This window comes from Bufo bufo, chromosome 1, assembly GCF_905171765.1.
Source record: "Bufo bufo chromosome 1, aBufBuf1.1, whole genome shotgun sequence".
Lineage (NCBI taxonomy): Eukaryota > Metazoa > Chordata > Amphibia > Anura > Bufonidae > Bufo > Bufo bufo.
The window spans coordinates 90,896,797-90,968,885 of record NC_053389.1 but is presented as its reverse complement, the minus strand read 5'-3'; positions in this window follow the sequence as shown (position 1 = coordinate 90,968,885).

The window sequence follows — 72,089 nt, the reverse complement described above, 5'->3', positions numbered from 1 at the left end:
TAGGCTACTTTCACACCTGCGTTTAGGTCGGATCCGTCTGGTATGTGCCCAGACGGATCCGCACCTATAATGCAAACGCTTAGATCCGTTCAGAACGGATCCGTTTGCATTACCATGAACAAAAAAAAAAAAAAAAATTTTTTTTTTTTTTTTTTTTTTTTTGTTCATGATAATGCAAACGCTTAGATCCGTTCAGACTTTACATTGAAAGTCAATGGGAGACGGATCCGTTTGAAAATTGAGCCATACTGTGTCAACTTCAAACGGATCCGTCCCCATTGACTTACATTGTAAGTCTGGACGGATCCGTTTGCCTCCGCACGGCCAGGCGGACACCTGAACGCTGCAAGCTGCGTTCAGGTGTCCGCCTGCTGAGCGGAACGGAGGACAAACGGAGCCAGACTGATGCATTCTGAGCGGATCCGCGTCCATTCAGAATGCATTAGGGCTGGACGGATCCGTTCGGGGCCGCTTGTGAGACCCTTCAAACGGAACTCACAAGCGGAGCCCCGAACGCTAGTGTGAAAGTAGCCTTACTCTGCTTTATCTGGAAAAACACAAGCTATCAGTTAAAAGGGTTGTGCCAAGTTTGAAAGGTATCCCCTATCCTGTGGATAGGGGATAACTGTTGTGGACTGCTAAGACATCCACAGATCTCGAGAACAGGGTCCTGTTCGCCCATTCTAAGGGAGCAGCAGGTCAAGCATGCGCCCTGCCACTCCATTAACTAGCTATGGGACTACTAGAGTGATGAGCAGCATAGCCAATATTTGTTTTCGTGAATTTTTCGCATAATATTCGCAATAAATTCGCAAATTCTAGAATTTGTGATCTCGTCATTATTTTCACAATTGCGCAAATTGGCACGAATGATTAGTGATGAGCGGCAGGGGTCATATTCGAATTCGCAATATTTCGCTAATATTTTGTAGAATATTAGTCGAATATTCGCAAATTCGCAAATTCGAATATTCGTTATATTCTAGGATTTTTTTTACTCGAAAAATCGGCAAGGTAATGATCGTGTAAAATGCGAATTTTGCTCTATATTGTTTTGTTTTTTCGAATATTCGCTATATTGCTATAACTTAGTTTTTTCGAATATTCGTAAAATTCTAAAACAAGAATATATAGCGAATATTCGAAAAAAAAGAATATAGAGCAATTTAGCTAATATAGTGCTATAATCTTTTTTTAGAGTTGTAATTTTTTTCCAATCTGACCTTCAGATGAGAAAAAAATTACAACTATTAGACAAAGAAGATATTAGTTTTTTTTTCGAATATTCGCTATATTGCTATATATTCTTGTTTTAGAATTTTACGAATATTCAAAAAAATGAAGTTATAGCAATATAGCGAATATTCGGAAAAAAAAACCGAATATAGAGCAATTTAGCTAATATAGTGCTATAATCTTCTTTGTCTAATAGTTGTAAGTTGAAAAATTTGCATTACAAAAATTAGCATTTTGAAAATTCGCAAACAACACTACTCCTAAATTCAAATATACTGCAGCCTTCTCATTGGCCCACAAGCTAGAAGCAGGGAAGGATCATGTGTACTGATTTAAAAAAAATCGAATATTCGAAATTACGAATATATAATCACTATATTCGAAATATTCACGAATTTTCGAAGTACCTATCCTCGAGATTAAAATTCGAAATTCGAATATTCGTGATCAACACTTATAATGATGCGCATATTTTTTGCACAATACATGCAAATTTACATTTTATCAGGTCTGAGTAGATATTTCTGATTAGTGCACTAAGTATTATTGTGACATCACAGCACTATGTCTGTAGCATGTATGTACACTAATCCCTATCACAGCACAGTGATTCCTATCACACTATCTAACACCCTGCACTGGAATCAGCTACACTATATCACTATCTAACCTACACTGACTATCTCCCACTAACTATCTGCATTATTTTTATGAGCTAACTAACTATCTAGTGTAATTGGATAAGGAATAGGATCCAGATGAAAGCACAGCAGAGCACAGCAATGACACTGCTCTCTCTCTCTCTCTCTCTCTGAACTGCAAAAAAAACAGCAGAAAATGGCTGCTGGGGAGTTTCTTATATAGTAAAGGGGTAGGCAACTGTCCTATTGGTTGCTAGGCATGTTGCTAAGCTCTGACAAAGATATTTTAGCCTTCTTATTGGCCCACAAGCAAGAAGGGAGGTTACTGATGAAAATCTAAAATTTTTGCGATTATGAATATATAGCACTATATTTTACATCTTGGCAAATTCTTAAAATGCCGATATTCGCGATAAAAAATTTGCGATTAGAATATTCGCGATCAACACTACTACTAGACATGGACCCCCACTAATCTCTAGTTATTTCCCTCTCCTGTGGATAGACGATAACTATGAAACTTGGCACATCCCTTACATGAAAAGAGTATTCTCATCTGAGACAATGGGGGCATATCACTAGGATATTGTCTGTGCAGACAAAGTGGTGGCTGGAGGACTCCGGTCCAGCCACCACCAAGCTCTCTCCCCATAGAAGTGAATGGTACAGCACTGCACATGCCTGCCACTGCTCCCATTCACTTCTATGGGGCCGATGGAAATTGCCAAGCCAGCGCTCTGCTATTTTTGGCGGCCCCCTAGAAATAAATGGAGGGTGGCTGTTTGGGACATAGGTGTGGGTCCCGGCAGTGGTATCCGCAATTATCAGACAATGGTGGCATATTCTAGTGCTATGCTCCCATTGTCTCAGATAAGAAACCCCTTTAAAGGACATCTGTCAGCAGATCTGTACCTATAACACTCGCTGACCTGTTACATGTGCGCTTGGCAGCAGAAGACATCTGCGTTGGTCCCATGTTCATATGTGCCCGCATTGCTGAAGTTTAAATACAGTACAGACCAAAAGTTTGGACACAGCTTCTCATTCAAAGAGTTTTCTTTATTTTCATGACTATGAAAATTGTAGATTCACACTGAAGGCATCAAAACTATGAATTAACACATGTGGAATTATATACACTGCTCAAAAAAATAAAGGGAACACAAAAATAACACATCCTAGATCTGAATTAATTAAATATTCTTCTGAAATACTTTGTTCTTTACATAGTTGAATGTGCTGACAACAAAATCACACAAAAATTAAAAAATGGAAATCAAGTTTTTCAACCCATGGAGGTCTGGATTTGGAGTCACACTCAAAATTAAAGTGGAAAAACACACTACAAGCTGATCCAACTTTGATGTAATGTCCTTAAAACAAGTCAAAATGAGGCTCAGTAGTGTGTGTGGCCTCCATGTGCCTGTATGACCTCCCTACAACGCCTGTGCATGCTCCTGATGAGGTGGCGGACGGTCTCCTGAGGGATCTCCTCCCAGACCTGGACTAAAGCATCTGCCAACTCCTGGACAGTCTGTGGTGCAACGTGACGTTGGTGGATAGAGCGAGACATGATGTCCCAGATGTGCTCAATCGGATTCAGGTCTGGCCAGTCCATAGCATCAATGCCTTCCTCTTGCAGGAACTGCTGACACACTCCAGCCACATGAGGTCTAGCATTGTCTTGCATTAGGAGGAACCCAGGGCCAACCGCACCAGCATATGGTCTCACAAGGGGTCTGAGGATCTGATCTTGGTACCTAATGGCAGTCAGGCTACCTCTGGCGAGCACATGGAGGGCTGTGCGGCCCTCCAAAGAAATGCCACCCCACACCATTACTGACCCAATGCCAAACCGGTCATGCTGGAGGATGTTGCAGGCAGCAGAACGTTCTCCACGGCGTCTCAAGACTCTGTCACGTCTGTCACATGTGCTCAGTGTGAACCTGCTTTCATCTGTGAAGAGCACAGGGCGCCAGTGGCGAATTTGCCAATCTTGGTGTTCTCTGGCAAATGCCAAACGTCCTGCACGGTGTTGGGCTGTAAGCACAACCCCCACCTGTGGACGTCGGGCCCTCATATCACCCTCATGGAGTCTGTTTCTGACTGTTTGAGCAGGCACATTTGTGGCCTGATGAAGGTCATTTTGCAAGGCTCTGGCAGTGTTCCTCCTGTTCCTCCTTGCACAAAGGCGGAGGTAGCGGTCCTGCTGCTAGGTTGTTGCCCTCCTACGGCCTCCTCCACGTCTCCTGATGTACTGGCCTGTCTCCTGGTAGCGCCTCCATGCTCTGAACACTACGCTGACAGACACAGCAAACCTTCTTGCCACAGCTCGCATTGATGTGCCATCCTGGATAAGCTGCACTACCTGAGCCACTTGTGTGGGTTGTAGACTCCGTCTCATGCTACCACTAGAGTGAAAGCACCGCCAGCATTCAAAAGTGACCAAAACATCAGCCAGGAAGCATAGGAACTGAGAAGTGATCTGTGGTAACCACCTGCAGAACCACTCCTTTATTGGGGGTGTCTTGCTAATTGCCTATAATTTCCACCTGTTTTCTATCCCATTTGCACAACAGCATGTGAAATTGATTGTCACTGAGTGTTGCTTCCTAAGTGGACAGTTTGATTTCACAGAAGTGTGATTGACTTGGAGTTACATTGTGTTGTTTAAGTGTTCCCTTTATTTTTTTGAGCAGTGTACATGACAAACAAGTGTGAAACAACTGAAAATATGTCATATTCTAGGTTCTTCAAAGTAGCCACCTTTTGCTTTGATTACTGCTTTGAACACTCTTGGCATTCTCTTGATGAGCTTCAAGAGGTAGTCCCCTGAAATGGTTTTCACTTCACAGGTGTGCCCTGTCAGGTTTAATAAGTGGGATTTCTTGCCTTATAAATGGGGTTGGGACCATCAGTTGCATTGAGGAGAAGTCAGGTGGATACACAGCTGATAGTCCTACTGAATAGACTGTTAGAATTTGTATTATGGCAAGAAAAAAGCAGCTAAGTAAAGAGAAACGAGTGGCCATCATTACTTTAAGAAATGAAGGTCAGTCAGTCAGCCGAAAAATTGGGAAAACTTTGAAAGTAAGGGCTATTTGACCATGAAGGAGAGTGATGGGGTGCTGCGCCAGATGACCTGGCCTCCACAGTCACCGGACCTGAACCCAATAGAGATGGTTTGGGGTGAGCTGGACCGCAGAGTGAAGGCAAAAGGGCCAACAAGTACTAAGCATCTCTGGGAACTCCTTCAAGACTGTTGGAAGACCATTTCAGGGGAATACCTCTTGAAGCTCATCAAGAGAATGCCAAGAGTGTGCAAAGCAGTAATCAAAGCAAAAGGTGGCTACTTTGAAGAACCTAGAATATGACATATTTTCCGTTGTTTCACACTTGTTTGTTATGTATATGATTCCACATGTGTTAATTCATAGTTTTGATGCCTTCATAGTCATGAAAATAAAGAAAACTCTTTGAATGAGAAGGTGTGTCCAAACTTTTGGTCTGTACTGTATATCAATCCGCTTAATCAGTATTTTGTGGAAGCAGGTATCTCGTAGGCCTCAATCAATATTTAGTGGAAGCAGGTATATCACTCCCTAAATCTGTATTTTGTGGAAGCAGGTATATCGCAGCCCTCAATCAACATTTTGTGGAAGCAGGTATATCAAACCCCTTATTTAGTATTTTGTGGAAGCAGGTATATCGCAGTCCTCAATCAATATTTTGTGGAAGCAGGTATATCAAACCTCTTAATCAGAATTTTGTGGAAGCAGGTATTTTGCAGGCCTCAATCAATATTTGGTGGAAACAGGTATATCGAACCCCATAATCAGTATTTTGTGAAAGCAGGTATAGCGCAGCCCTCAATCAGTATTTTGTGGAAGCAGGTATCTCACAGGGCTCAATCAATATTTGGGGGAAGCAGGTATATCGCAGACCTCAATCAATATTTTGTGGTAGCAGGTATATCAATCCGCTTAATCTGTATTTTGTGGAAGCAGGTATGTCGCAGACCTCAATCAATATTTTGTGGTAGCAGGTACAGTACAGACCAAAAGTTTGGACACACCTTCTCATTCAAAGAGTTTTCTTTATTTTCATGACTATGAAAATTGTAGATTCAGACTGAAGGCATCAAAACTATGAATTAACACATGTGGAATTATATACATAACAAACAAGTGTGAAACAACTGAAAATGTGTCATATTCTAGGTTATTCAAAGTAGCCACCTTTTGCTTTGATTACTGCTTTGCACACTCTTGGCATTCTCTTGATGAGCTTCAAGAGGTAGTCCCCTGAAATGGTTTTCACTTCACAGGTGTGCCCTGTCAGGTTTAATAAGTGGGATTTCTTGCCTTATAAATGGGGTTGGGACCATCAGTTGCATTGAGGAGAAGTCAGGTGGATACACAGCTGATAGTCCTACTGAATAGACTGTTAGAATTTGTATTATGGCAAGAAAAAAGCAGCTAAGTAAAGAAAAACGAGTGGCCATCATTACTTTAAGAAATGAAGGTCAGTCAGTCAGCCGAAAAATTGGGAAAACTTTGAAAGTAAGGGCTATTTGACCATGAAGGAGAGTGATGGGGTGCTGCGCCAGATGACCTGGCCTCCACAGTCACCGGACCTGAACCCAATCGAGATGGTTTGGGGTGAGCTGGACCGCAGAGTGAAGGCAAAAGGGCCAACAAGTGCTAAGCATCTCTGGGAACTCCTTCAAGACTGTTGGAAGACCATTTCAGGGGAATACCTCTTGAAGCTCATCAAGAGAATGCCAAGAGTGTGCAAAGCAGTAATCAAAGCAAAAGGTGGCTACTTTGAAGAACCTAGAATATGACATATTTTCCGTTGTTTCACACTTGTTTGTTATGTATATAATTCCACATGTGTTAATTCATAGTTTTGATGCCATCATAGTCATGAAAATAAAGAAAACTCTTTGAATGAGAAGGTGTGTCCAAACTTTTTGTCTGTACTGTATATACAAATGAGAATCAGTCAGTTTCATGGTTACAAATCTGCTGACAGGTGCCCTTTAATTTTACTTATGCTTTATGTTAAAGAGGACCTTTTACCATTCCTGACATTACAATATATGTACCTGGCACTGATGGGCTGCTACGTTCCCCCGCTGTGTCCCTGTTCTGGTTTCCCGCCCTGTATGCTAATCCATACCATTTTGTATAGGGTAGGTAGTGGAGATGGCCATGTTTCTCAAGGGCTTCTCCTTTGCTGTGAGCTGCGCAATCACAGCGGAGCGCCTCACAGAATGTAGAAGGAGATGCCCCCTGAGAAACACGGCCTTCTTCTCCTCCCTGTACCGATGGTATGGATTAGCATGAAGGGCGGGAAACCAGAATAGGGGGCATAGCGGAGCACCCCAGGTACTTATATTGTAATGTCAGGATCGTTGAAAGGTCCTCTTTAACCTCTTCTGGACACAGGGCGTACAGGTACGCCCTTATGTCCTGGTACTTAAGGACATGTACGCCTTGTGTATTTCCGATCACCACCGCTCGGCGGGCGGTGATCGGAACTCGGTGCCTGCTCAAATAATTGAGCAGGCACCTTGGCTAAATGCGAGGGGTCCCGTGACACCCCCCCGTGTCGGCAATTCAGACCTGCGGTTTTACCTTATCCGGCGGGCGGCGGTGCCATCGGGTCCCCATGCGGCTGTAGGGGGGACCCGATGGCATGGAAGGCAGCGCGATGCCTTCCGGTGACGAGCCTGTGAGATCCAGCCCCCTGGATCTCACAGGCCGGAAGCTGTATGAGTAATTCACACAGTATTACTCATACAGCCATGCTTTGTAAAAGGGATTAGACCTTTTTGAAATATGAGATTTGCAAATTAACCGTTAAACAAACTCAGGCTGAGACTGTTGCAATGCCACTGCCACAGAGGCCCCCTAGAAATGGAAGATGGATTACTGCAGGTTCTGGTAGACTGAGAGTTGTGGATAGAAGACATGTCCCACTGTCTGTGGCTCTCCATAATTCATTTGCAGCACTTTCAGAGTGCAAGAGCAACATGGAGGATGGCTCAAGCACAGTGGGTTAGGAACAAACATCTCCCATGCCTAAAGTATGCAAGACTGCAGCCAAAGACAAAAAGGAGAAGGTGAGGACTGATAGTAAGCTGCTGTTGGTGGGTGATTCCATCATAAGAGGTGTGAAGTTTGAGGAGAATGGTGTTGTGAGATGTCTCCCTGGTGTTACCGCTAACTGGGATAGACGATGGATCCTTAATATTGTTAGGCAAGCAAAGCAGGAAAGGGAGGTGGATGTTATTGTCCATCTTGGGACAAATGATCTGGCTTGCAATGAGGTTTCAAAGGTGAAATAAGCTTTTGACACACTTGGAAAGGATACACGGGAGGTTGCATCAACTGTTTCATTCTCTGCATTTTTGCCTGTGCATAACCTTCAGCATGACAGGAAGATGCGCATTAAGGAATTCAATGTATGGCTTGGTGAATGGTGTCTGAACCAAGGGTTTGGCTTTGTGTCTCATGTTAGCTCTTGTTGGAATGGAAAAGAACTGTACAAGAAAGATGGTTTGCATCTTCTCTCAAGGGAGCAAATGTCTTCGGTGAACAGTTCCAAGTATTTGCTAAGGAGCATTTAAACTAGGAAAGGGGGGCAAAAGAGTGATAATTCAGCAGTCCAACTGCCCCCCGGAACAATGCCAGAAGATGCAAGTAGCACAAAGGTTAAGAAATGACAAGCTCAGATTCTTGTCTACAAATGTTCGCAGTTTAGGGAATAAGATCAATGAACTTGAGGCTATAATGGCATCTGAGAATATAGATGTAGTGGCTGTTACTGAGACGTGGTTCAATGGGAGTAATGACTGGGATATAACAATACCAGGGTTCTCTCTATACTGGAAAGACAGAGAAGGCAAGAAGGGGGGAGGGGTGGACCTGTATGTGATAGATAGCATAAAATCTAATTTGATACAAGTTAGCGAGAACAATTTAGAGTCAGTTTGAGTTACCTTGCAGCTTGATAATCAAAAGGTAACTCGTGTAGGTGTGATATTTAGACAACCTAGCCAAGTCAAAGAATTAGATGATCTACTAGTTGAGGAAATAGCTAAAATGACATTGAACGGGGAAGTTATCATTATGGGAGACTTCAATCTTCCTGATGTAAACTGGAAAACCAAAATAGCTAGTTCTGCCAGGAGTACAGATATTCTAAATTCCCTACTGGGATTATCTCTACAGCAAGTAGTTGAGGAGCCAACCCGGAAGGAGGCCATTTTAGATTTAGTATTCACAAATGGGAATTTGGTATCTGATATTACTGTACAGTGATCACCAGTCAGTGTGGTTTACTATAAGTACAGTGACTGTCACACCACTCAAAAACAAAGTTTTAGATTTTAGAAAAACTGACTTTTCTAAAATTAGATTAGTGGTATACGAGTCTCTATCAGATTGAAACAGTTTCATTGGAGTCCAGGAGAAATGAGACTACTTAAAAGTGGCACTATTGAAGGCAACAGAAAATTGCATTAGGATTGTCAGTAAAAGCAAAAAAAGGAAGAGACCACTGTGGTACTCAGCAGAAGTGGCCAAAATCATAAAAAAATTAAAGATAGCATTTAGGAATTAACGAAACGAGGATGACAGGCAAATTTATAAGATTAGGCAAAGAGAGGCCAAACAAGTTATAAGAGCTTCTAAAGCACAGGCAGAAGAGAAATTAGCTCAGTCAGGGAAAAAAGGCGATAAGGCATTCTTCAGATACATAAATGAAAAAGGAAACTAAAACAAGGAATTACCAAATTAAAAACAAAAGAAGGAAGGTATATGGAAGAAGATAAAGAACTAGCTGACTGCCTCAATGAATACTTCTGTTCAGTTTTTACAAAGGAAAATTAAGGAAAAGGACCACAGTTAAGAAAGAAGACTAATGAATCCTTTGATGCATGTGTCTTTACAGAGGAAGTGGTTCTAAGTCAGCTGTCTAAAATTAATACAAATAAGTAACAGGGGCCTGACGGGATACACCCAAAGCTATTAAAAGAGCTCAGCGGTGAACTAGCAAAACCATTAAAAGATTTATTTAACCAATCGCTGGTAACAGGAGTCGTCCCAAAAGTTTGGAAATTAGCAAATGTTGTGCCCATTCACAAGAAAGGTAGTAGGGAGGAATCGGGCAACTATAGGGCAGTAAGCCTGACATCAATAGTGGGGAAATTAATGGAAACCATACTTAAGGAGAGGATTGTGGAACATCTAAAATCCCATGGATTGAAAGATGAAAAACAGCATGGGTTTACTTCAGGGAGATCATGTCAAACTAATCTTATTGATTTTTTTGTTTGGTTGACTAAAATAATAGATGGCGGAGGTGCAGTAGACATCGCTTATCTAGACTTTAGTAAGGCTTTTGATACTGTCCCACATAGAAGGCTTATCAATAAATTGCAGTCTTTGGGCTTGGACTCCCATATTGTTGAATGGATTAGGCAGTGGCTGAGGGACAGACAACAGAGGGTTGTAGTCAATGGACAATATTCAGACCATGGTCTTGTTACCAGTGGGGTACCTCAGGTATCTGTTCTGGGACCCATATTGTTTAATATCTTTATCAGCGGAATTGCAGAAGGCCTCGATGGTAAGGTGTGTCTTTTTGCTGATGACACAAAGATTTGCAACAGGGTTGATGTTCCTGGAGGGATACACAAAATGGAAAAGGATTTAGGAAAACTAGAGGAATTGTCAAAAATCTGGCAACTAAAATTTAATGTTGATAAGTGCAAGATAATGCACCTGGGGCGTAAAAACCCAAGAGCAGAATATAAAATCAGTGATACAGTCCTAACCTCAGTATCTGAGGAAAGGGATTTAGGGGTCATTATTTCAGAAAACTTAAAGGTAGGCAGACAATGTCATAGAGCAGCAGGAGCAGCAGGAAATGCTAGCAGAATGCTTGGGTGCATAGGGAGAGGAATTACCAGTAGAAAGAGGGAGGTGCTCATGATGCTCTACAGAGCACTAGTGAGACCTCATTTGGAGTATTGTGCTCAATACTGGAGACCATATCTCCAGAAGGATATTGATACTTTGGAGAGAGTTCAGAGAAGAGCTACTAAACTGGTACATGGATTGCAGGATGAAACTTACCAGGAAAGATTAAAGGACCTTAACATGTATAGCTTGGAAGAAAGATGAGACAGAGGGGATATAATAGAAACTTTCAAATACATAAAGGGAATCAATAAGGTAAAAGAGGAGAGAATATTTAAAAGAAGAAAAACTTCTACAAGAGGACATTGTTTAAAATTAGAGGGGCAAAGGTTTAAAAGTAATATCAGGAAGTATTACTTTACTGAGAGAGTAGTGGATGCATGGAATAGCCCATCTGCAGAAGTCGTAGCTGCAAATACAGTAAAGGAGTTTAAGCATGCATGGGATAGGCATAAGGCCATCCTTCATATAAGATAGGGCCAGGGGCTATTCATAGTATTCAGTATATTGGGCAGACTAGATGGGCCAAATGGTTCTTATCTGCCGACATATTCTATGACCCCCAAAAGTTGAAGTCCCAAAGTGGGACAAAAAAGAAAGTATAAAAAAAAATTGAAAAAATAAAGTTTTCCCCCCAAAAAATTCAAAGTTTCAAGTAAAAATAAACATTTTCCCCCAATAAAGTAAAAAAAAAAAAGGTAAAAAATAGGATTTTTTTTTGGACATATTAGGTATTGCCGCGTCCGTATCGACAGGCTCTATAAACATATCACATGACCTAACCCCTCAGATGAATTCCGTAAAAAAAAAAAAAGGTGTAAAAAAAGCCATTTTTTGTCAACCTGCATCACAAAAAGTGTAATGGCAAGCGATCAAAAAGTCACACGCACCCCAAAATAGTGCCAATCAAACCATCATCTCATCCCGCAAAAATCATACCCTACCCAAGATAATCACCCAAAAACTGAAAAAACTATGGCTCTCAGACTATGGAAACACTAAAACATGATTTTTTGTGTTTCAAAAATAAAATTATTGTGTAAAACTTACATAAATAAAAAAAAGTATACATATTAGGTATTGTCGAGTCCATATCGACCGGCTCTATAAAAATATCACATGACCTAACCCCTCAGGTGAACACCGGAAAAAAAAAATGGTGTAAAAAAAGCTGTTTTTTGTCATCTTACATTACAAAAAGTGTAATAGCAAGCGATAAAGTCAAATTCACCCCAAAATAGTGCCAATCAAACCATCATCTTATCCCGCAAAAAATGAGACCCTACCCAAGATAATCGTCGAAAAACTGAAAAAACTATGGCTCTCAGACTATGGAGACTATGGCGACACTAAAACATGATTTTTTTTGTTTCAAAAATAAAATCATTGTGTAAAACTTACATAAATAAAACAATTACATATTAGGTATCGCCGCATCAGTGACAACCTGCTCTATAAAAATACCACATGATCTAACCTGTCAGATGAATGTTGTAAATAACAAAAAAAAACGGTGCAAAAACTGCTATTTCTTGTTACCTTGCCTCACAAAAAGTGCAATATAGAGCAACCAAAAATCATATGTACCCTAAACTAGTACAAACAAAACTTCCACCCTATCCCGTAGTTTCTAAAATGGGGTCACTTTTTGGAGTTTCTACTCTAGGGGTGCATCAGGGGGGCTTCATATGGGACATGGTGTCAAAAAAACAGTCCAGCAAAATCTGCCTTCCAAAAACCGTATGGCATTCCTTTCCTTCTGCGCTCTGCTGTGTGCCTGTACAGCAGTTTACGACCACATATGGGGTGTTTCTGTAATCTACAGAATGAGGGCCATAAATATTGCGTTTTGTTTGGCTGTTAACCCTTGCTTTATAACTGGAAAAAAAATATTAAAATGGAAAATCTGCCAAAAAAGTGAAATTTTGAAATTGTATCTCTATTTTCCATTCATTCTTGTGGAACACCTAAAGGGTTAACGACGTTTGTAAAATCAGTTTTGAATACTTTGAGGGGTTTAGTTTCTAGAATAGGGTCATATTTGGGTGGTTTCTATTATGTAAGCCTCACTAAGTGACTTCAGACCTGAACTGGTCCTTAAAAAGTTGTTTTTTGAAAATTTCTGAGAAATTTCAAGATTTACTTCTAAACTTCTAAGCCTTGCAACGTCACCCAAGAATAAAATGTCATTCCCAAAATGATCCTAACATGAAGTAGACATATGGGGAATGTAAAGTAATAACTATTTTTGTAGGTATTACTATGCATTATAGAATTTTGGCAAATTTGGTATTTTTTTATAAATAAAAATGATTTTTTTTTACTCAATTTTACCAGTGTTATGAAGTACAATATGTGACGAAAAAACAATCTCAGAATGGCCTGGATAAGTAAAAGCATTTTAAAGTTATCACCACTTAAAGTGACACTGGTTAGATTTGCAAAAAATGGCCTGGTCCTTAAGGTGAAATAAGGCTGGTCCTTAAGGAGTTAAGATACAATATTCAAAAAAATCATTTTGTGCCATATCTTTAGTTTGTATATATTTTACAAAATAATAAAAGCTGGGTGTGGAGTTTCCATAATTTTTGCTAGTGGATGCACCTGTATGGTACACTATTAAACTGCTTTTGCAGGATTGAAAAACATGGGCTTTCCTCAAAAACAGCACACCGGACCCAGACTTTTTCACTGAAGTTCGGGTTCGGTGTTCTGGTGATTTTATTATTTTCCATTATAACATGGTTATAAAGGAAAATAATAGCATTCTTAAGACAGAATGCTAAATAAAATGGCCATGGAGGGGTTAAAAATATTTAAAAAAAACTCACCTCATCCACCTGATCACGCAGCCTTGATTGCGCAGGTTCTTATTTCTTCAGGACCTGTGAAAGGACCTGCAATGACGTCACCGCGCTCACCACGTGGTGAGTGCGATGACGTCACCGCAGGTCCTGCTGAATGAAGAGAGCATCTTCAATATTCATTCAGCGGTCACGTGGTGAGCGCTGTGACGTCATCGCAGGTCCTTTCGCAGGTTGTGAAGAAAGAAGACCTGTGCGATCAAGGCTGCGCAATCAAGTGGATGAGGTGAGTTTTTTTAAAATATTTTTAACACCTCCTTGGCCATTTTATTCAGCATTCTGTCTTAAGAATGCTATTATTTTCCGTGTTAACCAAGTTTGGGTCCCCATTGACTTTAATGGGGTCTGGGTTCGGGGTCAAGTTCGGGTCCTGAACCCGAACTTTGACCTGAAGTTTGGCCGAACCCGGCGAACCTGAACTTCCACGGGTTTGCTCATCCCTACTTATGGATGTATGTGGCGCTGTTTTTGGAAGAAATCAGCTGTGTTTTTGCAATCCTGGACAACTACACGCAATGTGGTCTTAAGGTTTGCAGTACCAGAGTGGTTTTCCATTAATCGTGGCAGAACCACAATAAAATTGCGCCAAAACCATGGCATGTGAATACATATGGTGTAGAAATCAATAGAAAAGCAGGTGCTGAGTGCAGGTTGGATCAGTGGTAGCACTGCTTTCTTGTAGTGTTGGATTTGTTAGCTGAAATCTAAATATGATAATATTTGCATGGCATGTGCATGCTCTCCCCGTGTCCGTGTGGTATTCCTCTTGGCACTTCCACAATCAATCATGCTTAGGTTAATTGGTTTTCTTTGAAATTGGCACTAGAGGGAATATTCTTAGGCTAAGGAATTGAGGTTGTGAGTCCACTGGGGAAAGACACTAATGTGATTGCATTCTTTGTCCAGTACTGGGGAATATATTGTCATTGACATTTATGAGGTAATAAATATAATATTACATCATGTGCAGTTATTTCTTAATCAAATAGCATGTGTCTTATGTTTAGCTGAAAAAAAGGAAATCACTCACAGGGACAAGCACAGTCAGCTGTTTACAGTTTTAAGCATTCAAAGTGAATGATATTTTTAGATCTAAAATTGAACGCTGATTAATTTGTTAATATATTTTTATAGGACTTGAATCTCTTAAAAACACATGGAGTCCAAATCTAAAATTCTGGCTTCCTGGTGTCACCACTAGGGGGAGCTTAGGAGCATACTGAATACTGTTTATTATTGCATTCAATGTATAACAAGATGCAATAAGCTTCTGAGACAATCAGTACAGTGAAAGGACTGCCCTTCAGAGAACAGGAGGAAGTACCCCGAGCACTCAAACAATGATGGCCTATCCCATTGGATAGCAGCTGTGCTTGGTATTGCACCTTAGCCCCATTCAATTGAATGGGACTGAGCTGATCCTAGGCCACATGACCGATGAATGTGACTGTTGAACAAATTGAAGTTGACAAAGTGGAATTCAATCTGAATTTCAGGAAAAATTAGATTCATCACAAATCTGAATTTCCTGGCGCTTTATGGCAACAAATCAATTTTTTTCTAAAATGATTGCTGCACATGTTACAAAGTGAAAGTAAGAAGCCCAGTAATGAGGGATCACCCTTAACGCCGTGCAGCCAGCCAATCAGCAGATAGCCAGCTCCTGTTATGTCACAGCCCCATAACACGTCTCATCCTGCCTGTTCTCCACCCTTTTACTTTGAACTTAGTTCAGGGAGAGTTGTTACAGGTACTAGGGACAGCGATTAAAGGGGTTGGCCACTCTTTAAATACTCTCCACTACTGTGTGGCATGCAGGAAAAAAAATAAATAAGTCCCTAATATACTTCATTAAACACATCTGCCTGCTTCTCTTTCAATTATAAGCCACGCCCCCTTAGTCCTGCTCTACCTTGCAGCTGAGTTCGTCCATGGATGCACGTGACATGGAGGAGCTTGAGAGGAAGCTCGTCCATGCGCATGTACAGTCTGCTCCTGTCAGTGGTCGGCTCCCAACTGTGACAGGAATCAGCTGCTTGTTCCCTCTCTACAAACAGCTAATTCCTGTCAGAAGCTGGCTGTGATAAAAACCTTTAGAGTCCCTACTGCAGAAGCTACTTAGTCAATCCCCATCCCCCCCTGCACTATCACCACACAGCCGACCCGCTAAGCCACGCCCACTGGTCCTGTTAGGCCACGCCCCTGCAACCAACAAGGAAAGCAGGACATCTAGCCAGGAACTATGATATACTAGCATAAAGACCCGGCTTCGTACGGGTATATTTCATCTATTTCAATTCATGTTTCCATATATCATAAAAAGATATTAACAGTATCCCCCATAACAGTGACCTCTACAATACCCGCCCCTTTAACAATGACCTCCACGCTGCCCGTCCCTTTAACAGTGACCTCCACAGTGCCCGCCCCTTTAACAGTGACCTCCACAGTGGTCACCCTTTTAACTTTGACCGCATCTTTAACAGGGACCTGCACAGTGCCTGCCGATTTAACAGTGACCTCCACAGTGCCCGCCCCATTAACAGTGACTGCCCATTTAACAGTGACCTCCACAGTGCCCACCCCTTTAACAGTGACCTCCACTGTGTCCGCCCCTTTAACAGTGACCTCTACAGTGCCCGCCCCTTTAATAGTGAATTCCACAGTGCCCGCCGCTTTAACAGTGACCTCCACAGTACCCGCCCCTTTAACATTGACCACCCCTTTAACAGTGACCTTCATAGTGCCCACCCCTGTAACAGTGACCTCCACTGTGTCCGCCCCTTTAACAGTGACCTCTACAGTGCCCACCCCTTTAATAGTGAATTCCACAGTGTCCATCCCTTTTATAGTGGCCGCCCTTTAACAGTGATCTTCACAGTGCCCGCTCCTTTAACAGTGACTTACACAGTTCCCGCCCATTTAACAGTGACTTCCAGAGTGCCCGCGCCTTTTAACAGTGACCTTCATAGTGGCTGCCTCTTCAACAGTGACCTCCACAGTGCCCGACCTTATAACAGTGACCTCCACAGTGCCCGCCCCTTTAACAGTGATCTCCACAGTGCCCGCCCCTTTAACAGTGACCTCCAGAGTGCCCACCCCTTTAGCAATAACTTCCACAGTGCCCGCCCCTTTAACATTGACCTCCACATTGCCCATCCCTTCAATAGTGACCGCCCCTTTAACAGTGACCTCCAGCATACCTTCCCATTTAACAGTGACCTCCACAGTGCCCGCCCCTTTAACTTTGACCACCCCTTTAACAGTGACCACCACAGTGCCCTCCCCTTTAACAGTGAACTCCACAGTGGCCGTCCATTTAATAGTGGCCCCTTCCCCCCATGCATGTAGCAGTGTAGTTATGACTGAATATTTAAGGACCTGCAAACTGCTAAAACCTGTGATCAGTTGTTTTGGCAACCTGGAGTAGGACCTGTGAGCTTCTATTGGCTAAGAAGGTACATGTGACCGTGTAAATGGCAGTTTGGATTTAAGTGAAAGGCTTGCTGGCTTCTATTGGCTAATGCAGGTCATTTTTGGGGAATATCTCAGAAACACTAAGTCCTAGAGAGCTTAGACCCAGTCTAAAAGCCATGGTCCACAGAGAGCTTCTAAAGCATCAGAGGGATCTCATTGTTAAAAGGTATCAGTCAGGAGAAGGGTACAAAAGAATTTCCAAGGCATTAGATATACCATGGAACACAGTGAGGTCATCATTAAGTGGAGAAAATATGGCACAACAGTGACATTACCAAGAACTGGACGTCCCTCCAAAATTGATAAAAAGACGAGAAGAAAACTGGTCTGGGAGGCTACCAAACAACTATGCAAAAAATCCACCAATTTCCCCCCGCTGCAATTATGCCCAGCAATTGACATCTTTGTGAAACTTGTAAGTGAAGACCTGACCATGATCAATAGTCAGGGTAAGAGGAGAGAAGAAAATCTAAGATTAAAAGAAAAAGGAGCACTAGATGCACTAAGAGACCTAAAAGGAGTGCTATTTAAACAGGCAGATAAAGTGGGAAACGTAGTAATTTGGCCAGAAGATATGTACATGCGACAGGCCTATAAAATACTTAAGGATAAAAAATGTTATCGCAAACCTGACTCTAACCCCCTCTCTACCTTCCAGAAAAAATAAAATGACATACTGGACAAAGCTGAAGAAGATCAAACTATTCCATCTAAAATAAAACCTCTACTGACAATCCCATCTCCTAGAGTACCAATATTCTATATGACACCTAAAGTGCACAAAAATACTATAGATCCGCCCGGCCGACCCATCATATCAGGTAATGGTGGGTTATGTGAGAAGATTGGTCAATTCATTGACTACCACCTTACAATGCTTGTTAACACCTTGCCATCCTTTATACAGGACACGACGGCAGCGCTAAATAGATTAAACAATATGCAAGTAGAAGAGAACATGATCCTTGTCACAGCGGACGTGGAAGCGCTGTATTCGAATATAAAGCACGAAGATGGCTTAAAAGCAGTGGCTGAGTACGTAAAAGGTAATAATATGGAAGGGGGGTTTAATGAGTTAATCCTTACCCTATTGAAATTCATTTTTCTTTTTAATAATGAATTCTTTTTACAAATACAGGGTGTGGCGATGGGGGCCACATGTGCCCCATCCTATGCTAACCTTTTTTTAGGAGCCTGGGAAAGAGAAATATTCATGAATGAAACGACACCGTACATCAATAAGGTGCACAATTGGATGCGCTTTATTGATGACATCTTTTTCCTATGGGAGGGCACACAGGAAGAACTTAAAAAATTCATCAACACCCTCAATAACAATGATCACAATATATTCTTAACCTTCCAGATGGGAAAGGAGGTCACCTTTCTAGATCTAAAGATACAAATAAAAGACAACGGGATACTAGAAACTGACGTCTATAGGAAAGAAACCGCGGTTAACTCATTACTGCATGCTGAATCATCCCACCTGAAAGCCACCATTGACGGAATACCCACTGGGCAATTTGCAAGAATAAAGAGGATCTGCTCCAATGAAGGTAAGCACAAAGAACGAAGTAAGGAAATGATAGAGAGATTCAAAGCTAGGGGATATAGTAACAGACAGATTAAGAGAGGAGCTGGTAAAATAAAGAAAAAAAAACGAGAGCAATTATTATGCCCGAATGTGATAAAGACGGAAGATGTATCATATAATACCAGATTCCTAACTGAATATAATAGCCAATGGTGGCAAATAAAGGAAATTTTAAAAAGGCACTGGAACATTTTACAAACAGATGTGGTCCTAAAGAAATGTATTTCGGAAAAACCCCTGATAACAGCTAAAAGGGCAAAGAATTTTAAAGATCTATTGGTACACAGCCACTATATAAGCAAAACTGGTAGTGATGGCAATGACAAACTGAAAGGATCCTTCCCCTGTGGGACATGCAAGGCAAGTAAAAATATGATAAAAACCACAGAATTCACTGGTCTAAACCATAACAAAAGGTATAGAGTCAGAGAATATATCTCATGCTCCTCAAAAGGCGTAATATATCATGCCAGATGCCCTTGTGACAAGATACTGTATATATAGGTCTTACGTCCAGAGAACTGAGGGTACGTATCAGGGAACATATACGGGATATAGAGAAGAGCAAAGAGGAAAAAGATCTAAATAACCTCAAAACAATACCTAGGCACTTCAAACTATTTCACCAAAGTAATGAAAAACTGTTGAAATTTACAGGTATAGACCAGATACATATGGGAATACGAGGGGGAGACCTCAATAAGAGGCTGGCTCAAATTGAGAGTAAATGGATCTTCAGATTGGGCACAATGGCACCTAGAGGATTAAATGAAACCCTGGGATTCAGTTCCTTCTTGTAACTGTAGGAGGTTTTAGATAGGTTATAAGTTAAGAGATAGTTATATAATATTTTAACATTGTCTTATTGTGATTATCGTAGAACTTACCTGGTTGCGTTGGAGTGGACGATGACTGGACTCGTGTGATTGTGAGAATCCATTGAAACCTGCAGAGAAGGAAATAAGAGGAGGGGAGAGAAAAAGGAAAAAAAGAGAAAGAAAGATTGGACATTTAATAAGTATATTTATATATCCATGACATATTAATGCAATATATGGAATAATTATAATAGATGGTGAAGTCAGATAAGTAGGGAGTATGTGAGTGTCTGTATCTAACCCCATATAATCATGCACAACCAATATATATATGTGACTGCCTATAGCAGTTTATCATATATAGACAATGGTTTGAGTGGAGATGGGAAGTATTTGTCACATATATAGAAAATACATTTGAGAAGATAATAGCACTAATGTTGGTAATTGATAAATTTAGAGGGAGTAATCAGTATCATCAAACTATAGTGAGTAATTAATGGAGGTATGTATGCACTAATGATAGTATCAACACAGAGGCATTACAGGTCACTATTAGGGTATATAGGCATTGCTTGCCAACACTGAGATATAATATAATTGGAGATACCCCGTAATTATGGAATAGATAGTAATGATATATAAAATCATGAACACAGGTTATATATATATATATATATATATATATATATATATATATATATATATATATATATATATAAAAAGATTTATGGTATTGAGAATAGGATAGACCTACTGGGGTTTAGCACTGTATATGCACATGACACTTTAAATATCTGTGATAATGGAATTGGCACCGAATATGTAAATCATCTATTTATATAGATGATAAGATATATGCACTTTATTTAGTATATGCACTTGACACTTTATTGTATCGATGTACTTTTTTATATAATTATGTATTTGTGAACTCCTTCTGTATATACCAGCATATAAATATGTAATGATTGTATGGGTTCAATATTGATAGTACTGCAATATGGAGATACTTGCAAATAATATCGAGGCGATCAGAACCTCTGAAACTGAATATCCAGGGATCATATATATTGTCTTTTATGTTATTACCTCACTACACTATGGAGATGGAAGATTATAGGGAGTAATAGTTACATTTAATTTAGATTAGGAAAAATCTCCACTCACCTATACATGTAGGAAAGTTAGACAGTGATTTTTGTGCGCATCATGGATCACAGATGGGAGGACTTGCGCCGTCCCGTCAGGCGGGATCCCGGTGACGTCAGACGCCTTCTGCCCTCGCTCGGATCACGCAGACGGAAGGGCGGAAGTCCCTTTAACACCCGAATCTAGTTATCACATGATGCGCCGTAAAGGAAATCAATGTTAATAGGGACACATGACACGAATAAAGCCAGCCATTGGCCACCAGCTATTTAAAAAGACATCTTGAATCATTAGAAAGGAAATCCTCCTGATGAAGCATTAGCGAAACGTACGTCGAGGAGTACGCCAGACAGAGACAGCACACACAAACATCACTGGATATTGGGTAAGAAAGAGACTTTGACCGGTTCGATCATGTACTGAAGCATCACTGTGATGCGCCTTATCGTTTACACGGCATAGGCCAGAGCATATGAATGTCATCCATACCCTCTATATATCCATGCCAGATGCATTTAAAGTTTAGGCAACTGTGTTTATAGCCAGAGGCAGCTTCCATATTTATATGCTGCCCCGGATACCTTTACACAGCTTTCCTATACTGAGATTGCTGGCCTCATAGTGATTTTCCATTGTTGACAGCAGTGTTATTGTGGACTGCCCTTGTAGGCACCCTGTACGTGTGTCTACATGTATGTGTTTGTCTGTATATGTTCTTTTATGTCATAAATAAAAAAATATTTTACTGGATACTACTTAGTACCGGTTCTCTTTGGTTGATATATAGGCTACCAAGAGGCCTACAGCAACATTAAAGGAGCTGCAGGAATATCTGGCAAGTACTGGCTGTGTGGTACATGTGACAAAAATCTCCCTTATTCTTCATATGTCTGGGCTATGGGGTAGAGTGGCAAGACGAAAGCCTTTTTTTACGAAGAAAAACATCCAAGGCAGGCTACATTTTGCAAAAACACATCTGAAGTTTCCCAAAAGCATGTGGGAAAAGGTGTTATGGTCTGATGAAACCAAGGTTGAACTTTTTGGCATAATTCCAAAAGATATGTTTGGTGCAAAAACAACACTGCACATCACCAAAAGAACACCATACCCACAGTGAAGCATGGTGGTAGCAGCATCATGCTTTGTGGCTGTTTTTCTTCAGCTGGAACTGGGGCCTTAGTTAAGCTAGAGGGAATTATGAATAGTTCCAAATATCAGTCAATATTGGCACAAAACCTTCAGGCTTCTGCTAGAAAGCTGAACATGAAGAGGTACTTCATCTTTCAGCATGACAATGACCCAAAGCATACATCCAAATCTACAAAGGAATGGCTTCACCAGAAGAAGATTACATTTTTGGAATAGCCCAGCCAGAGCCCAGACCTGAATCCGATTGAAAATCTGTCGGGTGATCTGAAGAGGGCTGTGCACAGGAGACGCCCTCGCAATCTGATAGATTTGGAGTGTTTTTGCAAAGAAGAGTGGGCAAATCTTGCCAAGTCAAAATGTGCCATGCTGATAGACTCATACCCAAAAAGACTGAGTGCTGTAATAAAATCAAAAGGTGCTTCAACAAAGTATTAGTTTTAAGGGTATGCACACTTATGCAACCATATTATTTTATTTTTGTATTTTTTCATCCCTCTACCTAAAAGATTTCAGTTTGTTTTTCAATTTAGTTGTACAGTTTATAGGTCATATTAAGGCCGAATGCACACGGCCGTGAAACACGGACATGAGCGGTCCGTGGTATCCCGGCCTGGCATCCTGCTGACAGCAGGAGCGCATGGCATCATTGGTTGCTATGACGCCGTGGGCTTCATGCCGCTGCTGCACTACAATAATACACTCATATGATCTATACGAGTGTATTACTGTAGTGCAGCGACTGCATGAAGTGCACGGCATCATAGCAACCAAGGACGTCATGCGCTCCTGCTGTCAGCAGGATGCCAGGTCGGGATACCACGGACAACTTACGTCCGTGCTTCACGGCTGTGTACATTCGGCTTAAAGGTGGAAAAAGTTCTGAAATTATTTATCTTTGTCTATTTTTTTTTACATCACAGAAACCTGACATTTTAACAGGGGTGTGTAGACTTTTTATATCCACTATATACACTCACCTAAAGAATTATTAGGAACACCATACTAATACGGTGTTGGACCCCCTTTTGCCTTCAGAACTGCCTTAATTCTACGTGGCATTGATTCAACAAGGTGCTGATAGCATTCTTTAGAAATGTTGGCCCATATTGATAGGATAGCATCTTGCAGGTGGAGATTTGAGGGATGCACATCCAGGGCACGAAGCTCCCGTTCCACCACATCCCAAAGATGCTCTATTGGGTTGAGATCTGGTGACTGTGGGGGCCATTTTAGTACAGTAAACTCATTGTCATGTTCAAGAAACCAATTTGAAATGATTCGAGCTTTGTGACATGGTGCATTATCCTGCTGGAAGTAGCCATCAGAGGATGGATACATGTTCTCATTCTGTTTACGCCAATTTTGAACTCTACCATTTGAATGTCTCAACAGAAATCGAGACTCATCAGACCAGGCAACATTTTTCCAGTCTTCAACAGTCCAATTTTGGTGAGCTCGTGCAAATTGTAGCCTCTTTTTCCTATTTGTAGTGGAGATGAGTGGTACCCGGTGGGGTCTTCTGCTGTTGTAGCCCATCCGCCTCAAGGTTGTGCGTGTTGTGGCTTCACAAATGCTTTGCTGCATACCTCGGTTGTAACGAGTGGTTATTTCAGTCAACGTTGCTCTTCTATCAGCTTGAATCAGTCGGCCCATTCTCCTCTGACCTCTAGAATCCACAAGGCATTTTTGCCCACAGGACTGCCGCATACTGGATGTTTTTCCCTTTTCACACCATTCTTTGTAAACCCTAGAAATGGTTGTGCATGAAAATCCCAGTAACTGAGCAGATTGTGAAATACTCAGACCGGCCCGTCTGGCACCAACAACCATGCCACGCTCAAAATTGCTTAAATCACCTTTCTTTCCCATTCTGACATTCAGTTTGGAGTTCAGGAGATTGTCTTGACCAGGACCACACCCCTAGCAACTGCCATGTGATTGGTTGACTAGATAATTGCATTAATGAGAAATATAACAGGTGTTCCTAATAATTCTTTAGGTGAGTATATACTCACCTAAACAAATATTAGGAACACCTGTTCTATTTCTCATTAATGCAATTATCTAGTCAACCAATCACATGGCAGTTGCTTCAATGCATTTAGGGGTGTGGTCCTGGTCAAGACAATCTCCTGAACTGGAAAGAAAGGTGATTTAAGCAATTTTGAGCGTGGCATGGTTGTTGGTGCCAGACGGGCCGGTCTGAGTATTTCACAATCTGCTCAGTTACTGGGATTTTCACGCACAACCATTTCTAGGGTTTACAAAGAATGGTGTGAAAAGGGAAAAACATCCAGTATGCGGCAGTCCTGTGGGCAAAAATGCCTTGTGGATGCTAGAGGTCAGAGGAGAATGGGCCGACTGATTCAAGCTGATAGAAGAGCAACGTTGACTGAAATAACCACTCGTTACAACCGAGGTATGCAGCAAAGCATTTGTGAAGCCACAACACGCACAACCTTGAGGCGGATGGGCTACAACAGCAGAAGACCCCACCGGGTACCACTCATCTCCAGTACAAAGAGGCTACAATTTGCACGAGCTCACCAAAATTGGACTGTTGAAGACTGGAAAAATGTTTCCTGGTCTGATGAGTCTCGATTTCTGTTGAGACATTCAAATGGTAGAGTCCGAATTTAGCGTAAACAGAATGAGAACATGTATCCATCCTCTGATGGCTACTTCCAGCAGGATAATGCACCATGTCGCAAAGCTCGAATCATTTCAAATTGGTTTCTTGAACATGACAATGAGTTCACTGTACTAAAATGGCCCCCACAGTCACCAGATCTCAACCCAATAGAGCATCTTTGGGATGTGGTGGAACGGGAGCTTCGTGCCCTGGATGTGCATCCTTCAAATTTACATCAACTGCAAGATGCTATCCTATCAATATGGGCCAACATTTCTAAAGAATGCTATCAGCACCTTGTTGAATCAATGCCACGTAGAATTAAGGCAGTTCTGAAGGCAAAAGGGGGTCCAACACCGTATTAGTATGGTGTTCCTAATAATTCTTTAGGTGAGTGTATATATATACTATATATATATTTATTTATATATGAATATACATACACATATGTATATATACATATTTATATACATATATTTACACACATGTGTGTATGTATATATATATATATATATATATATATATATATATTGTAAACTTTGGGGGTCTTTAAGCTCCGCGAGACAAGTGCGTAAAACCGTGTCAGTAAAGCAAAGGGTCTTTATTGGTGACCAAACAAAACAAAATAAAGCTTTTCTTCAGCATCCAAAACGTCACAACAAAAGTCCTGCTTGTTTCCAGCATAAATTAGGAAAAAGTCTTTCTTCAGAAAAACAACCAAAAGAAAGACACATACGTTTTTAGTAGAAGTCCTCCAGACCTTCCCTGCAGACACAGCTTCACTTCCAAACTACTCAAAAGTCCTCTCTGAGCAGCTAGCAGACTTCCATCTTGTCCTCACAGGTGCACTCTCCCAACTCACTCACTCCCTCCAGCATCACTTCCTGCTTTAATGGGTGGTTGTCTGTGAGATCTTAACCCCTTGTGCGCTGGCTTCCAGGGTTTAGGAGTGGAGGCTTCATCCCACCCAAATAACACTTTGGAGCCTCCAAAATTCCAGGCCCCAAACTACTTTACTAAGATAGAGAAGACTGTGAGCCAGTCCTCTCTGAATTAGCGCCTGCCTGGAACTTTTCACCCACTTTTTGGGTGACCCCCTGAACCTTCTACCTCTATTTAAATGGACATAGTCCAAACAGTGGTGCCGTATAGCACTCGTCCAGGACCCACCCCCGGTGTCCTGTACGTACAATATATATATATGTGTGTGTGTGTATACATTGTCTGCAGACGTGAACCCATTCACTTAAATGGGGTCTGCAATCTGCATCCGACAGTACTTTTTTAATGGTGCAGAGGCATGGACAGAATACCCATGGATGCACTCCATAGGTTTCCGATCTGCACACCATATCTTTTGGATTTCAGACCCATTCACTTGATACGGTGCACACGCAGCTGGTGCCTATATATTGCGGACCCCCTGTTCGCGGGCCACAATACAGGCACAGGCAGGCTATGGTCATGTGCATGAGGCCTAAAGCCATACCTCCTTCCAGTATCCGGCAGGACAGTCCCGGATTTCAGTGGCGGTCCTGGTATGGGGGAGGTATGTCCAAAATGGATCAGTTTTGCCCTAATGCATTCTGAATGGAATAGGATCCCCTCAGAATGCATCAGTTTGCCTCCGATCAGTCACCTTTCCGCTTTGGAGGCGGACACCAAAATGCTGCTTTCAGCGTTCTGGTGTCCACCTGATGAAACTGAGCTAAACAGATCCGTCCTGGCACACAATGTAAGTCAACGGGGACGGATCCGTTTTCTCTGGCACAATAGAAAACAAATCCGTTCCCCATTGACTTTCAATGGAGTTCATGATGGATCCGCAAAAAACACGAGTGTGAAAGTAGCCTTAGGCACATAGTGTCCCTCTTCCTTCTATTCAAAAGTTGGGAGGTATGATAAAGCACTGATGAAATGACGCCAAAGGTGCTGTTGTTGCTTTGGTCATGTGATCACTCCTCTGAAGATGCTTGCTGTGATGCATGCTGGGATTTTTACTTTCACTTTGTAGCTGCTCCGCCCACACAGCCTCTCATTAATGGGAGCATGCTACGCTAAATGCAGTAGTAAATGATATATATACAGTATATCTGTCATGATACAAATTCCTCTTGGCTTTAGTTATTGTCTGGGGCACTTTATTAGTTTTTATACTTATGGTGGCCAACCCCTTTAAGAAAGACTTTATTTGTAAAATTTTAGTTTGGAGCAGTTCGGAGACAGCACAAGCACAGTGTAGGGAGATCATAGGGAGACTTTATTCACACAATAGGGAGAGCATAGGGATGAGCAAGTCTATCACATCTTGATGCACTAATTGGAGTTAATAAGCTGTCTAATACTACTGCTATTGTGGTATCCACATTGTTTTATACATACATAATTCTATAACTCATTCATTATGTAATTGTGGTGAAATAGCGCTCAAAATATTTTTGGTTTTACACCTTGTGTTATAGATAATTTCCATTAGGCCTTGATTCTGTAAGTGGCAGGGGCGTCGCTAGGGTCTCAAAAGATCCGGGCACTAAGCCCCAATGAATATGGCCCAATTCTCTAAGTCGCCTCCTCCCCCCCTCCCCCCACATTTTCCTGTACTTGCTATAGAGCAACACATACCTGTCACATCCAGGGCCTCCCAGGTGACGTCTCCTCTGATGTAGATCTTCTCTGTCATCATCTTCTCCATTTGGTCCAGACAACTTCTCTCAGCCGCCTCGTCTCTGCAGAGTGTGACACACGGACATCTTAGCTTCCTCACATTTCTACAATCATCCCCTGACCTGGAGTCCCCACAGTGTTATCTTGCTGCTCGCTGTGCCCCCCAATACCCCCAAATACTATCCTGAAGAAAAATTTGTGCCCCCATAGTAATAGTGCTCCTCATAGTCCCATTAATAGTAATTCCCTTCTAAAATGCCCCAATTAGTAATACTGCCCCCTACAGTGCCCCAACAGTGATAATGCTCCCCAATAATGCCCCCATTAGTAATACTGCCCCCTACAGTACCCCCAACCGTGATAACACTCCCCAGTAGTGCCTCCATTAGTAGAAGAGCCATCCAGAATTAATAATACCCTCACAGAGCCCCGAGTAAAAATAAGGTCCCCCTATTGTTCCCCAAGTGCTAATAAAGCTCTCTACAGACCCCTCAGTAGTAATAAGGCCCCCATAGTGCTCTTAGTACAAATAGGGTTGATCTATAAGTCCCTCCTATACAGCACCCAGTAGTAATAAGAATGTCTATAATGTCCCCTGGATTTGCAGTGTCCCCTGTAGCTATATTCCTCCCTCCCCCATACAGTCCCATGTAGATAACATCACAACATCTCTCCTGCCCCCTGAAAAAGACAGTCCTATGTAAATTACATCATTCCCCTCCCTTCAGCCCCTCCAACATACAGTCCCATGTAAATAACATCACACCATCTCTCCAGCCCCCTCAAATATACAGTCCCATATAAATAACATCACCTCATAAACATCACCCCCTCAACATTCAGTCCCATGTAAATAACATCATTCCCCCCCACCAGCCACCTTTACCATTCAGTCCCATGTAAATAACATCACTCCCTCCCTCAAACCCCTGTAGAATTCAGTCCCATGTAAATAACATCACTTCCTCCCATAGCCGCCATCAACATACAGTCCCATGTAAATAACATCACTGCCTCCCCCAGCCCCCTCCAACATACAGTCCCCTGTAAATAACATCACCCCCCCCCCATAGCCGCCTCCAACATACATTCCCATGTAAGTATTATAATCCACTCACACAGCTCCCGTGTAAATAACATAATCCCATCACACAGCCACCTCCAACATACAGTCCCATGTAAATAAGATCACCCTGCCCCAGCCCCTCTAACATTCAGTCCCATGTTAATAACATCACTCTATCCTACAGCCACCATCAACATACAGTCCCATGTAAATAACATGACACCCTCCCCAGCCACCTCCAACACAGCCCTATCTCGTAATCTACTTTCATAGTGAGAGCGCATTAGGGCCGGCAGCTTGCGATGTCACATGTATGTACAGACCTCTTCCCGATGTTCTAAATGCACAGTACAAGTCACGCAGGAGAACGCTTACCCGAGATGTACACTCTGCCCACCAAATAACTCCTGCTTGTACTGGTCCACCGGAAGTGAGGATGAGCCGACGCGTGCCCTGTTTACTTTCAGCTATGAATGTGCGTCATTACACTGACCAGACAGCGCGCATGCGCAGGATTTTGAGCTTCTGAACATGTGAATTGTTAATGATTGTATATAATGAGTTATATTATCATCAAATACCCACATGACAGGTTTCCTTTAAGTACATTATACCTGATGCTATCATTGGCCTGTAAGGCTGAGTTCACACTGGTAGTGAAACAGTTACTATGCGTCAGTATGACAGACAGTTGACAGGCGTCACTGTTAGAATCAGTTCACACACGTCACTTACTTCGTCAGTTACGGGGCCAAAACTGACCAAATAAGTGAAGTGTGAACTGATTCTAACAGTGACGCCTGTCATACTGACTAGTGTTGATCACGAATATTCAAATTTTTATCGCGAATATAGGTACTTTGAAAATTTGCGAATATTTTGAATATAGTGATATATATTCGTAATTTCGAATATTACATTTTTTTTATTTTTTATATTCAATATATATTTTTTTAAATCAGTACACATGATCCCTCCCTGCTTCTAGCTTGTGGGCCAATAAGAAGGCTGCAATATACTTGACTTTAGGAGTAGTGTTGTTTGCGAATTTTGCTCTATATTCTTTTTTTTCGAATATTCGCTATCATGCTATATATTCTTGTTTTAGCAATATAGCGAATATAAAAAAAAAAAAAGAATATAGAGCAATTTAGCTAATATAGTGCTATAATTTTTTTTCCAATCTGAACTTCAGATGAGAAAAAAATTACAACTATTAGACAAAGAAGATTATAGCACTATATCAGCTAAATTGCTCTATATTCGTTTTTTTCGAATATTCGCTATATTGCTATATATTCTTGTTTTAGAATATTACGAATATTCGAAAAAACGAAGTTATAGCAATATAGCGAATATTCGAAAAAAACAAAAAACGAATATAGAACAATTTAGCTAATATGGTGCTATAATATTCTGTCTAAAAGTTGAAAAATTTGCAATAAAAATTTGAAAATTAGAATACGAAAATTCGCATATTACACGATCATTACCTTGCCGATTTTTGGAGTAAAAAAAATTGTAGAATATAACGAATATTCGAATTTGAAAATATTCCACGAATATTCTACGAAATATTCGCGAAATATCGCGAATTCGAATATGACCCCTGCCGCTCATCACTAATACTGACGCATAGTAACTGTTTCGCTACCATAAAGGGCTAGATATGCACGTTTCTGCAATACACAGTGATGTACTCCAAGATACACGTCTCTCCAGCCGGGAAATAGCTGATTTATAACGTGTTTCGTAACTAATTAAGTTGGATTGAATCAATTTTTTTGTAAAAATTCAATGAGGCGTCGGAATGGTATTTTTGAAAACTTTGCTCATCTCTAATGTGACGTCACTGGCCTAAGAACAGGCTGTGGCCTCTTCAAGCAGCTGATCTCCAGGGGAGTCAGGAGTCGGGCCCCCACCGAGCAGATAATGATGACCTATCTTGAGAATAGGTCATCAAAATAGAACACTTGGAAAACCCCATTAAGGTCCTCGAGAACCACCTAAGACGAAAGGGGCAATTAATGGTCAAATTGGATCATATTTGTTCCCATTTAACACTTGGACCTTCTTATAAAAGAAAATTGATATAAACTTCTATTTGTCAGCATATATGAGGGATAATGATTATTTCTATTTAATCACGATTCCATAAAAAGATAGTTGTCAAATTTATTTAACATTCTCTGTATTTTCATATCAAAGATGTAGTGTCAGCTGCTGAATACAGATGTGTTTGATGTATCCAGATAATGAATGGGAAATGGATGTTCATTTATATATAGAGTCTTAATGTATTATTTAGTGGTATTTTTAAAGCTGCTTCTTACATCAATCCAGTTATTTTTTCACACATACGTAAATGCGTTTGCTCTGGCATTTTCAACCGTTTCAGGGCTTAATGCAGCCATTTATTATTACCCAGGGATTCATTAGTCAGGGTTGCTCACTTTGAACAATCCCTTTCTTTTTGATGGGTCCATTGAAAATGGAATGATCACATGGTGTCCCACCTCTCGAACTGCAACGATACAAATTATCACATAGTGGCCCAACCCTGGAACTACTCCAATCAGCTGTAATAGGTTTGAGAAAATGAGAACAAGTGTGCAATTCCCCTACAGCGCCACCACAGGGTGACTGAAGCATTACATAGCTCTCATTGAAATCAAACAGCTGTCCTTGTAATGCCTCTTTCCATTTTAGCTTATAGGTGAGGGTCGTGAATGGGGTCACCCCTCAGGTATCAAATAAATCTTTTTAAGGAATCGTTAATAATGGGGTTTTTAAATCTGACAATACAAGTTATACTTTTTATTGACCTTTTACTGCTGAGTTTACATCAAGTCAAATAGTGCAGATACATTGTAATAATGTCACGGATGTAGTAGGGGAGAACACCAAAAGACAATCAAGAAGGAAGGGGAAAGACACTAGGCCTCACCGCTAGGGAAGGAAAAGGGTCACCACCTATAAAACCCTGCTCCTGGCCCTAACTCCTATCCGTATGGGCACCTCTCGATGGTAGAGATACCCATACACGGGAACCCAGAAAACCCTGGTGACCCTCAGATTCCCTAAAGATAATGACAGGGCAGAGACCACCTGTTCCTTCCCTGGTGAAGGAACTAGCGTCTCACTGAGGCCTAGTAAACAACCGGGTGGCGGGGAATACAAAACACGACAAGCGGAACACTTAACTTCAGAGGATGAAGGATGAACAGGACTTCAACACGAACCACACTCCAGCTCTTCCAAGACCAAATGAAGCTATCCCAAGCAAGGAGTGATGGGAAAAGTCAGACTAAATAGGGTGAGGTAGAGGTCACATGATCCACACCTGAACAGGAGGTGTGGACATACCAGCAACACACAGACAAAGTGAAACCAAAAGAGGCTGTCAGATCACTAATGCATAGATAATCTTTCAGACCTTCTGGGACCTGTCACAGATGTGACAGTACCCCCCCTTTCTACGGGTGACCTCCGGGCACCCATGACCGACCTTATCAGTATGAGCTCTGTGGAATGCTCTCACCAGACGACTAGCATTAACATCGGTCACTGGAACCCACATCCTCTCCTCTGGTCCGTACCCTCTCCAATGAATGAGATACTGGAGGGATCTCCGGAGAACTCGGGAGTCCACAATCCTGCTGATCTGAAATTCTAAATTGCCGTCCACCATGACAGGAGTGGGAGGCAAGGAGGATGGCTCAACAGGTTCGACACATTTCTTTAGCAACGATTTATGAAATACGTTATGGATTTTCAATGCCTGAGGAAGTTCAAGACGGAAGGCTACAGGTTTAACAATGGCAGTGATCTTATATGGACCAATAAATCTTGGGCCCATCTTCCAAGATGGTACCTTAAGTTTAATGTTTCTTGTAGACAACCACACAGAATCACCCACTCTCAGGTCCGGGCCACTCATACTTCTCCTGTCAGCCACACGCTTATACCTGTTGCCCATCTTTTTCAGGTTATTTTTGATTTTCCGCCAAATAGAAGACAAAGAGGAAAATCGTTCCTCCTCAGGAATGCCGGAATTTTGAGCACCAGAAAATGTACCAAATTGTGGATGGAACCCATATGCCCCAAAAAACGGCGATTTATCAGTGGATTCCTGTCTACGGTTATTTATAGAAAACTCAGCTAACGACAAAAATGAAGACCACTCTTCCTGATTCTCTGAAACAAAACATCTCAAGTAAGTCTCCAGATTCTGATTAGTGCGCTCCGTCTGTCCGTTCGACTGAGGATGAAAAGCCGAAGAGAAGGACAATTGTACACCCAGACGAGTACAGAACGCTTTCCAGAATCTGGAAACAAACTGAGTCCCTCTATCGGACACCACATCAGAGGGAATGCCATGTAGTTTTACAATGTTGTCGACAAACACATGTGCAAGAGTTTTAGCATTGGGTAGACTAGGTAATGCAATAAAGTGTGCCATTTTACTAAAACGATCTACAACCACCAGAATCACAGTTTTTCCTGAAGAATTTGGTAAATCCGTGATAAAATCCATGGACAAATGGGTCCAAGGTCTGGACAGGATGGGCAATGGAAGCAGAGATCTGGAAGGCTGAGTATGTGTCACCTTAGCACGTGCACAGGTACCACAGGCTGACACATAGTCCTCAACACACTTACGCAACCCCGGCAAACAAAATCTGCGAGAGATGAGATCGACAGTCGATATTCTTCCAGGTTGCCCAGCAAGCACCGTACAGTGATGTTCCTCAAACACCGTGTGACTTAATTCGGAGGAAACAAATAACTTCCCCGGAGGACAAGAGTCCGGAGCATCCTCCTGTGCCTCCAACACTCTGGCCTCAAGATCAGGAAAAAGAGCGGATATGACTACCCCTTCAGATAAAATGGGACTAGGGTCATTAGACTCACCCCCCCCCCCCCCCAGGAAAGCTACACGACAAATCATCCGCCTTGACCTTCTTAACCCCAGGGCGGTAAGTGACGATGAAGTTAAATCTGGTGAAAAACAATGACCATCTGGCCTGCCTTGGGTACAGTTGCTTAACCGACTCCAGGTAAGTCAGATTCTTGTGATCCGTAATTACTGTAATAGGGTGAATTGCTCCTTCCAACCAATGCCGCCATTCCTCGAATGCCAACTTAATGGCCAGCAATTCCCTATTCCCCACATCATAATTCCTTTCAGCAGTAGAGAGTTTTTTAGAGAAAAATGCACATGGGCGCCATTTACTAGGGGAAGGACCTTGCAACAAGATTGCTCCTACCCCTACCTCGGACGTGTCAACCTCAACAATAAATGGCTGAGTCAAGTCCGGTTGCATAAGAATAGGGGCCGAAGCAAAACATTCTTTCACAGCAGAAAAGGCCGGTAATGCCGCATCAGACCAGACAGAAATATCCGCACCCTTCCTAGTCATGTCTGTTAAAGGTTTAACCACCGATGAATAGTTCAAGATAAATTTACGGTAGTAGTTGGTAAACCCCAAAAACCGTATAAGCGCTTTCAGATTTTCGGGTCGATCCCAGTCCAACATGGCACGGACCTTCTCGGGATCCATACGAAAACCTGAGGATATGAGCAGGTAACCCAGAAATTGCACTTCCTGTACAGCAAATACACACTTTTCCATCTTAGCATACAACTTATTCTCTCTTAGGATCTGTAACACCTGTCTCACATGATCCTGATGAGTCTCCATGTCAGGCGAATAAATTTGTATAGAGCATAAATGAACAAAGGGAAGTGACTTTTTAAAAATACCTTTAATAAATATTTAAGTGGGTATAGGTATGTATATACCAACAGTGAAAGGACTACAATAGCTGAGAATACTCAGTAGGGGAGTAGTGGCCCCTTTGACGAAAAACACACATAATGACACGGTAATACACTTGATTGGATGGGTACGGGAAAATAATTCTAGCCCGATGTGTGCACTACTCCCACACATCGGGCTAGAATTATTTTCCCGTACCCATCCAATCAAGTGTATTACCGTGTCATTATGTGTGTTTTTCGTCAAAGGGGCCACTACTCCCCTACTCCCCTACTGAGTATTCTCAGCTATTGTAGTCCTTTTACTGTTGGTATATACATACCTATACCCACTTAAATATTTATTAAAGGTATTTTTAAAAAGTCACTTCCCTTTGTTCATTTATGCTCTTTACTTTAAAAACGATTGTGACAATATATCTTATTAAAAAAATCTCTAATACTGATAGTAAGTTTGAATAAATTTGTATGTCATCAAGGTATACAACGACAAACCTCCCCACCAGATGATGAAAGATGTCATTGACAAAGTGTTGAAAAACCTCAGGAGCATTGGTTAACCCAAAGGGCATGACCAGGTTTTCAAAATGACCCTCAGGGGTATTCCACACATCCCCCTCCTTGATCCTTACCAGATTATATGCCCCCCTCAGATCCAACTTAGAGAACACCTTGGCACCGACAATCTGACTAAACAAATCCGGAATTAAAGTAAGGGGGTAAGGATCACGGACGGAAATACGATTGAGCTCACGGAAGTCCAGGCATGGTCTCAGGGTACCATCTTTTTTCTTTACAAAGAAAAACCCAGCAGCCACTGGGCACTTGGATGGTCTAATATGTCCCTTTGCCAAACTCTCGGTAATATACTCTCGCATGGCCTTTCTTTCGGGTTCCGAAAGATTATACAACCGAGATTTGGGCAATTTTGCTCCGGGAATAAGATTGACGGGACAGTCATACTCCCGGTGCAGAGGCAACTCCTGATTACCACTCTCAGAGAAAACATCAGAAAATTCTGAAATGAACGAGGGTACAGTTTTAGTGGTCACCATAGAGAATGAAGTATTAAGACAGTTGTCCATGCAAAAATCACTCCAATCGAGAATCTGTCTCGCTTGCCAGTCGATGTTAGGGTTATGTTTGCTTAACCATGGTAAGCCCAACACCAACGGAGCAGGTAGACCCTCCAATACATAACAGGAGATAGATTCCTGATGCAAATCAACCACTCTTAAATGAATGTCATTCACTACCTGCGACAGGCATTTTTGGGTCAGAGGTGCTGAGTCAATTGCAAAGACAGAAATACTTTTCTCTAATGCATTAGTAGTCAACCCATGAATGCATACAAACTCTCCATCAATCAAGTTAACTCCTGCCCCACTGTCGATAAATGCTTCGATTTTCACAGTTTTGGAGTCTAGCGCCACCTCGGCAGACAGGAGAAAACGGATACTACCAGTAAAAGACAAATGTAGGTTTTCTTGCTCCCCATCCACACCATCAATAGTAATTTGAGGATTAAATGTTTTTTTTCTTTTTGTTTACACCTTGATGCTGCAAGTACGGACAAATGTTCACAAAATGTCCCTTCTTGCCACAATAAAAGCAGACTCCTTTCACATGACCCAAGCTTTTGCCAGGAGTAGCTCCTCCTAACTGCATAGGCTCATCACAAGGTGCAACTACCAGTGTCTCTCCACCATAAGTGTCAAAGGAAACAGTACCCTTATTGGACATTACGTCCTGAAGGTGAGGACCCCTAGATCTCTCCCTCAGGCGTCTATCTAGACGTACAGCAAGGGACATAGCTGCCTCCAATGACACAGGATTTTCATGAAAGGCCAAAGCGTCCTGAAGTCTATCAGAGAGACCCTGACAGAATTGGCTGCGGAGAGCAGGATCGTTCCACTCAGTATCGGTAGCCCATCTCCTAAATTCAGAGCAATAGGTCTCCGCGGAAAGATCTCCCTGCTGCAAACTCCGTAACTTGGTCTCGGCCTGAGAGATCCGATCCGGGTCATCGTAGATGAGACCCAAGGCTCTGATGAATTCATCTACCGACCGGAGGGACAGTGATCCGGTCGGCAGAGAAAAAGCCCAAGATTGGGCGTCCTCTATAAGCAATGAAATAATCATACCCACACGTTGACACTCATCCCCAGAAGAGTATGGACTCAGCTTAAAGTATAATTTACATGAATCCTTGAACTGGATGAAATTGTCACTACCCCCTGAAAACCTGTCCGGAAGAGCCACCTTCGGTTAAGGACAGGCCTGGGACTCACCACCGGAACTAGCAGCCTGTGGACTCTGAATCTGCAAGACACTTGTGCGGAGGTCTGCTACCTCCAAAGTCAGATTCTGCATCTGACCAGTGCAGACATAGTATTCATAGCTGCACAGATCAGAACAAAAATGGCGGTATGGGCTTGGGATAATGTCACGGATGTAGTAGGGGAGAACACCAAAAGACAATCAAGAAGGAAGGGGAAAGACACTAGCCCTTACCGCTAGGGAAGTAAAAGGGTCACCACCTAAAAAACCCTGCTCCGGGCCCTAACTCCTATCCATATGGGCACCTCTCTATGGTAGAGATACCCATACACGGTAACCTAGAAAATCCTGGTGACACTCAGATGCCCTAAAGATAATGACAGGGCAGAGACCACCTGTTCCTTCCCTGGTGAAGGAACTAGCGTCTCACTGAGGCCTAGTAAACAACCGGGGGGGGGGGCAGGAATACAAAACACGACAAGCGGAACACTTAACTTCAGAGGATGAAGGATGAACTGGACTTCAAAACGAACCACACTCCAGCTCTTCCAAGACCAAATGAAGATATCCCAAGCAAGGAGTGATGGGAAAAGTCAGACTAAATAGGGCGAGGTAAAGGTCACATGATCCACACCTAAACAGGAGGTGTGGACATACCAGCAACACACAGACAAAGTGAAACCAAAAGAGGCTGTCAGATCACTAATGCGTAGATAATCTTTCAGACCTTCTGGGACCTGTCACAGATGTGACAAATAATTGCTCAGTTAGTGAGCTTTATAATATTAGAATATTGCATTTTAAAAGGTTCACTTTGTTAAATTTAGGCACATGAATTTTCTATAGCAATATAGCAATTGGTAGCAAGTAATGAATCTAAGGAAATCTTTTGGGGATGATGGCTTTTGAGCTAAAAGTGAAAAAAAAAATATATATATATATAAAGAATTCCTGCAGCCTGATCACAGAGTAACAATGTGACCCATAATCTGAAGTGGTGACCCGTGAAATCCTAATAACTTGAGTTTCACTTCAACAACCTTTTCACTATAAGAAAGGACATCATTTATCACTTAAAGTGTGTGTGCATCAAACAGAATAACTCTAGTGTCTATGACTGTAAACTCTATTTGACCAAAAATATTGTGTAATGACAGAAGGAGAGACAGAAAGACAGAGACATAGATAGAGAGGGAGAGAAAAGGTATTGTTATTGCAAGTCCAACGGGGAATGACCCTTTTTTTAATCCTTTCAGACGATTAAAATTGATTTTCACATCAATTGTCTGGGTTTGTTAGAATTCAACTTTTTTTTTGAAAATTCAGGATGAATACCAAATTGATTTGCTCATCTCTAGTATGTATAATTCTACATACCTCCCTGTGCTTCATAGATCAATTTTCCTATATTATTTAGCTTCTAACTGTTCAACCACTGTATTATCATAAGATTTCCTCCTGGTGGAAGCCTCAAACTGTTCAATCAGGACTTTTTCATAATCAGATTTTCCACTGTTCAATCACTGCTTTCACACAATAAGATTTTCGCCTGGTAGTAGCCTCGAACTGTTCAATCACTGCTTTTTCACAATATGATTTTCCCCTGGTAGTAGCCTCAAACTATTCAATCAGTGCTATCATAAGATAATTTTTTATATGTTACTGTACTTGCATCCCCACATAATGCTTCTTTGGAAAAGAGACATGCAAGCTAGTTTTCATTCCAATAGGAAAGTAAAAGTGAGTGCCTCATACCAGGAATCCAGCTTTTTATGGGTAATTGCCTTTTAACAGAGCTGAGCATAAAAAATTTGCTTTGCCACTTCAGAGGCCTTGGTTGGGGCACTATTTCTCTCTCATTATGGAATTTTCAAATAGAACGGCATGCAGAAATGTAAAACAAAATGTGGCAGATCTACAAATGTACTAATCTATATAAATGCCATGAGCTTAGACAGGCTGTATAGATTTGCACCAGATTTATCACAGTGGCTGAGGCTGGATGATAACTTGGGTGCATGGCTAGACAATTTGCCTAACTCTAATTGTTGGTTGGCTTACTTTGACATGGAATTTTAAGTCAGAATTGAGGTGTAATTTTGATGAAAAATGGTGCATCTTTGGTCATGTACCCTTTCCCATGAAGCCACATCACTTTCCAGTCAGCCATATCCTCTTTTCGATCTAGTGGCAGATCCTTTATCTAAACCTAGAAACGCAAAATTGGTTGCACTCACATAAGTAAATGTGTACCAACATTGTCACATGAGCTTAATTTTACAAGAAGGTCAAAATTGTACAAATTTATTTTTAAAAATGATTTTTATTAGGATTTTTAGAATATTTTACATACCTAACATTGAATCAAGTTTATGTATAAAGCTATTCCATATCTTTAGGCCTAATATGTGTGAGGGGTATGTGAGATGGAATCCTCATATAAGACAATCCTACTACTACTCTTTTACTATGTTTACTATGTTGACATGTGTACCTCAATGACCTTTCCCATTTAACTCTACAATGTTTTTCGACCCAAGTACGAGTCACTCTGCATAACTGAAATGTGTAAGGTGACTCTTATTTTAGTTTTGTTATCCTTTGAATTTTAACTTTATGCCACTAAGGGCGAATGCACACGGCCGTGTTTCACGGATGTGAACGGTCCGTGGTATCCCGGCCTGGCATCCTGCTGAGAGCAGGAGCGCACGGCGTCATTGGTTGCTATGACGCCGTGCGCTTCATGCCGCCGCTGCACTACAGTAATACACTCGTATGATCTATATGAGTGTATTACTGTAGTGCAGCAGCGGCATGAAGCGCACGGCATCATAGCAACCAATGACGTTGTGCGCTCCTGCTGTCAGCAGGAATCCAGGTCGGGATACCACGGACCGTTCACATCCGTGGAACACGGCCGTGTGCATTCGGCCTAAAGGGAAGCCTGTGTAGAAAAACTATGAACATGCACAGTAAGTGTTCCATAGAATACAGGAGCATGCACACGGTTTCAGAACCGCTAGCTCTGGTGGCAGAGGCATGGAAGATGTCAATCATTGAGGAGTAGACATGCTTACCAAGATGATTTCATGACTCTGCAAGGCTTGTGTGCAGCCTCCATGAATCCAGGTATACGATTTGCATACATCACGTGCTGCTATTAAACTTATTTTCAGAAAAGAGGGAACAAAAGACTTTACCAAGGCTGTGGTTGGAAAACTGTTAACAGTCCTACCATCAAATATAGTCCATTTAATGCCCAAAAGTCTGATGACAGGTTCCCATTAAACAAAACAGAAGATTTTACTCATGCCCACTGGTATTAGACCACTATTCTGAACCGTACATTTGGCTTACATATCTAATGTACACTGCATTTGCAGTGTGAATAGAGACTAAGTCTTCGTAGCGGTGCCCTTCGCCAGTTTGGAAACATGACTGTCTTTAACAAGCACATAATAGTAGCTAGAAAAGATAGACCATACGGAGAAGCTTTCGTCCTATAATTACACGTACATGAAATGCATTTTTATCAGCAATCACAAAGTTGGTAATAACAGTGGTTGCAGATGCAACAGATTACAGCAATCAGGGGGAACTTAATGTACTGAATAAACATTTATACCTATGAACACCCACAGGAGAACTTTTCAGAGCAGACAGGAAAAATGTTGAGATTTGGTTTTGAAATGGTGACTAGTGTTGAGCGTCAGGGGTCATATTCGAATTCGTGATATTTTGCAAATATTTTGTAGAATATTCGTTGAATATTCGTGAATTCGAATATTTGTTATATTCTACATTCTTTTTTACTCGAAAATCGGCAAGGTAATGATCGCGTAATATGCGAAAATTACACGATCAATACAGGCGTGGGTCAAAAACAAATATATAGCACTATAGAATATTCGTAATTTTTTCATCTGAACACATGATTCCTCCCTGCTTAAGTTGCTTGTGGGCCAGTGACTCATTGGCCCACAAGCAAGAAGCAGAGAGGAATCATGTGTTCAGATGGAAAAAATGACAAATATTCAATATAACGAATATATAGCACTATATTCTAAATATTCGCGAATTCTCTAAGTGGCGATATTCGAGATAAAAATTTGCTTTTCAAATATTCGTGCTCAACACTAATTGGTGACTAGTGATGGACGAACATCTACAAGGACGGTTCACGAACGCAATCAAATGTTCGCGGCGGGTCCCAGTCATTTTAATGGCAGGCGAACCTAAAAAACCTTAAGCTTATATTTGCAGCCAAGAAATTACTTGTAGTGCACAAATAGTCCCACAACATGGACAGTGACATACCTGATGTATTATTTGAATTTGCGATCTCCATTCATAATTTTTTTCAATGCAAAATATCGGCAATATAATTTTCGCGTACGCGCATGCGCAATTGCACTATACAGTACTTAAATGCACTATAAAGAAAGTATATTGGTATATAACACCCTGCTTCAATCTGTTTTTTGGGGGGCGACTGGTATATCACACCAGTAGAAATTGTTTGTTCCAATAACGCTTGTCCCTCTATATACCTGCAATATCGCAGCAGAACCGCACACAACTGCCGCACAATACAAATGCACTATAATATACTTTCTAACATAGAAAGTATATTATAACATTGTACAAGGAAGGCAATCCATTAGAATATACATAAAGATAAAACGTAACCTCTAATAATGTTACTATGAGGGTCCATTCACACGTCCGTAAGCGTTTTGCGGATCCGCAAAACACGGACACCGGCAATGTGCATTCCGCAATTTGCGGACCTCACATCGCTGGCACTATAATAGAAAATGCCTAATCTTCTCTGCAATTGCGCAGAAGAATAGGACATGTTTTCTATTTTTTTGCGGAAATGGAAGCACGGATGCGGAAGTGCGGATCCGCAAATGCGGTTGCAGACAGCACATTCCGGCCCCATTGAAAATTGTGGAACGGATGCGGACCCATTTTGCGGACGTGTGAATGGAAAAGATATCCCTCAAAATTAAAATAAATTAAATTATTAAATTTAAGCAAAAAGAATAGATGTGGTAGACAATAACAAGTGCTCGGCGGCACCAGTTCAGAAACCATATGTTCTACCTCGGCTGAATGATGATGTGGTATTGAAGGACAGGGTGGGCAAAGAACTGTCCCTGACATTGCCCTACAGGGGGTGCTATTCTGGCCCTGATAGACTAACCACAGACCACCCCCCCTGATAAGAGCGACCCCGTCCGTAACCTTACCCTATATAAAAATCGCCCTAGTAAGCCCCTAGCCCCTAGGCCCCTGACTTCCAGGTGATCACTATATAGATCTATGTGTTTTTAAATCATTATAAAAGTATATTATAAGTATATCGCACCCCTCTGTGTATCACACCTATCGATAGCACACCTATACCAGTCCTTAAAAGGACTTTTGTGGCCCTATTAGCTAGCGTTTGGTGTCCCTAACAGCCTGTCCCTGCTCCACACAGCAACCTCTCCCTACACTGACAAAAGACTGAATGTAAAATGGCGGCCATATCAGGTTTTTTTATAAGGTAGGGGGTATGTCCATGTGCTGAAACGTCTAAATTGGCTGTCCTGTACCACCTGATGGATGTGTCATGGGTCAAAGTTCTTCACAATGTAAAAGAATATGATGGGTGCGAATATCTCCATATGTTCACATGTTCGGCAAATCGCGAACACGCAAAGTTTGCCGCGAAACGACAGCCAGGCGAACCGCAAGGCCATCTCTAATGGTGACATCCGAGCTGATACTTGTAATAGGCTGCACTTGTGGAAGGTATTAATTATATACCCAGACACAGAACATTTATAAACCCAGTGCTTTTATTTAACCGTAATGGTTGACTGCACGCATTTCAGCATCGGATCAGTACTGGCAGGTCAATTAGTCTCTCAGCTTTCCTGAAGGACTCGTTCTGAAAGTCGACATTTCGGAGTCGTACATAGGTGAGGGAGGAAAATGTAATAGCTCGATTTTAATGATGTGTCCCCCGCCGTATTTTTACAGATACATTTATTGTCCTTTTTCACAAAGCTTTCAGTGACATTTAACAGGTAAAGGGTGACACAAGCAACCATGCACCAGCTGTTCACTCCAGCATCATGGCTGCCATAGTGAAACCTATACAACAGACCACCTTTATGAGAAGACATCCCCTTCATCAAGACCAAGTGATAATTTTCATCACTAAAATACCATTTTCAATAGAAATTTGGGGTTGTTACAAAGAGCTTTCTCAATGAATCTTCAGGATGTTGACAAATCTTGACTTATCAGTCAATCAAGCTTCAAAGTAATTTTGAATGTAGAAATGGTGACATATTCTATTTATTTATTTCACTTACTGTATATAGCACTACTATATTCCCCAGCACTTTACAGATATTAGCATCATCGTGTCCCCAATGGGGCTCACAATCTAAGGTCCCTATTGGTATGTGGGAGGAAACCCATGCAAACACAGGGAGTAAACACAAACTCCATGCAGATGTTGCTCTTGGTTGGATTCGAACCTAGGACCCCAGCGCTGCAAGGAACCAGTGATAACCACTGAGCCACCGTGCTGCCCATGGTTAGCACTGGTGCCTATTCTATTAGATGTAGTATTGCAGAGGAGATCTCCCGCTAAGATTTCTCTTCTAGTTCAGAATACAGTGCAGCACAGAGACACCCTATTACAGCAGGCAAAGTGCGTTCAGACCCATAATATGAAACATAAGTATTCCAAGTGCTGTTGTACAGTTTTACTATGTGAGTAGTGATGGAAGAACATCGGCCGGGACATTTCGCGAACCGCGCATTCGTGACGGGCCCCATTCACTTTATAGTCAGACAAACCTGAAAACCCTTCAGGTCATATTTGCAGCCACCAAATACAGTACTTACTAGAAGTGCACAAATAGTCCCACAACATGGACAGTGACAAACCAGAGGGGGATCATTGGCAAAAATTCCCACAAAAAATATGTATTTTAATCAGGGGCCATTTTTTTGCATCTTAAAGGGAAACTCTCAAAAATGTGCCCTGCTGGAGCCTAGAAAATTTTTATTTTAGGCCACTGGAGTACAGGCCCCAAAAATTAGGCATTCACCTGACAGAAAAGATCAAGTGATTATTTGGCTGGAGGTATATTAGGCGGTCAGTGGATAACAATTTTACTGCAGGCCACTGGAGTACAGGCTCCAAACATTAGGCATTCACCGGACAGAAAAGAACAAGTGATTATGTGGTTAAAGGCAGGGGCAGACTGACGGGTCGGCCACTTCGGACGTGGTCCGAGGGCCCGGCCGGGATGGGGGCCCGCCGCAGAATAACATAATTTGTGTTATGCCTAGTGCTCCGATTCCAAATGTTATGCTGGCCTGGTAATGGCAGCGGGGCCCGGTGCACTCACTGTATTCTATTACACGGGGCCCCGCTCACTGTAATAGACATGTGAAATCCTCTGCGATCCTCTCCATACTCACAAACTCAGTAGTAGGCAGGCCAGGCGGCAGCGTAACTCACTGACGTCACGCGCCTGCTCCGCCTGCTTCATTCATAAAGTGGGAGGAGCAGGCGCGTGATGTCAGTGAGTTGCACTGCCGCCCAGCCTGCCTGCTATGGGAGTTTGTGAGTACAGAGAGGGAGAGGATCGCAGAGGATTTCTCTTGTATAAGGCTACATGCACAAGACCGTGCTGTTTTTTGCGGTCCGCAAACCGCAGATCCGCAAAGAACGGAAGCCGCCCATGTGCCTTCCGCAATTTGCGGAACTGAACAGGCGGCCATTGATATAACTGCCTATTCTTGTCCGTTTTGCGGACAAGAATAGGACATGTTATTTTTTTTTGCGGGGCCGCGTAACGGAGCAACGGATGCGGACAGCGCACGGAGTGCTGTCCACATCTTTTGCGGCCCCATTGAAGTGAATGGGTCCGCATCCGAGCCGCCAAAACGGCGGCCTCGATGCGGACCCAAACAACGGCCGTGTGCATGAGGCCTAATGCCTATTGCCTACATTAATGCCTCAATATTACAGTGAGCGGGGCCCGGTGTAATAGAATACAGTTACTGCACCGGGCCCCGCTGCCATTACAACACCAGATGCCGGCCCCCAGAGCCTGTATTAAGGGTCATTCATTCACATCACAGGGACACTGTTATCTGTGGATGACACATATATAGCATAACAGTGCCATCCACAGAGCCCCCATAACAGTGCCATCCACAAGGCCCCCATAACAGTGCCATCCACAAGGCCTCATAACAGTGACATCCACAGAGCCCCCATAACAGTGACATCCACAGAGCCCCCATAACAGCGACATCCACAGATCCCCCATAATAGTGTCATCCACAGACCACCATTCGTTCAAAACCCACCAAAAGCACACCTTTTGGTTCAAAATATTTTTTAATTTGGCTATTCCCCACCTCTCTTGTTTGTTCCGCTACTTGCGGGCTGAGCGGGCATGAGTTCAGTCACTTCGGTGCGCAATTCCGTCCTGCAGCGAGTGATCCCTCGAGATCCGCCGCACGGGTCACGGGTTTCGCGGGATCACGCGTCGCAGGATGGCATTGCGCACCGAAGTGACTGAACTCATGTCCACGTAGCCCGCAAGTAGCGGATAAGTGGAACAAGTACAAGGGCAGTGGGGGGATGATCTTTGGGGTTGCCCAGACGGATAGGCCCTTCACAGTAGTTATTAACCCCTTTCAGCAGTCCCCCATTCACTGAAGGGGGGGACTGCTGAAAGGGATTAATAACTACTGTGAAGGGCCTCCCCCCCCTTCACAGTAGTTATGCCCAGCTATGTGCCCCCTTCACAGTAGTTATGCTCAGATATGTGCCCCCTTCACAGTAATTATGCCCAGATATGTGCTCCCTTCACAGTAGTTATGCCCAGATATGTGTCCTCTCACAATAGATATTCTCCCTCCAACCTCCAAATAACCATCAGCCACTGTCCAACAGGCCCTTCTACTGTTTTTTATGACTACTTACATAGCTTCTACAATCCCTCTCTGAATTACAGACCAGCCAGCCAGCCGCAGCCAGCAAGCCCACAGCCTGCCAGCCAGCAACCGTAATTGAGGTAAGAGGAGCCAACTTGGCCTAGGTATCAGTGAGCTATGTTGTGTTGCTATATTGTGAATAGGAACCAGAGTGTTGGAGAGACCCCCCTCCAGGCCCCCATTAGACTCCATTGTAGTCTCTAATGGGAGGGGATTCTTTCGAACACACTCTTTAAAGGACACTGAGATAGCCTCTGCTACAAAGTCCCTTCTCCATGGCCCATTAGCCCTCAATTGTAGTCTATACTGGGGCCTGAAGGGGACTGTTTCTAACAGAGGCTCAGTAATGGACGCTGAGATTAGATCACACCCATAGGAAAGCATTGAATCAATGCTTTCCTATGGGGAAAAATTTGACCCTGGAGGTCATCATGCAGAGTGTGAGGATGTCCAGCATCAGATACCGGACCAAAGGTCTGTTTTAATGCAAGAAGCCCTCAGGTGGCTTCCAGCCACTAGAGGCTGACTTATTGCTGGAACGTACTGGAATCCACTGTAGGCCACTGGAGTAGAGGCCCCAAAAAATATACCTGCTTCCACAAAATACTCTATTGATGGGAGTGTGGCTTTGTGGGTTCTGACGGGGTTGCTCCCACTGGGCTCAGTGATGGGAGGCCAGGTGCCTTCTTAAGGCGGTCGTCCCTATGTGAGTGTTGAGTTTTCCGCGACTTTTGCGTTGATAGCACAGGCTGCAGATGGCAACACTATTGTCAGCAGCTGACACGTTAAAAAAAGCCCACACTGCGAAGCCATGTGTCAGCATCCTGGGAGCGCAAGATGTGACCGTGCATGGTGGATGGCTCGCTCCAGATACATTTGCAGTCTGCTTTTTGCCTCCTGTGCACTGCGAATTCTGTCTGCTTCTTCTCCTTCTCCTCCCTATCTGCTGCTCCATCTCTCCCTCTGAACTCCCCTCCTCTTACTCTCTTGTGGGCACCCACGTGACGTCCATCGACAAGTCATCATCGTCACCTTCACCACCACTGACATTAGCGATCTCAGAGTAGGCAGCAACAGCATGGACAACCCTCCTTGGGCTGATCTGGGTAAAGTTGTCAGACCGCTGGGTGGCGGCCATTGCTACCTCCTCTTCTTCATCCAATGCCAAGAATGATTGTGCATCGGTAATGTCTAGGAATGGATCGGAAAATAATTCCTCTGACTCGAGTGGAGGGGCTATGTTGGTGGTGGTGGTGTCTCTGGGGGTGCACACTGCAGAGAGTGAGGAGGGTGCAGATACAGAGGATTAGAAGGGTGCGGAAGGCTGAGTGAGCCACTCAACCAAGTCTGGTGCGTCCTTTGACATAATCGCACGCATCTTCTCCAACTTCCCACTTAGGCTCTGGCCTGGTGCACCTGCACGACCCCTACCATCCCTGCGGAACGGCCTTCCTCTTCCTCCGCCTGTCATTTTCGAAATGACCCTGTGCCAAAGTCCCTAGAGAAGAGCAGTATTTGTGGAAGCAGGTATATCGCAGGCCTCTATCAGTATTTTGTAGAAGCAGGTATATCACACCCCTCAATCAGTATTTTGTGGAAACAGGTATATAGAACACCTGAATCAATATTTGGTGGAAGAAGGTATATCAAACCCATCAATTAGTATTTTGTGGAAGCAGGTATATAGAACACTTGAATCAATATTTGGTGGAAGCGGGTATATCGCACCTCTCAATCTGTATTTTGTGGAAGCAGGTATATCAAACCCCTCAACCAGTATTTTGTGGGAGCAGATATATAGAACCCCTCAATCAGTATTTTGTGGAAACAGGAATATAGAACACCTGAATAAATATTTGGTGGAAGTAGGTGTATCGCACCCCTCAATCTGTATTTTGTGGAAGCAGGTATATCACACCCCTCAATCAGTATTTTGTGGAAGCAGGTATATCAAACCTTTTAATCTGTATTTTGTGGAAACAGTGATATAGAACACCTGAATCAATATTTTGTGGAAACAGGTATAGCGCATCCCTCATTCTGTATTTTGTGGAAGCAGGTATATCAAACCCCTTAATCAGTACTTTGTGGAAGCAGGTATATCGCACCCCTCAATCAGTTTTTTTGGGGGCAACAGGTATATCACACCCGTTTCAAATAGTTGTTCCAATAACGCTTGTCCCTCTATATACCTGCGGTATTGCAGCAGAACTGCACACAACTGCTGCCCAATACAAATGCACCATAATATACTTTATATGTTAGAGAGTACAGTACAGACCAAAAGTTTGGACACACCTTCTCATTCAAAGAGTTTTCTTTATTTTCATGACTATAAAAAATTGTAGATTCACACTGAAGGCATCAAAACTATGAATTAACACATGTGGAATTATATACATAACAAACAAGTGTGAAACAACTGAAAATATGTCATATTCTAGGTTCTTTAAAGTAGCCACCTTTTGCTTTGATTACTGCTTTGCACACTCTTGGCATTCTCTTGATGAGCTTCAAGAGGTAGTCCCCTGAAATGGTTTTCACTTCACAGGTGTGCCCTGTCAGGTTTAATAAGTGGGATTTCTTGCCTTATAAATGGGGTTGGGACCATCAGTTTCGTTGAGGAGAAGTCAGGTGGATACACAGCTGATAGTCCTACTGAAAAGACTGTTAGAATTTGTATTATGGCAAGAAAAAAGCAGCTAAGTAAAGAGAAACGAGTGGCCATCATTACTTTAAGAAATGAAGGTCAGTCAGTTAGCCGAAAAATTGGGAAAACTTTGAAAGTAAGGGCTATTTGACCATGAAGGAGAGTGATGGGGTGCTGCGCCAGATGACCTGGCCTCCACAGTCACCGGACCTGAACCCAATCGAGATGGTTTGGGGTGAGCTGGACCGCAGAGTGAAGGCAAAAGGGCCAACAAGTGCTAAGCATCTCTGGGAACTCCTTCAAGACTGTTGGAAGACCATTTCAGGGGACTACCTCTTGAAGCTCATCAAGAGAATGCCAAGAGTGTGAAAAGCAGTAATCAAAGCAAAAGGTGGCTACTTTGAAAAACCTAGAATATGACATATTTTCAGTTGTTTCACACTTGTTTGTTATGTATATGAATTCCACATGTGTTAATTTATAGTTTTGATGCCTTCATAGTCATGAAAATAAAGAAAACTCTTTGAATGAGAAGGTGTGTCCAAACTTTTGGTCTGTACTGTATATTATAGGTTTATCACACCCCTCAATCAGTGTTTTTGGGGCAACAGGTATATCATAGTGTTGAGCTCGAATATTTGAAAAGCAAATTTTTATAGCGAATATCAGCATTTCGAGAATTTGAGAATAATTAAAATATAGTGCTATATATTCATAATGACGAATATTCCTTTTTTTTTTAACACAGTACACATCATGTGAGCATCCCTCCCTTCTTCTAGCTTGTGGGCCAATGAGAAGGCTTTGTTACAGCTTAGCAACATCCCTAGCAACCAATAGAAAAGTTGCTTTCCCCTTACTACAGTATATAAAAACCTCCCCAGCAGCTATTTTCTAAAGTTTATTGCAATTATGAAAGAGACAGCAGTGTCATTGCTGTGCTCTGTGCTTTGTTGTATTACATTAGACAGTTAACTTTTATATATATTGATTGAAATATAGTATTGGCACTCATATATGGAAAAACACTTCTGTTCAATATGTTACTTCTTACAAGATTAAAATATATAAGTAGTGGAACACTGATCAATGGCACATACAATGTATAATAAGTACCGAATATACTAAAACATATTATACATATAGTATTAAAAAATGAATAAAAAGATAAATACAATAGAGAGATTTGAGCAGGGACCGATAACACCAAATCGTCTCTTCTACGTCTCACAATAGACAATAGTGAAAACGGTCTCTGTTCACTCAGATGGCAATCCTCCTATGGTGTAATGCCTCCTAAAAAAAACTCCTATGGTGTAACACCTCCTACAAAGTAAATAAGATATTCCTATCTAAAAGTCGCATCAGTAGTATTAAATAATCACAGTACATCCGTGCTATATCGGCAAAGAATGTAACCAAGGATGAATATTAGCTAGTTAGAATCTCATATAGCAAGTGTCTTGATCCGCGAATGCAAAGCAACTACTGCTGAAAATGTACTTTTTTTTCTTCAGTTAGTCAATATTAATACATGATCGGCAGCCATTTTATGCATCGATAGTGCACCAGCACAGGCTATCTGCATGTCTGCAAGTCCAGAAATACAGCTTTGGCATACTGGGGTGAAAAAAGCATCTGATATACTGCACATCTGGGATTAGACAAGCATAAGTGACTGTCACATTTAGGCCAGAAATATGGCTTTTTGTTTACTGGGGTGAAAAAAGCCTCTAATATATTGCACATCTGGGATTACACATGCATAAGTGACTGTCACATTTAAGCCATAAATATGGCTATAGCATACAGGGGTGAAAAAAGCCTCTGATATACTGCACATCTGGGATAAGACGTGCATAAATGAGTGTCACATTTAGGCCACAAATACCGTTGTCATACAGAGTTAAAAAAAATAATTTGAGTGCAATAACCTACATCAGGGTTTTCATTGGCGGTTAATTATTTTTAACAGACTCAACCACTTTTTACTTTGCTTTGTAAACGCTAACTATGAGGAAAACATCTGATAAGGGACGCGGTCATGGTCGTGGTGGTGGTGTTGGTGGAGCCTCTGTTGCAGGGAAAGGACGTGGCCGTTCTGCCACAGCTACACGTCCTACTAATCCTACTACCTCAGGTCCCAGTAGCCGCCAGAATCGACAGCAATATTTGGTCGGGCCTAATGCCGTTCTAAGGATGGTAAGGCCTGAGCAAGTACAGGCGCTAGTCAATTAGGTGGCCGACAGTGGATGCAGCACGTTCACTTATCTCCCACCCAGTCTTCTGCAGAAAGCGCACAGGTGGCGTCTGAAACCCATGCCCATCAGTCTGTCACATCACCCCCGTGCATATCAGGGAACCTGTTTAAGCTTCAAATCATGCAGCAGTCTCTTATGCTGTTTGAAGACTCTGCTGGCAGGGTTTCCCAAGGGCATCCACCTAGCCCTTCCTCAGGGGTGGAAGACATAGAATGCACTGACGCACAACCACTTATGTTTCCTGATGAGGACATGGGAATACCACCTCAGCACGTCTATGATGATGACGAAACACAGGTGCTAACTGCTGCGTCTTTCTGCAGTGTGCAGACCGAAAAGGATGTCAGGAAAGAAGACTGAGTGGAAGACGATGCAGGGGACGATGGGGTCCTAGACCCCACATGGAATGATGGTCGTGCCACTGACATTCAGAGTTTGGAGGAAGAGGCAGTGGTGAGACCGAGCCAACAGCATAGCAAAAGCGGGAGCAGGGTGCAAAAGCAGAGCAGCCGTCGCCAAAACAGTTCACCTGCTACTGGCCACCGTCACCAGGGTCCGAGCACACCATAGGCAGCTTCAAGGAGTTCCCTGGCATGGCACTTCTTCACACAATGTGCTGACGACAAGACCCGAGTGGTTTGCACGCTGTGCCATCAGAGCCTGAAGCGAGGCATTAACGTTCTGAACCTTAGCACAACCTGCATGACCAGGCATCTACATGCGAGACACTAGCTGCAGTGGAGTAAGCACCTTCAAAACCAAGAAAGGGCTCAGGCCCCTCCTGCTCCCTCTTCTGCTGCTGCCTCGGCCTCTTCCTCCGCCTCTGGAGGAACGTTGGCACCTGCCGCCCAGCAAACAGAGGATGTGCCACCAACAACACCACCTCCGTCACCAAGCATCTCCACCATGTCACACGGAAGCGTTAAGCTCTCCATCTCACAAACCTTTGAGAGAAAGCGAAAAAATTCCCACCTAGCCACCCTCGATCCCTGGCCCTGAATGCCAGCATTTCTAAACTGCTGGCCTTTGAAATGCTGTCATTCAGGCTGGTGGAGACAGACAGCTTCAATCAGCTCATGTCGCTTGCTGTCCCACAGTACATCGTTCCCAGCCACCACTACTTCTCCAGGAGAGCCGTGCCCTCCCTGCACAACCAAGTATCGGATAAAATCAAGTGTGCACTGTGCAACGCCATTTGTGGCAAGGTCCACCTAACCACAGATACGTGGACCAGTAAGCACGGCCAGGGACTCTATATCTCCCTGACTGCACACTGGGTAAATGTAGTGGCGGCTGGGCCCCAGGCGGAGAGCTGTTTGGCGCACGTCCTTCCGCCGCCAAGGATCGCAGAGCATCATTCTTTGCCTCCTGTTGTCTCCTCTTCCTACTCGGCTTCCTCCTCCTCTTCTACCACCTCCTCATCTGGTCAGCGACAGACCTTCACCATCAACTTCAGCACAGCCAGGGGTAAACGTCAGCAGGCCGTTCTGAAACTAATGTGTTTGGGGGACACGCCCCACACCGCACAGGAGTTGTGGCGGGGTATAGAACAACAGACCGACGAGTGGTTACTGCCAGTGGGCCTCAAGCCCGGCCTTGTGGTGTGCGATAATGGGCAAAATCTCATTGCAGCTCTAGGACTAGCCGGTTTGACGCACATCCCTTCCCTGGCGCATGTGCTGAATTTGGTGGTGCAGAAATTCATTCACAACTACCCCGACATGTCAGAGCTGCTGCATAAAGTGCGGGCCGTCTATGCGCGCTTCCGGCGTTCTCATCCTGCTGCCGCTCGGCTGTCTGCTCTACAGCGTAACTTCGGCCTTCCCGCTCACCGCCTCATATGCGACGTGCCCACCAGGTGGAACTCCACCTTGCACATGCTGGACAGACTGTGCGAGCAGCAGCAGGCCATAGTGGAGTTTCAGCTGCAGCACGCACGGGTGAGTCAGTCGGCGGAACAGCACCACTTCACCACCAATGACTGGGCCTCCATGCGAGACCTGTGTGCCCTGTTGCGCTGTTTCGAGTACTCCACCAACATGGCCAGTGGCGATGACGCCGTTATCAGCGTTACAATACTACTTCTATGTCTCCTTGAGAAAACACTTAGGAGGAGAGGATGTGGCCCAGGACGAGGACGAGGAAGAGGGGGCATCTCTAACACTTTCAAGCCAGTCTTTTAGAAGTGGCTGAGAAAGAGGATTTTTGCAAAGGCCAGGTACAAATTTGGCCAGCCAGGGCCCACTACTCGAGGACGAGGAGGATGAGGAGGAGGATGGGGATGAAGCATGTTCACAGCGGGGTGGCATCCAACGCAGCTCGGACCAATCACTGGTGCGTGGCTGGGGGGGATACGGAGGACGCAGACGATATGCCTCCCACAGAGGACAGCTTGTCCTTACCTCTGGGCAGCCTGGCACACATGAGCGACTACATGCTGCAGTGCCTGCGCAACGACTGCAGAGTTGCCCTCATTTTAACGTGTGCTGACTACTGGGTGGCCACCCTGCTGGATCCCCGTTACAAAGACAATGTGCCGTCCTTTGTTCCCTTACTAGAGCGTGATTGGAAGATGCGCGACTACAGGCGCACGCTGGTAGACGGGCTTCTGAGAGCATTCCCGACTGACACCCGGGGGACAAGTGGAAGCACAAGGAGAAGGCAGGGGAGGAGGAAGAGGTCAGCAACGCAGCTGTGTCAGCGCCAGCTACTCAGAAGGCAGGGTTAGCATGGCCTACATGTGGAAAAGCTTTGTCACCTCGTCGCAACAACCGGCCCCAACTGCTGATATGGAGCGTGTTAGCAGGAGGCAGCATTTGAACAACATGGTGGAACAGTACCTGTGCACACAACTACACGTACTGACTGATGGTTCTGCCCCATTCAACTTCTGGGTCTCCATATTGTCCACATGGCCAGAGCTTGCCCTGTATGCCTTGGAGGTGCTGGCCTGCCCTGCAGCCAGTGTTCTCTCTGAACGTGTATTTAGCACGGCAGGAGGCGTCAATACAGACAGACGCAGCCGCCTGTCCACAGCCAACAAGGACAAGCTCACGTTCATTAAAATGAACCAGGCTTGGATCCCACAAGACTTGTCTGTACCTTGTGCAGAATAGACATTTATACCACCATCAAACATACATTTTTGTACTCATGTCAAGTGCAATGATTCTTTGTTTTCTTTTTTTTTATTTGTCCCAATATTTTGGGGGCTACCTACCCCAATGAAAAAAAAAAAAAAAACATTGTTGGCTACCTCTTCCTCCTCCATTGCTGCCTCCACCTACAACACCACATTCACCGCCTCCTCAACCTTCGACTCCATATCCACCTTCTTCTCTGAGTTTCAGGTTAATAATTTGTAATTTTTAGTTATTTTATTTCATTTTAAGTTATTTCCCTATCCACAATTGTTTGCAGAGCAGTTGCCATGCTCTTAAGCACATTTTACCGCCTTTTACATCCCTCTAGCCTTTTCAAGCACTATTTTAGAGCCATTTTAATTTTTAAAAAAGTGCCAATTTTATTGCCCTAAATTGAAAAAAATCTTATTTTCAATTGTCGGGTGACATTTTACCATTTTTGGCGTATACAAACCCCTGCTGTGCCTTGGTGACAGGGGCCTAAATCTCTCAAAATCGTCTGTTGTATTGCTGGGTGACAAGAACCCCCTTTTGCCGCGAATGAACCCCTGCTGTGCCTGGGTGACAGGTGCCTAAATCTCTCAAAATCGTCTGTTGTATTGCTGGGTGACAAGAACCCCCTTTTGCCGTGAATGAACCCCTGCTGTGCCTGGGTGACATGGGCCTAAATCTCTCAAAATCCTCTGTTGTATTGCTGGGTGACATGAACCCCCTTTTGCCGTGAATGAACCCCTGCTGTGCCTGGGTGACAGGGGCCTAAATCTCTCAAAATCGTCTGTTCTATTGCTGGGTGACATGAACCCCCTTTTGCCGTGAATGAACCCCTGCTGTGCCTGGGTGACAGGGGCTTAAATCTCTCAAAATCCTCTGTTGTATTGCTGGGTGACAAGAACCCCCTTTTGCCGTGAATGAACCCCTGCTGTGCCTGGGTGACAGGGGCCTAAATCTCTCAAAATCCTCTGTTCTATTGCTGGGTGACATGAACCCCCTTTTGCCGTGAATGAACCCCTGCTCTGCATTGCTGACAGGGAACTAAATTTTGTGAAAACATCTGTTACTGATCGGAAGATGCGTGACTACAAGCGCACGCTGCTGATGGCATTCCCACCTGACAGCGGGGGCACAGTGGAAGTATAAGGCGAAGGCAGAGGAGGAGGAAGAGGTCGCCAACGCCGCTGGGGCACCGCCAGCACCTGAGAAGGCAGGGTTAGCATGGCCAAAATGTGGAAAAGCTTTGTCAGCCTTGGAGGTGCTGACCTGCCCCGCAGCCAGTGTCTAGTGTTAACGTGTGTTTAGCACGGCAGAGAGCATTATCACAGGCCGCAGCCAATGTGGACAAGCTTACGTTTATTAAAATGAACCAGGCATGGATCCCACAGGACTTGTCCGTACCTTGTGCAGAATAGACATTTATACCAGCCTCAACCATCCATTCTTGTACTCAAGTGCACTTATTCTTTGTTTTATTTTGTTATATGTCCCAATATTTTGGGGGATACCCCAATTTAAAAATAAAAAATAACACAAATCAGTGTTTGTTACCTATTCCTCCTTCACCGCCGCTTCCACCTACACCGCCACGTCAACCTACATCGCCACATCCACCCATCCACCGCCTCCTCAACCTCCTACTCCTAGATCCAGATTGTTATTTTTAATTTTTCTGTATTTTATGTTATTTTTAAGTCATTTCCCTATCCACATTTGTTCGCAGAACAGTGGTCATACATTTAAGCACATTTTGATACCTTTTGCAGCCCTCTAGCCCTTTCCAGGACTATTTTAGAGCCATTTTAGTGCCCAAAAGTTCGGGTCCCCATTGACTTCAATGGGGTTTGGGTTCGGGGTCAAGTTCTGGTCAAGTTCGGGTCTCGAACCCGAACTTTTTTTTCAAGTTCGGCCGAACCTGCCGAACCCGAACATCCAGGTGTCCACTCAACTCTAATAGTAAATGTAACTGGTTGCCTTCTTTTGACCTATTATGCCACCAATCTGTCAATTCCTGGCCTCTTATCTCATTTTAGATAGCTGCCACCTTCTCAGACTACCCTATGATCAGCAGTAGTCTAAGTCTAAGTCCCTTCCATTATCAGCTCTGGTAGGGGGAAGTATCTCAGACTACCCCTAGACACTGGCCCACATGTACTAATACTATCTGTGGCAGTTAGTAAGGCAGTGTAAATGTTGACAGACAGTCTTAAACTGCACCTGATTTATGACAGTGACTGATGCTGGATGGTAAATCTGGCTCACCTACAGACTATCTAGTGTGAGTTTAGACCACCTACTTGGCTTAGTTTACTCCAATAAATGCACCAAAATTTGGGTGCATCTTTGGCGCATGGTGGCATATCCCCCCTCCTTATTACATAGCTGCAGTCCTTTTTAATTAACCACACAAACAGTGGCCTAACTAGAGTCTTATGAGCCACAGTGCAAACTTTGGATCGGGGCCTCCCCCTCATTTGTACAAAGAGGCGGCAGATTTTCTTTACGCTAAGGGCTCTTTCACACGAGCGGATGCCGTGCGGGTAATCCGCTGCATGAAAGAGAGCCGAGACATGGAGCGTTAACATGATTAATAATGCTCCATGCCTCTCTGTGATCTTTTTACTACAAAATCACAGTGAGATATAGTTGTCACTGTGACTTTGCAGTAAAAAGATCACAGAGAGGTATGGAGCATTACTAATCATGTTAATGCTCCGTGTTTCTGCTGTCCGGAATGGGGCTTGGCTCTCTTTCACGCAGGGGATTACCCGCCCTGGATCCGCTCATGTTAAAGAGCACTAAGGCAAATGCATGGTTACACTCACCTAGTCCTAATAAAATCTGGTCCTACCTCATCCAGGGTGTCGCTGGCGTCGGCATGATGTCTGTCCCTGTGGTGATAGAGAAAAAAAATAATAATCACATAAGGAAGGTATGGTGACTACCCTGTGGAATCACCAGCAGGGGGTGCTGTGCTGGCCTGTAAGACTGAGCCATGTCAATGTATAGCAGGGTAATCTAGAACATTTCTCCTAAATGCTACTACACAGTACTAATGCCCACATTGTGGCCCTTCACAGTACTAATGCACACCTTGTGGCCCCTCACAGTAATTAAGCCCACCTTGTGGTCCCTTCAAAATAGTTATGTCCTTCTTGTGGCCCCTCACAGCAGTTATGCCCACCTTTGTTCCTGTCACAGTAGTTATGCCTATTTTAGTGCCCCTCCACTGTAGTTATGCCCAGATATGTGCCCCCTCACAGTAGTTATGCCCAGATATGTGCCTCCCTCATAGCAGTTATGCCAGGTTATGTGCCCCTCACAGTGGTTATGCTCGATATATTCCCCCTCACAGTGGTTATGCCAGATATGTGCACCCTCACAGCAGTTATGCAAGATATGTGCCCCCTCACAGTAGTTATACCCAGATATGTTCCCCTCACATTGGTTATGCCCTTTTGTGCCCCCTTACTCTCGTTGTTGTTAGTGATGGACGAACATAGGCCGGGACGATTCGCATACGCGACAAATGTTCGCAAACTGCAAGTTTGCGGCGGGCCCTATTCACTTTAATGGCAGGTGAACCTGAAAAGCCTTCAGGTCATATTTGCAGCCACCAAATACCTACTAGAAGTGCACAAATAGTCCCACAACATGGACAGTGACATACTAGAGGGGGATCAATGACAAAAATTCCCACAAAAAATATGTATTTTAATTATGGGCCATTTTTATGCATCTTAAAGGGAAATTCTCAAAAATGTGCCCTGCTGGAGCCTAGAAATAATTTATTTTAGGCCACGGGAGTACAGGCCCTAAAAGTTAGGCATTCACCTGACATAAAAGAAATTGTAATTATGTGGTCACTGAATAACTATATTACTGTAGGCCACTGGATTACAGGCCAAAAACATTAGGCATTCACTGTACAAAAAAGATCAATGGCTGGAGGTATATTAGATGGTAATTGGATATCAATTTTACTGCAGACGAGTGGAGTACAGGCCCCAAACATTAGGCATTCACCGGACAGAAAAGATGAAGTGATTATGTGGCTGAAGGTATATTAGACGGTCATTGGATAACAATTTTACTGCAGGCCAGTGGAGTACAGGGCCCAAACATTAGACATTTACCGTACAGAAAATAACAAGTACAAATAGGCGGTCACTGTATAACAATTTTACTGTAAGCTAGTTACATTACAGGCCCCAAAAATTATGCATTTATCATATAGAAACAATCAAGTGATTATGTGGCTGAAGGTATATTAGACGGTCAATGGATATAAATTTTTCTGCAGGCCAGTGGAGTACAGGCCCCAAACATTAGGCATTCACCGGACAGAAAACATCAAGTGATTATGTGGCTAGAGATATATTAGACGGTCATTGGATAACAATTTTACTGCAGGCCAGTGGAGTACAGGCTCCAAACATTAGGCATTCACCGTACAGAAAAGAACAAGTGATTATGTGGCTGGAGGTACATTAGGCAGTCACCGTATAACAATTTTACTGTTGGCCAGTTAGATTACAGGCCCCAAAAATTATGTATTCATTGTATAGAAACTATCAAGTGATTATGTGGCTGGAGGTATATTAGACTGTCAATGGATATCAATTTTACTGCAGGCCAGTGGAGTACAGGCCCCAAAAATTAGGCATTCATCGGACAGAAAACATCAAGTGATTATGTGGCTGGAGATATATTAGACGGTCATTGGATAACAATTTTACTGTAGGCCAGTACAAATACATGTTAAATACATATGTTTAAAAGAACTAAAATGATAAAATTGGATTAAAAACATGGCTAGCAAAATCCCCCCTCTTGAATAAACCCCAAATGATAATAGGTGAAATTCGATAACATCACATGGTCATCACATGTGTTGAATTCCTCCGAGGCCCCAACAATTATGCATTCACCGTACAGAAAGAAGTGATTATGTGGCTGGAGGTATATTAGACGGTCATTGGATGCCAATTTTACTGCAGGTCAGTGGAGTACAGGCCCTAAACATTAGGCATTCACCTGACAGAAAAGGCCTTTTATGCCACTGTATTTACATAAGACAGGGACCAATCTTTGTTCTGTGTGGTGGCGGATATGTGTGGGCTGGCATGAGGAAATTCAATTACACTTGGCCGTCATAGGTGTTGAATTCCTCCGAGATCCATACCTCATTCATTTTTAGAAATGTGAGGTAGTCCACACTGTCATGAACTAGCCGAGTGCGCTTATCAGTCACAATCCCACGTGAAGGTTATCCTCATGATAATAGTAGATGTAGAATTAGAATAAAAATATGACAGATCCATTGTTCTCTTGATAGCCCTTGATAAAGAGGATGACATGGAAGAGCACTGCACTTATCAGTGCAACATATGATGTTCTAATCACAACAGGGGGGCTTTCTCTGGTTGCAGTGATGGTCTGACTTAAAATATTACAGGAGCATTCTCATTTCACAATTGGCTTCAATATTTGTTGCAATACCTCTTATCCTGAATAAATAGCTAGCTCTGGTACAGGAAGTTGGTGCCAGAAGTACAGCTCTGTGGGTACCAGATATAATTGACTACTGCAGCTCTGCTCCTATTTACTTCTGGGGCTACTACAGAACAGGCCATCAATATTTGATCATTGGGGGTCCAACACCACATAACTCATTATGTGGTGTAGGACCCCTGTGATCAAATATTAATGGCCTATCCTGAGGATGCAATCCACAGGAGTGGAAACCATGTTAAGCAAGACCTTTTGCCCTGCTAAAAGACCCAAGAAAGAGGAAGTAAAGAGCCAAGGGAAGTAGAATATATGTAGCGACTTTTAAAAAATTATATGTAGAAAACCATCTACTTGTTTTTTTTTATTTTTTTAAATAGCATATTCACATGTAGTCTATTAATTAAGCTTGAGCAAATCGATTAAAATATTTTGTTGGTAATGCTGCATACAGCATTAAAATGTATGAGCTCCAGGTAGGCACACTTGGCTGAAGTTGCGTGAGACTGAGTTGAATGACTACAGTATTCCTATCTGTGTATTTAAAAACATTTTAAAATAAGAATATAAAATGGGCTTTGATACTGGCTGGTACCTTGGTACTGAAGCCAACTTCATATTCCCATTTTAAAATGTTTTTAAATACACAGATAGGAATACTGAAGTCATTCACTAAAGTCTTGCGGAGACGATGTTTGCCTACACGGAACACATATATTTTAATGCTGTACGGAAACAGCATTACCAACAAAGTTTTTTTTAACAAATCGACCTCAGATCTATGATCCAAAGGTCGATTCGCTCAAGCTTACTGTTGATACATGATAAAAAAAATGTTGACGGAAATATCACTTTAATATGGGTTGTGATTTTGCAATCTTTTCTCCATTACATAGAAATTCATGTTCAGATACAGTAATCACAGACAGATTCTACCTTATTACATTCATATTGCAGGTTTCAGTCATTTCTACAATAAATTGCATGGCACTTGACCATCTTCTACATTAGGCCAATATATATTTCTTATAAGTGTGATAAAAACAAGACGAGCAGAACATTAAAAATGACATCTTTATTTTTTCTTGCACCTCACTGTAAATGTACTGCACAAGTAAAACAGTTAATATATTTTTAATTTAAACAGAAATCACAGAAAAAAAGATAAGAAACAAAGATAAAAACATCCTGCACGATATGATAAATAAATATGCGGATGTCAATGCCTACATTTCCGGAAAAAAAATCACTGAAAAAAATTATAATGCAAAATAGATGCAAGCATTATATATAGACTAAGCCCTCATTCTGATATGATAAAATCTGAGACTTTTAGCCAATATATTTTGATCAAAACACAGAAGCAGCACCCTGTATGGGCAGAGTCTGCGCTCCTGAACATAGATACCCAAAGTTATTGGTAGATTTAGCGTAGGACATGCCTGACTGAGACTACCTTGGCGGGGGAAGGTGGGCACAGATGTGTTTTGATCAAAACATATTGGCTGAGAGTCTCAGATTTTATCATATCAGAATGAGGGATTAGTCTATATATAATGCTTGCATCTATTGTGTTAGTGCACTATATTTTTTTTCTGTATAACAGTTTTAACCCACGGTCGTACATTAGGGCATTGTGATCAGAGGGGTTATGCCTCTACAATTACCCTCAGGAAGTCAACTGTGGTTGACAGGTGCCCTCATGCGGTGACGGGTAGAATTAGTGATAAATTGGCTGAATTAATAAAAATCAATGATGAAAGGGGTACCTACAAAAACAAGATTACAGTGGAGGTTTCCAGAAGCTGAGATCATATTGTTTTCTCACCATCAAAAATCCTTTTAGTTTTATTGAGGAAAACAAGCAACAGAACCTGCTGCAATAATCTCAAGCTCCAGGACCTTTGTGATCATCTGACAGACAGTGAAAAATGTTTAAAGGATCAAATTGGGGAAAAAATAAGCATTACTCATCCCACTGATCTACTGCACTTCTATGGTACTTCGATCTCAGCAGCTCTCCACCTCCTGGTTTCAGCTCAGAACTCAGAAAAATGAAAATACTTAAATATTAATTTATGATAAACATATTCCCAAATACCTTTCATTAGTTATAATGGCTCGTTTTGACTAGGGAGCACTCATTAAGAGAAATAATGAGTGCACACAAAACCTGTCCTAATATTAGTGCACACAAAACCTGTCCTAATATTAGTGCACACAAAACCTGTCCTAATCACACAGCAGGACAAATTACTTCACAACACTGAGCTGGCTCATCCTACACTCTGCTCTGTTTGTCAGTATACAGCTAATAAGATCTTCAGCTTAATCTCTGTAAGAATGGAGTTCATGAGGAGACATGAAGTACATAGGGGAGGGTGGGGTGTGGATAATGAGTAGCAGCTATTATATGCAGTCTCCATTACCACAGCCCCACATTACCACAACCCACCGTCTGTCCTGTCCATCCTGTCTGTACTTCATGTCTCCTCATGAACTCCATTCTTACAGAGAATCAGCTGAATATCTTATCATCTGTATTCAGGATCATAACCCCTGACAGGTAGAGCAGAGATGGGGCAGCTCTTTAGCTCAGTGATGCGAAGTAACTTGTCCTGCTGTGTGATTAGGACATATTTTGTGTGCTAACAGGATGGTGGCCATTTTGTTTCCCCAGATAATTGCTCCCTAGACAACATGAGACATTATAAATAATGAAAGGTATTTGGGAATATATTTATTATAAAGTAATATTGAAGTATTTTTATTTTCTTAAATCCCAAAGAACCTCTTTAACCCCTTAACGCAAAACGCTGTGCATGTACGGCGGGGGATGCTGTGCCAGAACACATTCCGCCGTACATGCACGGCAGGCTGATCAGGTGGGTGCAGGGGTCCGGCAGTCCCTGGTAGCCAGGCCCCTGCTGTATCCACCGATATCACTGTTTACAGCGATGCCGTCGGATTAACTGCTGTGGCGGGAACCCCATGTGTGACAAGGCAGCCCGATGCCGTGCAGAGGCTGGCCATTGCCTTGCACGGCATGCAGACCTGCCTTCTACGGGTGCCCAGGAGATCCAGCCTCAGGCTGGGTCTCCTAGGCAACCTGTTAGTGTATTACTCAGTGTAATCCACTAACAGGCAATGCATTACAAAACAGATGTATTGTAATGCATTGCAGAGGGGATCAGAGTTTTCAATTTAAAAAATAAAGTTTCAAGTAAAAAAAAAAGAAAAAAATGCCCCTTTATCCCTAATTTTATAACGAACGGATCTATAAATATATCACATGATCCATCCTGTCCGATAGACACCATAAAAAAAAAAACTGTCAAAAAAAGCAATTTTTGTCACCTTACATCACTGAAAGTGCAACATTAAGAGATCAAAAAAGAGTATGGCCCCCAAAATAGTACCAATCTAACCGTCACCTCATCCCGCTAAAAATGAGCCCCTGCATAGCACAATCACCCAAAAAATATAAATAAATATGGCTTTCAGATTATGGAAACACTAAGGGCCAGATTTATCATTAGCTCAGGTCAGAATAATGGAGTGAAAAAGTCCCAAAAAAGTCCCAAACGCTAAAACTGCGCACAAATTTGCGACTTTTTTCTGCTCTGCACTATGCTCGCCAGTTTTCTGAAAGTGGGCGTGTTTTCTTATGTAAATGAATCTCTAGACAGATTTACTATTGGGACTATTTAAAAAAGTCGCAAAAAAGTCCCAATTTCACTCCAGTGAGGACCATGCTTAACTTATGAGACTTTTTAATAGAACATGCGACTTTTTCATAAAAACGTGCGACTTTTTCGTAAAGATGTGCGACTTTTGTAAAGCTGCTTACTGACGGATAAACTGCTACCATCAAACCAGATTTATTACAGTCTAAAAGGGCCGATCATAAATCTGACTTGGCTAAAACTGACTTTAGCCATATGTGAAAGTGGAGTGAGCTGTCAGAGTAATGATACATCTGGCCCTAAAACTAGATTTTTTTTTGTTTCAAAAATGCTTTTATTGTGTTAAATGTAAAGACAATAAAAAAAAGGATACATATTAGGTATTGCCGCGTCCGTAACATCCTGCTCTAGAAAAATACCACATGACCTAACCCCTCAGGTGAACACAGTAAAAGAATAAAAATAAAAAAATGTGTCAAAAAAGCCATGTTTTTGGTCACCTTACATCACAAAAAGTGCAATAGCAAGCCATCAAAGTCATGCACACTCCAAAATTGTACCAATCAAACCATCATCTCATCCCACAAAAAATGATACCCTACCTAAGACAATTGCCCAAAAAAAAAAAAAAACTATGGCTCTGAGACTATGGAGACACTAATACATGATATTTTTTATTGTTTCAAAAATGATATTAGTGTATAAAACTTAAATAAATTAAAAAAAGTATACATATTAGGTTTTGTCACGCCTGTAACGATCTGCTCTATAAAAATATCACATGATTTAACCCCTTAAATGAACACCATGAAAAAAATAATAAATGGTGTCAAAAAGTCATTTTGTCACCTTACATCACAAAAAGTGTAATAGCAAGCGATCAAAAAGTCATACACACCCCAAAATAGTGCCAATCAAACCGTCACCTCATCCCGCAACAATGACACTAAAGCATGATTTTTTGGGGTTTGTTTGAAAAAAGATATCATTGTGACACAAAGATAGGTAACAGGGTTGATGTTCCTGGAGGGAAACGCCAAATGGAAAAGGATTTAGGAAAACTAGAAGAATGGTCAGAACTCTGGAAACTGAAATTTAATGTGGATAAGTGCAAGATAATGCACCTGGGGCGTAAAAACCCAAGGGCAGAATATAGAATATTTGACACAGTCCTGACCTCAGTATCTGAGGAAAGGGATTTAGGAGTAATTATTTCAGAAGACTTAAAGGTGGGAAGACAATGTAATAGAGCAGCACGAAATGCCAGCAGAATGCTTGGATGTATAGGGAGAGGTATAAGCAGTAGAAAGAGTGAAGTGCTTATGCCGCTGTACAGAACACTGGTGAGACCTCACTTGGAGTATTGTGCGCAGTACTGGAGGCCATATCTCCAGAAGGATATAGATACTCTAGAGAGAGTTCAGAGAAGAGCTACTAAACTAGTACATGGATTGCAGGATAAAACTTACCAGGAAAGGTTAAAGGACCTTAATATGTATAGCTTGGAAGAAAGAAGAGACAGAGGGGATATGATAGAAACTTTTAAATACATAAAGGGAATCAACTCGGTAAAGGAAGAGAGCATATTTAAAAGAAGAAAAACTACCACAAGAGGACACAGTTTTAAATTAGAGGGGCAAAGGTTTAAAAGTAATATAAGGAAGTATTACTTTACTGAGAGAGTAGTGGATGCATGGAATAGCCTTCCTGCAGAAGTCGTAGCTGCAAATACAGTGAAGGGGTTTAAGCATGCATGGGATAGGCATAAGGCCATCCTTCATATAAGATAGGGCCGGGGGCTATCCATAGTATTCAGTATATTGGGCAGACTAGATGGGCCAAATGGTTCTTATCTGCCGACACATTCTATGTTTCTATGTTTCTATAAATAAATAAACAATTATACATATTAGGTATTTCAATGTCCATAACGACCTGCTCTATTAAAATATCACATGAACTAACCCCTCAGGTGAAGTCACTTTTTTGTCACCTTACATCACGAAAAGTGTAATACCAAGCGATCAAAATGTCATATACACCCTAAAATAGTACCAATCAAACCATCATCTCATACCTAAAAAAAATGAGCCCCTACATAAGACAGTTGCCCAAAAAAAACCAAAAACAAAAAAATATGGCTTTCAGAATATAGAGACACTAATTATAATTTTTTTTAAATGCTTTATTATGTAAAACTGAAACAAAAAACAAAAAAAGAAGTCATATTTAGTATTGTTGCATCCGTAACAACCTGCTCTATAAAAATAGCTCATGATCTAACCTGTCAGATGAAATAAAAAACAAAAAATAAAAACAGTGACAAAACAGCTATTTTTCTTTTACCTTGCCTCACAAAAAGTGTAGTGTAATATAGAGCAACCAAAAATCATCGGTACCCTAAAATAATGCCAACAAAACTGCCAGTTTATATCGTAGTTTCCAAAATGGGGTAACTTTTTTGGAGTTTCTACTCGAGGGGTGTATCAGGGAGTCTTCAAATAAGACATGGCAAGTTAAAATTATCCCAGTGAAATCTGCTCTTCAAAAACCATATGGCATGTGCCCGTACAGCAGTTTAAGACCACATATGGGGTGTTTCTGTAAACTATAGAATCAGGGCAATAAATATTGAGTTTTATTTGGCTGTTAACCCTTGCTTTGTTAGAGGAAAAAAAATTATTAAAATTGAAAATCTGCCAAAAAGTGAAATTCTGAAATTTAATTTCCAGTTTCCATTAATTCTTGTGGAACACCTAAAGGGTTACAATGTTTTTAAAATCTGTTTTTAATACCTTGAGGGGTGTAGTTTCTAAAATGGGGTAACTTTTTTGGAGTTTCTACTCTAGGGGTGCATCAGGGGGGCTTCAAATGGGACATGGTGTCAAAAAACCAGTCCATCAAAATCTCCCTTCCAAAAACCATATGGCGTTCCTTTCCATCGGCGCCCTGCCGTGTGGCCATACAGCAGTTTAAGACCACAAATGGGGTGTTTCTGTAAAGTACAGAATCAGGGCAATAAATATTGAGTTTTTTTTGGCTGTTAACCCTTGCTTTATTAGCAGAATAAAATGATTAAAATGGAAAATCTGCCAAATAAGTGAAATTCTGAAATTTCATCTCCAATTTCCATAAATTCTTGTGGAACACCTAAAGGGTTAACAATGTTTTTAATATCAGTTTTTAATACCTTGAGGGGTGTAGTTTCTAAAATGGAGTCATTTTTGGGTGGTTTATATTATGTAAGCCGTACAAATGGACTTCAGACCTGAACTGGTCCTTAAAAGTGGGTTTTAGAAATTTTCTGAAAACTTTTCTAAGCTTTCTAACGTCCCCAAAAAATTAAATGGCATTCACAAAATGATCCAAACATGAAGTAGACATATGGTAAATGTAAAGTAATAACTATTATATGAGATATCACTATCTGTTTTAAAAACAGAGAAATTGAAATTTGCAAATTTGCAAATTCTTCCAAATTTTTGGTAAATTTGGTATTTTTTTTTATAAATAAAAATGAAATATTTTGATTCAAATTTACCACTGTCATGAAGTACAATATGTGACGAGAAAACAATCTCAGAATGGCTTGGATAAGTAAAAGTGTTTTAAAGTTATCACCAGATAAAGTGACACATGTCAGATTTGCAAAAATCAGTCTGGTCCTTAAAAAGTGAAAAATGGCCTGTTCCTTAAGGGATTAAAGAGGGAAAACTTCAGCTAAGCACATAGTGGTACCTATACACCTTGATATAAATGAAAGAACCAACTGGTCCTACTGCATCCAGGGTTTTACTGGCATGTCTGTGTGATTTCTGCTGTATCTGGAACAAGGTCACTGTTGTGATAAAGCAAAAAGAATAATCACATAAAGAAGGAATGGTAACTGTCCCTGTAAAATCCCCACAAAGGGGAGCTGTGCTGGTGCTGTAAGACCAAGCCATCCCAATATATAACAGGGTGTTGTTTTCCCCTTAGTGCTACCACACAAGACTAATAACCAAATTGTGCCTCCTTCACAGTAGTTATGCCAACATTGTGCCTCCTTCACAGTAGTTATACCTAGATTTGCCCCTTCACAGTAGTTATACCTACATGTTCCCCTTTTAAAGTAGTTATGCCCACATTATGCCCATCAAAGTAGTTATGTCCTCCTTGAGCCCGCTCACTGTAATTGAGCCCCCCTGTAGTAATGTCCATCTTGTGCCCTCTCACTGTAGTTATGTTCTCCCTGTGACCCCTTACTGTAGTTATGTCCTCCTTGTGCCCCCCCACCGTAGTTATGCCCATCTTGTGCCCCCTCACCGTAGTTATGTCTTCCATGTGCCCTCTCACTGTAGTTATGTCTTCCATGTGCCCTCTCACTGTAGTTATGTCTTCCATGTGCCCTCTCACTGTAGTTATGTCTTCCATGTGCCCCATCACTGTAGTTATGTCCATCTTGTGGCCCCTCATAGTAGTTATGTCCCCCATGTGCCCCCCTCACAACAGTAGGAGCCCTTTGGCCACTAGTGCCACCTCCAGATCCAAAAAAAAAAAAGAATACTCACCTGTTTCCCTTAAGATCGACACATGTGCCTTTACTAACCACAGCAGACATAGTCACGCACACAACAGGTTGCTGGCTGTGCAGGAGGCTGATTCCCAGGCTTTCAGCACTCCTCCCACATAGCCAGCAGTGCATTGTGAGGTCTGCTGGGGAGCGCCAGAGCTCAGCAGAATAGTGTAGCAGGGAGCAGACGGCCCCGGCTGCCCACCCCTCCTCGCTACATTCCTGGAGGTGAGTATTGCTGGATAAATCTGGTTAATTTTACCTGCATACTGACTGCTAAACATATAATTAGTTGCTCAAATAAAGTTGTCATTTATTGTGCATGCCCAATCCAGTGTAATAAAAGCCATGCCCTTTTACAGCTCTTGTTAGAGCTTGTTACTATGGCATTTACTTACATGTTTACAGCGCTAGTCCCTTCTGAACGTCTTCTAACCTTTTACATCCTTTTGTACGTTTTTGATCTCGTAAGAGGGAATAAAGAAAATAGTAAGAAATGTCATTTCAGAGGAAAAAAAGGTTTCACATAGCTACAAATAACAACTGTATGAATTCATTATACCTGCCCAAATATTTACTGTATTGTAATGCTTGACTAATGATACATTTCCTTGAAAGGAAGACACACAACACAAAGGGGGTCATTTATCAAACTGGTGTAAAGTAAAATTGACTTAGTTGCCCATAGTAACCAATCAGATTCCTCCTTTCATTTTCCAAAGGAGTTAAAATTAAAGGTGGAATCTGATTGGTTGCTATAGGTGTCACGGTAGCTGTGGGATGGGAAGCAAACCAAATACAACAAAAGCAACAAAACACCAGGCTAGGCCCCAAATCTAGGGAACAGGGAAAGGTCACTACTTGACAATCCCTGAGTTTTTCCCTGACTGCTGACAACATGAGAAAATCCTAAAGGTGGAAGTGCTCATGAGCTGGAACCTAAGCCTAGCTGAAACTGAAACAAACCCTCAGCTAGTGAGCTGGAGATAAGACAATTGGTTCCTAGCGCTTGGTGCAGGAACCAGTGTCTTCCTGAGGCCTAGCCAAAACACACGACAAAAGGGAAGGAATAGGACTTAACCTAAAACGGACGGGGAGCAGGAGATCCACCAAACACCAGCTGAGAACTCCAGAAGCAAATATAAACCGCAAGGGCTATAGTGAGAGGTGAGTATAAATAGCACCACTTAATAGCTAATGAGCAGAATCTGTGGGGAGGTGGGATCCTGCCCAAAACCACAACAAAGAGAAACAGAACAATCTGTCAGACTCACGTGTAGCAAGTCAGTGAGATCTTCTCAGGCCTCTCACAGGGCAGGGCGTGACAATAGGCAACTAAGCCGGTTCTACTTTACACCAGTTTGGTAAATGACCCCCAAAGTTTAAAATTAGAGGTAAGTAAATTGATTATAAACAAATCATATTTGTTTATAATCATATTGTTTTATATTTTTAGAGAATCCAAGACTGTTTTGATTCATTTTTGAAAGAGAAAATGGCGTCTGCCACGAAAAAGGCATATTTTTGGACTGTTTATTTTACAAAATAAACAAATAATAATCCAGCAGTGCAGTATACTATCAAACAAGTAGTTTTTTAGAACCAGCTACCATCTGTTTACCCCTAGCTATATATGTTGCTTTCATTTTGGCATTACTAATGATATCTTGGTGTTAAAGCATTTGAAAAGACTTGGATACAGTCCTAGTAGACCTCAGAACCTCATGCTTTTCAGGGCAATCGAGGCGATTTCGATTTGGGTCAAATTCCAGAAATTTGCGAATCCCTATTTATAATTGCCACTCATTCTTAGACCTCATCTGCAGTGAAGTTATTGTAGTAATCATTGAAGCAATAATAGCACCCACAGTGGCAGCACACTACAGAACAGACAAGGCAGTAAGATGTTTGTGTGGCTGTGTTGGCGTACTGGTAGTAGGCAGCTGTGTAGTTGTAATAGTAGGGGTAATGGGAGTGGCAGTCGATGGAGTAGCAGCATGGGGGTAGTAACTGCAGTGTTGGCAGCAGCAGCCATATGATAATGGGGTGCTGGCAATAAGCCTATGCACAGTAGAGTCATTTAAAAAAAAAAAAAAAGAAAAGCTGGCTGGTTGTTCATATAGATTCATTCCCTATAGTGTCCCTAGTAACTGGCTTGTCTCGGAAATTGTTTTTTAGCAGACAAAGCCACAATGCATCCTATCATATCCACAAATGAGAACAAAATGGTGTCTGGCTTGTTCTCAGAGGCAGTAATGGAAGTAGTAGCTGATAGAGTAGCAGCAGGAGGTGGTCTCTGCAGTGTTGACAGTAGCAGCCATTTGATATGAAACATGATAGTATGATGGCAGCAACAGCCATATGGTAAGGAAAATAATGGTAGGCAGGCATACAGTGGCATGATTACAGCAGAAATATGGTACAAAACATGGTGGTAGGCAGGAAGAGAGTGAAAGTGGCACAACAGGGCATCGTTATCTTGCAGTAATATACTCTTTTAGTAATATGGGTATAATGCACTTAAATATCCAATTACAAAAGGTAAATAGAAACCAGTAAACAGAAATAGAATAAAGGAGAGCAACTCCTCAATGTTTGCAGCAGATTGTATGCTATTGGGGTGCTGGCAATAAGCCTATGCACAGTAGAAACTTAAAAAAAAGCTGGCTGGCTGTTTATATAGATTCTTTAAAGAAAAACTCTCTCCCTATAGTGTTCCTAGTAATTGGCTTGTCTCTGAAATAATTTTTTAGCAGACAAAGCCACAACACATCCTATCGTATCCACAAATGAGAAACAAAATGGTTTCTCGATTGTTCGCTGTAGCAGCACAGTACTGAACAGACAAGGCAGTAAGATGTTTGTGTGGCTGTGTTGGCGTACTGGTAGTAGGCAGCTGTGTAGTTGTAATAGTAGGGGTGATGGTAGTGGCAGTCGATGGAGTAGCAGCATGGGGGTAGTAACTGCAGTGTTGGCAGCAGCTGCCATATGATATAAAACATGATGGTATGATTGCAGCAGCCATACGGTAAGAAAAATGATGGTAGGCAGGCAAACAGAGACAGTGGCATGATTACAGCAGAAATATGGTACAGAACATGGTGGTAGGCAGGCAGAGAGCGAAAGTGGCATAATGGGACAGAATTATCTTGCAGTAATATACTTGTTTAGTAACATGGGTATAATGCACTGAAATGCCCAATTTCAAAAGTTAAATCGAAACCAGTAAATAGAAAAAAGGAGAGCAACTCCTCAGTGTTTGCTACTGGGGTGCTGGCAATAAGTCTTTAAACAGTAGAAAGCTGTCTGGTTGTTCATACAGATTCTGTAATGAAGAACTCTCTCCCTATAGTGTGCCTAGTAACTGGCTTGTCTCTAAAATAGTTTTTTTGGCAGACAAAGCCACAACACATCCTATCGTATCCACAAATGAGAACAAAATGGTGTCTGGCTTATTCTCCGGAGAAGGACCTGGATGATCACTGTCCCTCCCCCCACTTCCTTCCAGTGTCATGTTATTCCTTATCTTCTGCCTCCCTCCTGTGTTCCCCACCAATTTTCACAGAAAAATGGCACTAGGCACTGTTTTTGAGTGATTCGTCCGACACAAATTGCCAAAATCTGATTCATTTGGCAGACAAACTTTTGTGAAATTTGTAATGAGTCTAATTACTTTACAATCAATTCACTCATCTGTGTGTGGAATGATACATACTTCTGTGTACTGCTATTTATGCCCCATGCCCTTGGCTCTCCTTTATACATGAGCGCTTACTCAGCTCTGTACTTGGACCCTCCATTATCTTCCTTTTAAGGGAGAATACATTTGTACATTCAGAGTCTCACTGAGCATGCCATGATTTTTTCTTTTGGAAAAACCTCCATATTCCTCCATATGATATCATACAGCAATTATTCCCTCTGTATTGGGATGAACAATTGCTTCTATAGTATGATTGTTCATCTCCATACAGTCATTGATTGCTGGCAACACATCCTAATTTACACAGGGCAATGTGCTGCTTACAAGTGATGATTTTATGTGTTGCAAAAACAATTTGGTCACCAGACAAATGAGCATTTTGCTTGTTTGTTTGGTTATAGCTGACACAATTCCACATGGCAATTTTTGGAAATGAGCATTCGTAGGAATGTCCGTGCCTGATAATTGACCTGATCTTCTACTTATGTAAAAAGGACTTGTAAATGAACCTCCCTGGTGTGGCCTTACTTTGGGGCACACACATTTTTCCTGTATTCTCTCTAACAGTGTAACATTTTATAATGTAATTCGGTATGGTGATCAGCTGATCGTTGCCAGTACAGATCTTGGCACAGCTCATTTTGATGAAGGAAGTTTTGCCCATAAAGATACTTCCCCCTTCAGAAATGCATTACTTGTTAACCCTCTTGATAATAGAGCATATGGACAGGGGTGGTTCTTATGAGACAACACAGCATTTTTACAAAAAGAAAAAAAAAATCTGTGGCCAGGTGGTCCATGTAAGACAATAGGAAATTACAGAAAATTATTAAACACCCTACGAATTCAACTTTTTGGGGCATTTTTAGACATTATTCTGGTGTTGTCCCTTGGCATTTTCCTATAGACTTCTCTATAAAGAAAAAAAAAAAAGGCTGAAAAAATGCAAGTAAAACACTATCTCCCAACAACTTTCATTATGTTTTTATCTGCCTAAAAAGCCCCCCCCCCAAAAAATAATAAATAAATAAATAAAGTGGGAGCATCCTAAGGCCCCTTTCACACGGGCGAGTTTTCCGCGCGGGTGCAATCCGTGAGGTGAACGCATTACACCCGCACTGAATCCTGACCCATTAATTTCTATGGGGCTGTGCACATGAGCGGTGATTTTCACCCATCACTTGCGCGTTGTGTGAAAATCGCAGCAAGCTCTATAT